Source organism: Lactuca saligna, chromosome 6 (genome assembly GCF_052625555.1).
Source record: "Lactuca saligna cultivar CGN05327 chromosome 6, ASM5262555v1, whole genome shotgun sequence".
In the NCBI taxonomy this organism is placed as follows: domain Eukaryota; kingdom Viridiplantae; phylum Streptophyta; class Magnoliopsida; order Asterales; family Asteraceae; genus Lactuca; species Lactuca saligna.
This window is the reverse complement of record NC_136422.1, coordinates 61307125-61379213: the sequence shown is the minus strand read 5'-3', so window position 1 is coordinate 61379213 and position 72089 is coordinate 61307125. Positions and strand designations below refer to the sequence as shown.

At 37.7% G+C, this 72089-nt stretch overlaps 3 protein-coding genes across 3 annotated transcripts; all 3 read left to right on the top strand.

Moving 5' to 3' along the window:
• Positions 1-43665: 43665 nt before the first annotated feature.
• On the top strand, positions 43666-45994 carry LOC145002636 (uncharacterized). Its single transcript, XM_078961866.1, has 4 exons — positions 43666-44039; positions 44093-44166; positions 44281-45357; positions 45624-45994. Exons 1-4 carry the CDS (start codon positions 43666-43668, stop codon positions 45992-45994), a joined length of 1896 nt encoding a protein of 631 aa, XP_078817992.1.
• A 174-nt stretch (positions 45995-46168) lies between these two features.
• LOC145002635 (uncharacterized) lies at positions 46169-47694 on the top strand. Its single transcript, XM_078961865.1, has 2 exons — positions 46169-47123; positions 47630-47694. The coding sequence occupies exons 1-2, from the start codon at positions 46169-46171 to the stop codon at positions 47692-47694; spliced, it is 1020 nt and encodes a 339-aa protein (XP_078817991.1).
• A 19985-nt stretch (positions 47695-67679) lies between these two features.
• LOC145000328 (putative serine/threonine-protein kinase PBL3) lies at positions 67680-70489 on the top strand. Its single transcript, XM_078959527.1, has 6 exons — positions 67680-67812; positions 67909-68216; positions 68323-68458; positions 68569-68705; positions 68802-68925; positions 69749-70489. Exons 1-6 carry the CDS (start codon positions 67752-67754, stop codon positions 70111-70113), a joined length of 1131 nt encoding a protein of 376 aa, XP_078815653.1. The 5' UTR covers positions 67680-67751; the 3' UTR covers positions 70114-70489.
• The last annotated feature ends 1600 nt before the right edge of the window (positions 70490-72089 follow it).

Sequence of the window (72089 nt, the reverse complement as noted above, 5' to 3'; positions counted from 1 at the left end):
ACTTTAGACCTGGAAAAACATCCAAAAGGATAGCCCAAATGTTCTTAAGCATGCCATGCACAAGAAATTCATTATTTTGGGACAAAAGCTCATAATATCAACATACAAGCTAGATCTATCAATTAAGCCATCAAGATGGGAACTTTTTACTCTCTGGAGATGGAGAATGATACAAGACTTCCAGATCCAAGCATGTTCTTCGCCTCCAAGCTTCACCACCACCTTCTTCTTCCTTTGGAACACACCAAAACAAACTCAAAAAGCAATAGATGGGGCTAGGGTTTTGCAAGGAACGTTCTAAGTAATGGAGGCTGGAAATGAGGTGAAGGGATGGGATGGGGCTTAAGGATGATTATATAGGGTCAAAACCCTAAAATTTAGGGTTTGGACATTCTGTGCGTACGGACTGCATACGAGATGTATGGCCAGCGTACTAGGGACCGCCCTTGTACACTCAACATACATTTCGTACCCCTAACATACAAGCCTCAAGTCCAATATTTACCACAATGCCACTAAGCGCCAAACTTGCAAAGTTTTCAAATTTAGAGGTATCAAATTCAATATTACTCAAACTTAGTATTAAAATTGAAATTACCTTGACATCAGGATGTTACAAGTCTCCCCCACTTGAGCTAGACTTCATCCTCGAAGTTGGTTGCGGCAAATAACTAAGGATAATGCTCTCGCATCTCAACCTCCGACTCCCTGGTCTACTCATATCCTTTCCGATGTTGCCACTAAACCTTTACCAAATGTATATCCTTGTTATGCAGAACCTTCATCTTTCTTTCCAAAATAGCCACTGATCTCTCAATATAATTCAGTCGTTCATCGACCTGAATATCGTTCAACATAACCACTACCTCGTCGTCTAACACACACTTCTACAACTGAGAGACATGGAAAGTGTTGTGGAAATGTATGAGCTCGCTCGGAAAATGTCACAACTAGAAATTTTGTGTCTTGTAATCACTACATTCAAGTAAAGGTTGAATCAAAAACTTAAAAGCATGTGTGATACCTATTATTATGACATCAAAAACTTCAATCAAATACATCATACAAGTACTACAAATGGTCATTAAGAAATTGGAAACCCTAGAAGTCCTCGTTTAAGTCCATTTTGGACTAGGACTTCCTTATTGGGCCCAAATGGACCAATCAACTTCCAATTTGACTATCATGGGCTTAGAACCCTTAAATGGGCTCTAATTGGACCCACATTTATTTATTTCAATATTTTGGGCTATGTTAGGCCTAGAATGAAATGAATTAAAAGTTATGAACCATAATTAACTTAAACTAGCCTAACAAAGTATAAAAATCACACTTATATCTTACAATCATCAAACCTAACTCTAATATTGGGCGTAGGGGCATTAAAGCCCAATACTCTCTTTTCTTTCCAAATTTCAGCCCAAGACATGCCCAAGAGGAAGAAGTTGACTTATGGATTGCCACCTCATTATTACCCCTTGGATCTCCATGCACTAACTCATGTCTCCATGCACGCATCACCTCACTCACTTCTCTTCTCCCTCCCTCTTTTTCCTTCGGCCGAAATCACCCACACACACACACACTTCCATCATTTTTGCTTATCAAACGCTCTCAAGAACACCCTCCACTCTCTTCACTAAATTTCGAAGATTCAAGAGCATTCCAAGGAGAATCCTTCACAAAAATCATCATCTAGGTAAGTTGAAACTTGGATCCATACTTTAGACTTCTTCTTACATCCAAAAATCTCTCCTTAACTCATATGAAAGCATAATCTTGTGTCTTAGAACCTCTCAAACTCGAGATCATCAAGAAAAGGTTGCTTAGGCCGAAAATCACCAAATTTTCTTCCATTTCTCCTCCAAAACCGAAACCAAACCCTAAGGTGAGCTTCATACCCCCTTATTTTCGGTTTTTATAAGTTTTTGTGGGGGAGAATACAAGCAAAGGTGTAGATCTAACATTATGTGTATGCCTTGTATGATTTCTATGCTTATATGTGTGTTTGGTATGATTATGATGTTGGATCTAGTCATAAATCACTAAAAACCGAGATATACTTTATGTTAAATGATACTAACATAAAACATACTACTACATACAAAGTATACCAAGAAAAATAGCTAAGTGGCTTAACAATACATACTTTGGGCTAAAAACTCATTTTTTTTTAGACATAAATGTTAAAAATACAAAGTTGAAGGGCCCAAAATGAAATATTTCGAAATCTGATGGGTGAGATGAGTCAAAACATTTTCCATAATGTATTTTCTGAAAATATACTCTTTTGGAGGATTAAAAACATAAATTTCAAGCTTAATGGGCTAAAAATGACAATTTCGGCCCAATAGAGCCCATTATGCGAAATTTTCTGTTTTGGAGGGCCAAAACTGTGTTTTTCTGTAAAACAGTGGACTACTAGTGTTACAAGTACTTTTCAAAGGTTTAAAATGCTTTTCAAATTTAAAAAGGACCAAAGTTGCAAAAAATTTCCAATTGGGGCCAAAATTGTAAAAACTGCGAAAAAGAAGGGTTATAACTGAGAAAACTGCAATTTCAGGGACTTAAACTGTTTTCAATGAAAAATATGCTGAAAAATATTAATTTCAAAAATTTTTGGTGTTAAAATGTCAAGAAAAATGATTTAAGGACCAAACCGGAAAGTTATTTAATTAGAGGGTGGAAAAAGTAAATTTTACAAACAATGAGGGGCTGAAAACAGAAAACGTTCAAGGCTAATACAATACACGCAACTTGATCAAATATTGGCACCGCGACTACCGACACAATACACAACAATACCAAAAATCGTTGTTAAACGAATTGATTTGGTCTCGAATCAATAATAATCCGAAACTACTAACACAACGGTAACTCGACTCATACACGAAAACATTTGGTAATTCAATACACACGTGAGAGTGCACAGACGTCTACGCACCATCTTTGGGCCCCAAAGTGTAAAATCTTGTTTGTTGGGCCTGGCTAGCCCAATGACCTGATCTTAAGGCCCGAAGACTTCTACCTTACGAGTTGTTGGGTCTTACGTGATCTAACACAGCGTAAAAGGACTTTCAATGGCATTTATACTATTGGTCCCCAAGGGTCCTATGGTATTGCTAGTAAAGTCGGTATTTTATGCGAGGCGGGTCAAGGGCCCCTCGTACCTTTTTTTTATCCCCAACCGGTTAATGGAGTCATCGGGGTCTTCGTGTCCTCTTTCTCTTCGGATGTGGGATTACTCGAAGTCAGGGCGTTCGGATAACGTGATTAGTACGGACGATGCCTACGGGATCGTTAGTATAGTTATAAACGGGTCGTTTGTGTAACGCGTGTTTATAGCAATTAATCATGCGCAAAAATAATCCGATGTCGCCTGGGATTAATGACTTCACGCGCTGCAACGGTTTTATCTTTAACTTCATGGAATTCAAAGAATTAGGAAAACATCGGGTTTTCCTAGGGTTTTTCAATACACACATTTTTCAAAATGCACACAATTTTGATGAACATTTTTCTTACAACTATAGAAACAAACAAGCATACCTATGGATCTTCACAAACGTTTTCAAAAGCTCTTTTCAGAAAATATCGGATTTTCTGGTGGTTTTCAAAATGATACAAAACATTGTTTTCAAATACCGCTTATGAACTCTCCAACATTTCACATGTTGACGTTTTTCAAAATACTTGTATTCTCAGGTAACCAGTGATTCAAAGGAAACATGTACCCAGTGATGGCTTGCAGTTTACTTATTAACGAGTCGAACAATTTGTTTTTGGGAATGTAATGTTTAAACAATGTACTTCATGTAAACTTTATCGGTTGTACTATATTAATGCATGGTGACGAATGTTGTTATGTTCCATATATATTCAATGTTATGGTATTCAATTAAGTCACGACAGCCCTCGGACGTTTCCGCCGTTTGGTTCGGGGGTGTGACAGGTTGGTATCAGAGCTTTGTTTATAGTGAACTAGCATGTCGAGCCACACATTGATATGCAACTATAAACCAAAAAGAGGGACTAACATAACTCTGAACAAAACAAGTAAATAAAACACCCTTGCTTGCATTAGGAATAGGAACATAACGCTGAACCAAACAAAAATAATACTAGTATCTCGGTTAAACTCAAGACTGTTCTTAGTGGTACTAAGGAGTGGATGTAGCCTTATCAACTACACTCTCTCCAAAGTATAACTAACACACGTCCTGATGAGATCGGGATAGTTAGGGAACCTAAAACTATACCCTTCTACCACTAAAAAGAGAACGCCTACTTGGTCTATGCGATAATTGTAGCATCCTAGGAATAACGTTAACATAATTACACACTCTCGCAGACCGCATGGCTGGTTTTCATCACCCCGGAGATCCTTACTTCCCTAACCAGAGGAACAACGGATGGCTAGAGGAGGAGCCCGAGGAAGAGCCTGAGGAAGACCCCGAAGAGGAATCTGACGGGGAACCGGAGGCCGAAGTTGAGGGCGAGCCTGCCGAATCAGAGGAAGATGAAGGAAGCCTCGAGGAGGATACTGATGCTAGTGAAGGGGGTGATTTGGATGCGGAGTCCGAAGTCATCAACCCCCCTTACCCGATCAGGGTGCCTGCCTATCGTGTAGGCCCCACTGGTCCTACACCTCCCTGGGGTATTGATCTTTGGAGATGGAGCAGACAGCTGGGACAGCGACCCCCGTACAGCATGTCATGCGAGTTCTTTGACCTGAGAGATAGAGGACCGGCTGATCGAGCCCTTCCAGTCATGGTGAAATGGTTACGGAATACGGGCGACCTTGCCCAGGACACTGCTGATCAGGTGCGCCAGTTGAGGACTAGGGTCGAGCGTGCGGAGCAGGAGACGCGTGACGTCCTTCGAGAGTTTCACATGAGGCAGGTTCGGTGGGAGTCTCGACTTCAGGACGCAGAACGCTTGGTGGCTTGTCTTCAGGGAGCATCCACATCCTCGGCACCACCTCCGGACGCAGCTCATCGCGGTTAGGGATAGACTTATCATAGTAGGTCATTAGGAACTATGCTATGTACTCCGACTCTATGTTTAAGTGACTACACTACTCATAGAGCCGTTATGCTGTCGAATTAGTGTCACTCATGTATGCTCTTACGAGCAAAATTTTCATGTATCAAATGCGGATAATATTAATAAAATTTTACGTGTTTTGTTACGATATTACAAATTGCTATGTGTTGAGAAATTATGATTGAATGGTCAATGGTAGTATCGTTTAAGTTCGTACCATGCACCTAGTCAGTAGGATCACGACCTCACAGAAACCACATACCCTCAACATCTTTCCGTTTTGTGACAGAAAGATGCCCCTCCGACCTACTCGCGGAAACCCAGGACCAACCCCACCTAAAGTTGACTCAGCCGCGTTCCAGGCAGCTGTATCTGCAGCAGTCACTGCAGCGATTGCGCAAATTCATCAAGGGAACAATGGAGGAGTCAATGGGCAAGGAGCCGGAAGTTCGAACAACGGAATGAATCAAGGATCCACCAAGACATGTACCTACAAGGACTTCACAAACGCTAAACCACGAACTTTCAACGGCACTGGAGGGGTGATCACTCTGAAGCGATGGATCGAGAAGGTGGAATCGGTATTCGAGATATGCAATTGCCCTGAGCAAATGAAAGTGAAGTTCGCGGCCTGCACTTTTGTGGATCAAGCGCTCACCTGGTGGAACGGACATGTGGAATCCATGACGCTCCCTGTAGCCAACTCTATGCCGTGGGCAGAGATGAAAGAAATGTTAATGGCTAAGTACTGCCCACGAGGCGAAATACAGAAGATGGAGCAAGAGCTATGGAACCTCACTGTGCAGAATGCGAATATCGATACCTACATATCGAGATTTAGTGAACTATCCCTGCTGTGCCCGGGTATGATCACCTCGGAAGGAAAAAAGATTGAGCGATTCATCTGGGGACTAACATCACCAATTCAAGGGAATGTGATAGCTGCAAACCCCGGAACATTTGACAGCGCGAAGAGATTGGCGAAGAGGCTGTATGATCATAACAACAAGAAGGGCGAGAAGCCAGTGGAGGCTGAGAGGAAAAAAGAGGGTGATGGCAAGAAAGGGAAGAACAACAAGAGGAAGGGACGTCAGGGCCCCGAGACCTCTAAAAAGCAGCAGACAGTGGCAGTTAACGCTGTCACCGCACCGGTTCCAGCCGCACCACATGCTCCAGCCTCAGCTGCTTCAAATGCTTCAAGACCCTATTCCGGTAATCTTCCCAAATGTAATAAGTGCGGTCTCCATCATCACGGTGAATGCAGGGAATTCCATTGCACCAGTTGCAACCGAAGGGGACACACTGCAAGATACTGCAGGACTTATCCTCCCCAGAATCAAAATTAGGGAAACAACCACAACAACAACAACAACCACCGCAATAACAACAACATCAATGCCGGCGGCAATAACGCAGGGCCTAGCCACACCTGCTTCGGGTGTGGGAGGACTGGACACATCCGCCGAGACTGCCCTAACAACAACAATTCAGGAAACAGAGGAGCAGGAAGGATGCTGACTATGGGTCAGGGCGAGGCAATTCAGGACCCCTCTGTTGTTACCGGTACGTTTCCCTTAAACTACGCTTATGCATGCATCTTATTTGACACCGGAGCGGAGCGAAGTTTCGTAAGCAATAAGTTTAAGCATTTATTAAAACAGTTGCCCCAAAAGCTAAATGAAACCTATACGGTGGAAATGGCCAATGGGAAAACCGAATCCACTGGGGAAATCTACATCGGATGTACCCTAACCCTTAACCAACACGTCTTTCGAATAGACCTAATGCCAGTGTCAATTAGGAGTTTCGATGTGATTATCGGCATGGATTGGTTAAGCCCCCACCATGCTGAGATTATGTGCCACGAGAAGGCCGTTCGCCTTCATCTCCCAAATCACGAAACCCTGGTAATTTATGGAGACAAACCCAGCATGAATCTTCGCCTCATCTCGTGCATAAAGGCACAAAAACATCTACGAAAGAACAACTTGGCGTTCTTGGCTCACATAGTGGATAAGACCAAGGAAGAGACTAACATCCAAGATATTCCGGTAGCGTGTAAATTTCCAGACGTATTTCCTGATGATCTTCCGGGAGTACCCCCAGAGAGACAGGTTGAGTTCAGAATCGACCTCGTTCCAGGAGCAACTCCTCTCGCTAAATCACCCTATCGGTTGGCTCCTGCTGAAATGCAGGAATTGTCCAGCCAACTCAGTGAGCTTCTGGACAAGGGATTTATCCGACCTAGCTACTCGCCATGGGGAGCTCCAGTGCTCTTTTTCAAAAAGAAGTACGGATCTTTTAGAATGTGCATCGATTACAGCGAGTTAAATAAACTCACTGTTAAAAACCGCTACCCACTTCCACGAATCGATGATCTATTCGACCAGCTCCAAGGAGCTAGTTATTTTTCTAAAATAGATCTACGGTCCGGATACCACCAACTTAAAGTCCGGGAAGAGGATATTCCTAAAACCGCTTTCCGAACCCACTAAGGACATTATGAATTGGTCGTAATGCCCTTCGGTCTAACAAATGCACCTGCCGCATTTATGGATCTAATGAATCGAATCTGCCGACCGTTCCTTGACAACTTCGTCATTGTGTTTATCGATGAAATCCTCGTCTATTCTCGAAGCAAAGAAGAGCATGGCCAACATCTCCGACAAGTCCTAGCAACTCTACGATCAGAAAAGCTTTACGCCAAACTCTCCAAGTGTGAGTTCTGGCTCCGGAGTGTGAACTTCCTAGGTCATGTAGTCAGCCAGGATGGAATCCATGTGGATCCCTCTAAAGTCAAGGCTGTTGAAGGATGGGCAATCCCGACAACACCTACGGAAATCCATCAGTTCTTGGGTCTAGCAGGCTACTATAGGAGATTCATTCAAAACTTTTCTAAGATCGCCAAGCCACTTACTTCCCTTACTCAAAAGGGCGTACCATTCAAATGGACAGATAAACAAGAGATTGCGTTTCGGTCATTAAAGCAAGCTCTCTGTAGCGCCCCTATACTATCTCTACCGGAAGGAACAGAAGATTTTGTAGTCTACTGCGATGCGTCAAATCGAGGCTTAGGTTGTGTACTCATGTAGCGTGGAAGGGTGATAGGTTACGCATCTCGCCAACTAAAGACACACGAAGTAAATTATACGACCCATGACCTGGAATTGGGAGCCGTGGTCTTCGCCTTGAAAATTTGGAGGCACTACCTGTACGGTACGAAGTGCACCATCTTCACGGACCACAAGAGTCTCCAGCACATCTTGAACCAGAAGGAGCTGAACATGAGACAACGAAGATGGGTTGAATTACTAAACGACTACGAATGTGAGATCAAGTACCACCCAGGCAAGGCCAACATGGTAGCTGATGCATTAAGTCGGAAGGAGTACTCTAATCGCCGTACGAAAACTCTCTCGATAACCATTCAATCTCATCTAGCCACTCAAATTGCATCAGTCCAGTCGGAGGCTATGAAAACGGAAAATAGAGCTAGCGAGGCATTGTGCGGGATGGAGAAGAACCTAGAAACAAGGGAGAATGGGGTATACTACTTCATGAACCGTATTTGGGTCCCAAAAATTGGAGGATTTAGGGAGGCCGTTATGAAGGAAGCCAACAAGACACGATACTCCATTCATCCCGGTTCAGACAAGATGTACTTGGATATCAAACAACACTATTGGTGGCCTAACATGAAGGCGAAAATTGTGACCTACGTTAGTAAGTGCCTTACGTGCGCCAAAGTAAAGGTGGAATACCAGAAACCCTCAGGATTGTTACAGCAACCGGCAATCCCTGAGTGGAAATGGGAGGGGATTTCTATGGATTTCGTGACTAAGCTACCCAAAACGTCGGATGGATTAGACACCATATGGGTAATAATCGACCGACTGACGAAATCTGCCCATTTCCTGCCAATTAAAGAATCTTATAAGATGGAGAGACTGACGCGTTTATACATTCGAGAAATCGTGAGACTCCACGGAGTGCCAGTATCTATCATCTCGGATAGGGACAGTAGGTTCACTTCACGATTTTGGCAATCACTCCATAAGGCACTGGGAACTCACCTCGATATGAGCACCGCTTATCATCCACAAACGGATGGTCAAAGCGAGCGAACCATCCAGACACTCGAATACATGCTCCGTGCATGCGTAATAGACTTTGGGAAGTCTTGGGATACCCACCTACCTTTAGTCGAGTTCTCATATAACAATAGTTATCATTCGAGCATCAAGGTGGCTCTTTTCGAAGCACTGTACGGGCGTAAGTGTAGATCACCGTTATGTTGGGCTGAGGTAGGTGACACCCAGCTAGCAAAAACACATATGTCGGACAAAGCACTAACGGGACCGGAGATCATTCGTGAAACCACGGAAAAGATCATTCAAATCAGAGCTCGATTGCAAGCATCGCGTGACCGACAAAAGAGCTACGCTGATAAACAGCGAAAGCCCTTAGAATTTCAGGTCGGTGATCGAGTACTGTTGAAAGTCTCACCCTGGAAAGGAGTTATCCATTTTGGAAGCGGGGAAAACTGAACCCACGATACATTGGACCTTCAAAAATCGTCGCCCGAATAGGTCCGGTAGCATACAGACTGCAACTACCCGCAGAGCTAAACGGTGTACACCCCGTGTTTCATGTCTCTAATCTGAAGAAGTGCCTATCAGATGAAACCCTTGTCATTCCTCTTGACGAAATCGAAATCAATGAGAATCTCCTGTTCGTTGAGGAACCAATCGAAATCATGGACAGGGAGGTGAAGCGTACTAAGCAAAGTCGCATCCCGATCGTGAAAGTACGGTGGAACGCAAAGCGTGGGCCAGAATTCACGTGGGAACGCGAAGACCAAATGAAGCCAAAGTACCCTCACCTATTCTAGCATTCTCAAATCTAGCTTTCAAACAGAATTTCGGGACGAAATTCCCTCTAACGGGGGGATGATGTCACAACTAGAAATTTTGTGTCTTGTAATCACTACATTCAAGTAAAGGTTGAATCAAAAACTTAAGAGCATGTGTGATACCTATTATTATGACATCAAAAACTTCAATCAAATACATCATACAAGTACTACAAATGGTCATCAAGAAATTGGAAACCCTAGAAGTCCTCGTTTAAGTCCATTTTGGACTAGGACTTCCTTATTGGGCCCAAATGGACCAATAAGCTTCCAATTTGACTATCATGGGCTTAGAACCCTTAAATGGGCTCTAATTGGATCCACATTTATTTATTTCAATATTTTGGGCTATGTTGGGCCTAGAATGAAATGAATTAAAAGTTATGAACCATAATTAACTTAAACTAGCCCAACAAAGTATAAAAATCACACTTATATCTTACAATCATCAAACCTAACTCTAATATTGGGCTTAGGGGCATTAAAGCCCAATACTCTCTTTTCTTTCCAAATTTCGGCCCAAGACAAGCCCAAGAGGAAGAAGTTGACTTATGGATTGCCACCTCATTATTACCCCTTGGATCTCCATGCACTAACTCATGTCTCCATGCACACATCACCTCACTCACTTCTCTTCTCCCTCCCTCTTTTTCCTTCGGCCGAAAGCACCCACACACACACACACTTCCATCATTTTTGCTTATCAAACACTCTCAAGAACACCCTCCACTCTCTTCACTAAATTTCGAAGATTCAAGAGCATTCCAAGGAGAATCCTTCACAAAAATATCATCTAGGTAAGTTGAAACTTGGATCCATACATTAGACTTCTTCTTACATCCAAAAATCTCTCCTTAACTCATATGAAAGCATAATCTTGTGTCTTAGAACCTCTCAAACTCGAGATCATCAAGAAAAGGTTGCTTAGGCCGAAAATCACCAAATTTTCTTCCATTTCTCCTCCAAAACCGAAACCAAACCCTAAGGTGAGCTTCATACCCCCTTATTTTCGGTTTTTATAAGTTTTTGTGGGGGAGAATACAAGCAAAGGTGTAGATCTAACATTATGTGTATGCCTTGTATGATTTCTATGCTTATATGTGTGTTTGGTATGATTATGATGTTGGATCTAGTCATAAATCACTAAAAACCGAGATATACTTTATGTTAAATGATACTAACATAAAACATACTACTACATACAAAGTATACCAAGAAAAATAGCTAAGTGGCTTAATAATACATACTTTGGGCTAAAAACTCATTTTTTTTAGACATAAATGTTAAAAATACAAAGTTGAAGGGCCCAAAATGAAATATTTCAAAATCTGATGGGTGAGATGAGTCAAGACAGTTTCCATAATGTATTTTCTGAAAATATACTCTTTTGGAGGATTAAAAACATAACTTTCAAGCTTAATGGGCTAAAAATGACAATTTCGGCCCAATAGGGCCCATTATGCGAAATTTTCTGTTTTGGAAGGCCAAAACTGTGTTTTTCTGTAAAATAGTGGACTACTAGTGTTACAAGTACTTTTCAAAGGTTTAAAATGCTTTTCAAATTTAAAAAGGACCAAAGTTGCAAAAAATTTCCAATTGGGGCCAAAATTGTAAAAACTGCGAAAAAGAAGGGTTATAACTGAGAAAACTGCAATTTCAGGGACTTAAACTGTTTTCAATGAAAAATATGCTGAAAAATATTAATTTCAAAAATTTTTGGTGTTAAAATGTCAAGAAAAATGATTTAAGGACCAAACCGGAAAGTTATTTAATTAGAGGGTGGAAAAAGTAAATTTTACAAACAATGAGGGGCTGAAAACAGAAAACGTTCAAGGCTAATACAATACACGCAACTTGATCAAATATTGGCACCGCGACTACCGACACAATACACAACAATACCAAAAATCGTTGTTAAACGAATTGATTCGGTCTCGGATCAATAATAATCCGAAACTACTAACACAACGGTAACTCGACTCATACACGAAAACATTTGGTAATTCAATACACACGTGAGAGTGCACAGACGTCTACGCACCATCTTTGGGCCCCAAAGTGTAAAATCTTGTTTGTTGGGCCTAGCTAGCCCAATGACCTGATCTTAAGGCCCGAAGACTTCTACCTTACGAGTTGTTGGGTCTTACATGATCTAACACAGCGTAAAAGGACTTTTAATGGCATTTATACTATTGGTCCCCAAGGGTCCTATGGTATTGCTAGTAAAGTCGGTATTTTATGCGAGGCGGGTCAAGGGCCCCTCGTACCTTTTTTTTTATCCCCAACCGGTTAATGGAGTCATCGGGGTCTTCGTGTCCTCTTTCTCTTCGGATGTGGGATTACTCGAAGTCAGGGCGGTCGGATAACGTGATTAGTACGGACGATGCCTACGGGATCGTTAGTATAGTTATAAACGGGTCGTTTGTGTAACGCGTGTTTATAGCAATTAATCATGCGCAAAAATAATCCGATGTCGCCTGGGATTAATGACTTCACGCGCTGCAACGGTTTTATCTTTAACTTCATGGAATTCAAAGAATTAGGAAAACATCGGGTTTTCCTAGGGTTTTTCAATACACACATTTTTCAAAATGCACACAATTTTGATGAACATTTTTCTTACAACTATAGAAACAAACAAGCATACCTATGGATCTTCACAAACGTTGGCAAAAGCTCTTTTCAGAAAATATCGGATTTTCTGGTGGTTTTCAAAATGATACAAAACATTGCTTTTCAAATACCGCTTATGAACTCACCAACATTTCACATGTTGACGTTTTTCAAAATACTTGTATTCTCAGGTAACCAGTGATTCAAAGGAAACATGTACCCAGTGATGGCTTGCAGTTTACTTATTAACGAGTCGAACAATTTGTTTTTGGGAATGTAATGTTTAAACAATGTACTTCATGTAAACTTTATCGGTTGTACTATATTAATGCATGGTGACGAATGTTGTTATGTTCCATATATATTCAATGTTATGGTATTCAATTAAGTCACGACAGCCCTCAGACGTTTCCGCCGTCTGGTTCGGGGGTGTGACAGAAAATCCAAACTGTAAGCCACCCTGCTAACCCTGGAAATTACCCGAAAAATGTCCAATAAATCGGGGACTCAATCTCCCGTCTTCCTAAAGCGTATCACTCCCTTCCTCGATGATACCTTTAGGAGCACCATATCACCGACCTGAAACTCCAACTTTGATCAGCGCCGGTCGACATAGCTCTTCTACCGACTCTGGGTGGTTTGCAGTCTCTATCTGATATACTGAATAAGCTCTGTGGTTTACAGGACTACTTCGATCCTTCCCATGACCCTAAGTCCAACCTCTCCCACAACAAACTGAGGTGCGACATCTTCGACCATACAAGAGCTCAAAAGGTGGAGCACCATTGTTGGAGTGATAACTATTTTTTTAGGAGAACTCTGCAAGAGGTAGTTAGGAATCACAAGTCCCACCAAAATCAATAACATAGGCCCACAATATATCCTCAAGGGTCTATATGGTCAGCTCACTTTGTCCGTCAGTCTGTGGATGGTATGTAGTGCTTAAATGTAACCTCGTGCCCAGTTTCTCGTGGAACTTCTGCCAGAAACAAGAAGTGAACCAAACATCCTGGTCGGAAACAATAGATACCGACACCCCGTGACGAACAACAATCTCCAGGACATACACATCGGCCAAATTTTTAGCCAAAGAACTCTCCCGGATGGCTAAAAAGTTGGCACTCTTGGTCAATCGGTCCACAATGACCCATATAACATCCAAACCCTTTTTCGTCTTTAGTGACTTGGTGATAAAATCCATGGTGATCTGCTCCCATTTCCAAATGGGAACCTCCAGAGGCTGCAACTTTCCATGCGGCCTTGTAAGGTTTGAAATTGATAGTAAGGTGTCGAAGTACTTTTAGGTTTGGTTAGTGTCGAAGTCGAAGTTGAGTACTTCGAATGTATGTATTATGTAAGGCATAGTTGAATTCGAAGCTTTAATGTCAATGTCCTTATGTATTTTTTTGACATCGTCTTTATCACCCTATAAATAGGATAAGTATAGGATTCGAGAGTAGCTTTTGGGCTATTGTGCTTTCTACTCTCTAATATTCTTTGTACTCTTTCATATGTAATCAAAGTGTCAAACATATTATATTTACATCTTTGATCATAATGCTTTCAGTTCTTGGTTTTGTTCTTAATACTCAATTCAAACACACTACATTTGGTATCAGAGCGGGTCTTCGAAGATCAAAGCAATTTTTTGTAGAAACGGTTCTCGGTTTGGCTACATTTAACATAATTGGAACGTTTATGGTGAGTCTCTCAATGATCTCTCAAAATCTCTTTGATCCGTGCTTAAGTTTTCGAATTTTTTTTATCATTTTGACTCATTGGATTATTTTTTTTTTTGAAAAACCTATTTGTTACAATCCAATAATTTTTTCATTGATCAAACCCGATCCAATCCTATTCTTTTGTTTAATTTGATTCCCAAATTGCTAATGTTCATTTGAATCAAGTTTTGGCCTAAAAACTATACATTATTGTTTATTGTTCATTAAATCAAATTTGTGAACAAAATATTTTGCATCTGATAATGTTCGAATTCATGTCTTGAGCCCAAAATCGAAACCACAATTGTTCATGACTTTTTGAGCCCAAAAGTTTTTTTAGTCTGATATCATTAATTTGTTTACTATTCATGTCCAATTTCGTGAGCCTATAAATTGATTAATACGATACTCTCATTGTTTGAGCCTATTGATTCAATAAATTCATTCGATACATATTAACAATCGTTCCTTTTCGCCATACGCATTCACTGGTTACATGTCACAAGGTTCTTGACTAGTGTTTTCTTCAATGTATTATTGCGTTTTCATCATCACCTTGTCATTCATAATATTCAATTGTTATTGTTTGATACTCTGGAGTTGTAAATCGATTTCATAAGTTTTATTCTATTTCAAGTCAATTTTGTTCAAATTGAAGTTGAGAAATTATCAATTGATGTTTTGATTTTGATGAACTTGACCAAGAACACTTGAATATGATAAAGAATAGTGTAACAATCATTTTTTGATCTAAAATTTGATGTTAGATTCATCAATTTCGTGTTTGTTGACTTTTGATTTTGAAAAGTCAAACTCAGAAGAAAAAAAAACTCAAACTCAAATTTCAAGTGTTGAATCAATGGGTTGGAGGTTCAAATTGGAATAGACAAGTTGTATTTGGGTTGTGGATGTCGAAATCAAGCTTGATTTGAGTTTTAATCTCAAATTTTGATCGGGTTTAAGTTCTTGTTGTCTAACACTATACCTTGGTTAGTGTTTGCATCTTGAATGTTGATTTGGAAATCGAAGCCGTTTTGTGGTCAATATTGATTTCGAAATAAGAAGAATTGTTGTTGAGAAGAGTTAGTTTTGGTATCGAAGGTCAATTTTTGTTTGGAATCGAATGATGTTCACTGACTTTGTCTTGAGAACAAAAGACTTTTTTCATGGTTAACTGAAGGTTTGGAGGATCAAAATCTAATTCAATTTAGTCGATTGGATTAATGTCGAATATGGATTCGCTATTTGGACAACTTGTGAATGAGTTAGATATGTGACATGGATTTTAATTGAGTTTGAATGTCGTTTGGTGCTTCGATTTGGGTTGATTGCTTTAATGTCGAACAAGGATTCATTTTGGTTTAAAGGTTAATACTGAGTTTTATGTGTAAGATCGATTGGGAATGTGATTTTGATTTGGATGTCGAATGGGAAAATAGACGAGTTCGACATCTATGGACCGAGATTTGGTATTCGTTATGGGTTTATAGTTTGCATTGAGAACGAAGATTATGGCTTGACAACAAAGGTTGGGTTGACGGTCAAACAATTCTCGCATATGGGTGAATTCAGTTAGACATGCGAAGTCTTTGATATTGTATCATTCGCATCAAACATACCTTTTGTTATGGGTCGAGTGTTAGTTGATAGCAAAGGTCATTGAAACATAATAGTGAAATGAAAGGGAGAAGAAACATAATGTGTCGCTTCGAATCCCTAAACTTTCAAAGAAGTGGCAATTTTCACCTGGTTTCGATATGGGAACAAAAATGGTGTTAAATGTTGAATTTTATTTTGAATCCCTATAGTTTATGCGAAATGGCAATATTTACCCAATTCGACATTGGGCTGAAAAGTTTGAAAAATGAAAATATTTTCAAAAAAGGTCCCTACAATTAATGCGAATTAACACTTTATGCCTAGTTTCACAATTGGGGTAAGGTTTTGCATTTGAGGCTGTTTTGGGCGCAAAAGGGTCATTGCAGAATTTCAAAATTGACAGTTTCTACTCAAAATTGTGAAAATTTGTCAAAGGCAGTCCGAGAATAAATCATATTCGGAAATTGAAATATTTTTGGATTTTCTGGATTTATGCAATATGTTTTTGCCATATATGTTAAGGGGGAGCATTGTATAGCAAATCCCGAATTGAGCACTTTCTCATTCATTTTTAGTTTTATAATTATTTTTCGATTATAAAAAGGGGGAGAGAATTAAATATGTGAATTCAAAAGTTGAATTTTTCATATTACGCGTAATTAAAGCCCGAAGTGACCTTGAGCAACGAAGTATATGAAGTGATTTGATTGGAGATTCGGAAGTGAAGTTTTCCCGGTTCATGATGGGTTTGGACTTATTGAAGATTTTTGGGGTGTGATTTTATGCTTAGATTTGGGTAATCTTTTGGAGGTTTGGATACTCCTAATTACCTTTTGATGCTCAGTTTGAATGGTATCACACTCTAGAACCCGGATAGGAAGGTCATTGAAGAACTGAAGATTTGAAGTTCATTTCTACATGTGTCATGATTAAGGCTTGGTTCGCGAAGTTGTTCGTTTTTGTAAGATTGAAGCGGGTCATCCATTCTTAACTTTGAGGGGGAGAATGTTGGGATGCAAAATTATTCATGAATAACTTTGTAATGGTTTGAATCTTGTAGACCCACTTGCATATTGTATTGTAGCCTTGTGACATGAGAGATTGAGATTGAGAGAGAGAGAAAGAGAGAGAGAGAGATAGAGATGTAATATCCTCTATATATAGTGGGTTTCATACAACTTATAAATGTGTGCTTGAGAGGTGTAGTTGATAGTGACTAGTGAGTGAGATATTTATGAAGTTCTAGTCTAGTTCCTTTTTGTACTCATTTACTATGATCGAATGCATCTTTTAGCACCCAAATCACCATATTCTTTGTGTTTATATAATTTTGCATGCCAAATCAACGCTCTTAATTCACATCAAGCCTTTGATGCTCGGCCTTGACTATTGTGCAGGTCAAGCACCCCTTGACATACCAGGTTATCTCCCTCTTCTTAAATGACCACCAGTAGCTCAATCTCAAATCCTGATACATCTTGGTGGCTCCCGAGTGTATAAATAAGTGAGACTTATGAGCGTCCTCTAACATTGTTTGTCTAATCCCGCCTGAAACTGGCACCCAAACCCGACCACGTCTGGGGGTTTTCGAGCTCCCTCTCTTGAGTCTCTCTGATCAATCCTAAAAGTAGAGAATCAACGAATATCCTCATAAACATCTCCCCAACCGAAGACCCATCCGACTTGTGGTTCAAAGCATCCGCTACCACATTCGCTTTACCCGGATGGTAAACGATCTCGCAGTCATAATCTTTCACCACCACCAGCCACCTGCGCTGCCTCATGTTCAGGTTCGGCTGATCCATAAGATATCTCAAACTCTTGTGATTCGTGTAGACAGTACAACAGCCCCCATAAAGATAATGTCTCCAAATCTTGAGGGCAAACACCACTGCCCCTAACTTGAGGTCATGTATGGGATATCGCATCTCATGAGGCTTCAGTTGCCACGAAGCATAAGCAATCACCCGTCCTCACTGCTTAAGGACTGCCCCAAACCGGTCATGGATGCATCACAAAATACCATAAAATCCTCAACTCCCTCCGGGAGGGTCAATAACGGGGCCTCACATAACCTCTGCCGAAGAGTCTCGAGCGCCGATTGCTGCTCAACGCCCCATCGAAAATCCACCCCTTCCTCGTTAGATGAGTGAGGGGTACCGTAATCTTGGAGAAGTCTTGAATAAATCTCTGATAGTACCCTGCCAAACCTAAGAAACTCCTTATCTCTAAGGGAGATTTTGGAACCTCTCACTACATCATTGCCTCGATCTTGGCCAGATCGACCACAATCCCATCCTAGTTAACGAGATTCCGCAAGAATTGGACCTCTCGTTACCAGAACTCACACTTCGAGAACTTGGCATAAAGTTGTTCCCACCTCAAAACCCCTAGAAGTTCTCGAAGGTGTGCCTCATTCTACTCTTTGGTCTTGGAATACACCAAGATATCATCAATAAACACAATGATAGATTAGTTGAGCATCAGCCTGCATACCTAATTCTTCAAATCCATAAATACAACATGCACATTGGTGAGTCCAAATGACATCACCATGAACTCGTAATGCCTATAACGAGTCTGGAACGCGGTCTTATCCACGTCCTCCTCTCTTAATTTCACCTGATGATACCCATAACTGAGATCTATTGTGGAAGGCAATAACGGTTCTTCACCGTTAACTTGTTCAACTCCCAGTAATCAATGCACATCCGGTGTGAACCATCCTTCTTCTCGATGGACAATATGGGCGCTCCGCACAAAGAATTGCTCGGTCAAATGAACTGCTTGCCTAGAACCTCTTGAAGCTGAGATGACAACTCCTGCGTCTCAGACGGTGCCAAGCGGTACGACGCCTTGGCAATCGGGGTCGCACCTGGCAAAAGATCAATCATGAATTCAAACTGCCTCCTAAGAGGCACACCGAGTAACTCCTCTAGGAAAACATCAACAAACTCCCTGGCAATTGGAACATTTGAAACTAAAGTCTGCTTCCTAACCCGGGTATTAACCACATAAGACAGATAACCTGCACACCCATGCTGAATATACCGTCGAGCCCTGGCTGCCGAACAAAATCTTGAACCAACCTTGGTACCGTCTCCATGAATAACCAATTCTCCCCCACTTGGGGCTCGAACTACCACTCGCCAACCCTCGTAGTCAATCATGGCACCAAACTATTGGGATTTAGTATACTACAACATCCTATGGTGCACACACAACCTTAATACTTTGGATCTATGTTTTCTCTAGCTATACATGCAATGAAATATCCAAAGCATAAGCCTACAACTAGCATATGATTTGATACTTAAATCATAAAATATAGTACGTATAATTACCTCTTTGTTGTAGCTTGATGTATTTGGCCTTTAAGAACTTAGCACCCCAGGTGTGATGCCTCAAACAACTCACAACACACCCTTGAACAAGTGGATGACTTTAGAGAGAGGTTTTATGCACTCAAAATCAGTTTTGGAACTCCAAGAACACTTGGGTAACCAATTTTAGCTATGGGGTGTTCTATATATAGTCTAAGAGTCATGGTTAAACCCTAATCCATAGTTGTCAAAACTAGACATCTACAGGGAGAAATTCAAGTTTAGTTGATTTAAGTCCTTAATATAACACCCAAAATGAAATATTAAGGCTAGGACCTAACACAATATTTTACAATTTGGATGAGGGATGTCGTAATCCAATTGCACAATATTTGAAGGTGGGTAAATGACGATTTACCAATTTCCACCATGAAAAACGAAAATGAACTTTAGGTTTTAAATGAATTGAAATCCCTAGATTCTTTGATATTCATTGAACTTTTCAATGACATGTTTAATCTCGTTTATGCCCTTCAAGATTGTGGCTGGGATGCCGATGATCACAAACAAGGTGTGAATAGCCATGCAAATTAGCTTGGTACTCTCGATGTCATTTATCACATAATCAATGTGCCGGTTAACCACACACGCTCCATTGATCTATGAAAAACATCAAGCTACCCTTTGCCACAAACAGTCAGTCCCAAATTAGTGTGTCGGTTAACCACATGCGCTCCACTAACGACTTAACAAGGTACAAAGTGCAATTTCATGGGTTAGCACCAAATTCACATTTTTCCTAAGTAACTAAGATTAAGAATTTATAAGTGTTTGGTTACTTGGTATTTTCATTATACTTTTAACGAAAATTAATGTCCTATCCTACCCGTTCGGTTAACGATCCTCCACCAGTCAAGGAAACGGTGGTGAGAGTGGACACCCATTAAACTGCCATTTTATAAGCAGTAACCTTATACCCCCCTTATAGATCGGTTTCTTAAATGAGGCCTACTAACAGTAAGACCGACTATTTACCTATACATATAATATATTAAACTTTTAAATTTATAATAGTATAAGGGTGTATTTTAAACTTTTAAAATACTAAGTGGTTTAATCTATTAATTAAACTATACTCTTATTTTAATAAAACTTAAACCATGTCATTATGGAATTATTAATTTTTTTTAATTAAACACTTTAATTAACTATTAATAAAGTACATAAAGATGCAATTTGAATTATTCAAAACATCAAGATGCTAAAACAAAATTAAAACTATTTAATTTATTATTAAGTTATGAACCTATGAGTTACTGAAAGAACCCCTTTCATACTTAACACATTGTTACTCCAAAACATGCTACTTGCATATTCATAAACATATTATATTTTACATCGTTTATCTTAATACAAAAGACCGGATACAAACCAACTAAGTTTAATATTTTACATAACTATCCAGGAATCTATTATTCATATACATACATGAACATTAAATACAAAGAAATAATATTAACTATTCTAAATCTTCCAAAGAGAATATAAGACTATAATGGATGATTATCACTTGCATTTGTTAAACATTGAGAGGGATAAGCGATAATGCTTAATGAATTCAACAAATAGATACAATATAATCTTATGCCATATATATACCAACATGAAAGAAGCAAAGAGGAACAAGAACAACAATAGCATATACGTATCATATGTCAGGCTTTCAATATCGACTCATGATTAAATTCAAAGATTTACCATCAATGAGACATAACGATTTTAATACTTGATATACATCAATAAAGCTTTGGCCCAAATGGCACAGAAGACATATGAATTTCCAATTATCATTTTGCAAGAATATACAGGCCTTTCAGCCCTACATACCCCTTTGTCACTATCAGAAGTAATACTTGTCATGCTCTACATGGCCAAAGGCACGAAGCCGATACCATAAATCTTAAAAGCCATGGAATTTAATATTAAGGTAGATTTCAAGCTATTAGCCCTGTCTAACCTTCGGCCAATGCCATAGAATAGAGTCGTTCATTTACAGGGGACATGCTCTACACGGCTAGAGGCTACATACAAATACCACTGTGAATCTGAGTTCTTTAACTGATCACATGGTCAGATGTATAGCTTTGCTATCAAAATAGCATAAATAATAACACGAGAAAATAACACGGGAAAGCAACTTTGGATAATAGCATACCAATACCACTGTGAATCTATGTCCTTTCACTGATCACATGGTCAGAGGTACAACTTTGCTATCAAAATAGCGAGAAATAACATGGGTAAGAATATAGCACATATAACACATAACATACAATTGTTTCTATATATTGAACTCACCGTGAATTAACCGAATAATGATATAACGATTCGGGCAACACTTCATTTCTATATATAACTTTCTTTGATGAAACCGATGCTTTTAGTTAAAATCTGGATATTACGCAAGCAGAGTTTTGACTAGAAAATATGATTTTCTCGGGAACTTCGAAGTGTCGGGACTTGCTTCGGGTGTCGGGGATGATACCGGGACTTCGGGGGGGGGGGGGGGGGGGTGTTAGAGGGGCTTGAGAGAGCCTAGAGAGTGAATGATCCTGGTCATCCCCTAGGATTGTCTTGTGTCTTCTAGGCTCGAAACGCGTCGTTTACTGTGTTCACATCGTGAATGCAGTCAAATTCTCGAAGTCTGTGCTCCGAACTTCAAAAATCCATATCTTTCGCATACGAGCTCCGTTTTTGACGTTCTTTATATCCACGCGTATGTGAGATTATGCTCTACAACTTTCATTTAGACCCCGTCGGATAATTTTGACTTTATTTTGTCTTTTTACCATTGTACTACTATTGACGTGACATTCGATTCTCATTTAGTTTGTGTCGGCTAAGTATCGCTCAATCTTTATTTTGAGTTTTTAGCTGTCTGTTGCTATACCGAATATTTAGAAAAATCATAACTTCCTCATAGGAAGTCAGACTTTGACGTTCTTTTTATGAAAGTTCTCGATTTAACAAATACTACGACTTTCATTTAGATTACTAAGGCTAAAAACTAGTTTATTGAAAACTCACTTTTTACGCTTTACGTCGTCGTGCCGGTTCTGTTGCGAAACTTTGATTTGTTATACGTTCTTCGTTATAACTCGGATTTCGATGAAGTTTTCGCCTAAATGTTTCTAACTATATTTTACAATTTTCAATAATAAAATTTTATTTATTTCAAATTTTATATTTTCATTAAATTTTAATATTTGCCTTTTGATTGGAATCTCATAAGGCTTCTAATACTTTCTAAGTGATTCTAAACATAGTTTTACTTCATTTCTTAGTAAATTTATCTGTTAGAACTCAACACTCAAATTCATATAATATTTCATAATATTATTTATTTAAACTAACAAAACACGATAACTGAACGTGTATGTTACAGTTACACTTTTGAAAAAAAATCAAATAACTTTAGTTTTAGAATTCAATGTCTCATAAAAAACTTTTCAAATTCCAAAACTTGAGGAAAACTTTTGTAACTCTTGAAAACGTTTAGAATTCTATAAAAAAGTCTTTCCAAGTTCCATAACTTGAGAGCAAGTTATGAAACTCTTCAAAGCCATTTATAAAAAATTTTGTAACCTTTGAAGACTCTTGGAATTCATAACTAAAAGAGTTAATGAATGAGATTTTTCACATCCATAACTTATGGAAGTTTTAAAACTCTTAAGATCATAACTTTTTAAAAAAACTTTTGAGTTCCAAAATTTTATGACAAAATTTGTAACTCCTTAAAAACATTTAGATCAAACTTTTAAAACAAATAAAATAATCATATCATTCTATCTTTTAATAAATTGACCTAATTCAACTCTTGTAGTAAAATGACTCGAATTTTACGAATAATTAGTTTTTCATAAAATCAAGTAATTATCTTAAAATTTGACAAACTTCATGTTTTTTTTAACTTTGAAAATCGAACATTTGCATCAAATATAATAGAAAACAACCCATGGCTCTGATACCACTATTGGGTTTTAGTATACTAAAACATCCTATGTTGCACATACAACCCTAATATTTTGGATATATGTTTTCTAGTTATACATGCAATGAAATATCCAAAGCATAAGCCCACAACTAGCATATGATTTGATGCTTGAATCATAAAATATAGTAGGAATAATTACCTCTTTGTTGTAGCTTGATGTATTTGGCCTTTAAGAACTTGGGACCCCAAGTGTTATGGGTATTACAAGTTCGTGGTGATGCCTTTCGGGCTCACCAATGCACCGACAACATTCATGGATCTCATGAACTGGGTGTGCAGGACGATGTTGGATCGGTCGGTGATCGTGTTTATCGATGATATTTTGGTATATTCAAGGTCTAGAGAGCAGCATGAGGAGCATATGAGAGAGATTCTCGGAGTATTGAGGTCGGAGAGTCTTTTTGCCAAATTCTCCAAGTGTGATTTCTGGTTACGAGAGGTCCAGTTCTTGGGACACCTCATTAACCAGAACGGGATATTGGTCGATCCGGCTAAGATTAAGGCGGTTATGAGATGGGAGGTGCTAAAATCCCCCACCGAGATCAGGAGTTTTCTGGGGTTGGCCGGCTAATATCAGATATTTATTAAGGATTTCTCCAAGATTGTCGTGCCACTCACCAGGTTGACCCAGAAGGGCGTGACTTTTAGTTGGGGTCTAGAGCAACAGGCCTCATTTGAGACGCTTCGTCAGAGATTATGCGAAACCCCAGTGTTAGCCTCCTGGAAGGGATGGAAGATTTTGTGGTATATTGTGATGCATCGATATTAGGGTTGGGTGTGGTGCTTATGAAAAGAGGGCACATGATAGCGTACACATCAAGACAGCTGAAGCCTCACGAGGTGAGGTATCCCACCCACGATTTGGAATTGGGGGCCGTGGTGTTCGCCCTCAAGATATGATGTTATTATTTTTATAGGGTTCGGTGTATCATATGTACGGACCAAAAGAGGTTGAAGTATTTGATGGATCAGCCCAACCTGAATATGCGCCAGAGGAGATGGTTGGATGTGGTAAATGATTATGATTGTGAGATCCTCTACCACCCAGGAAAGGCTAACATTGTAGCCGATGCCCTGAGCCGCAGGGTGGAGAGTGCCCCGATACGAGATATTTGTATGAGGATGACGATGATGACTTCAGTTTTGGACACTATTCGAGAGGCCCATGCAGAGGCTGTGAGACCGAAGAACCGCAAGAAGGAGTGGGTAATTGGGCAGGTATCTGAGTTTGTTACCGATAACCGAGGGCTTATGACCTTTCAGGGTCTGTATGAAGAGGGATGTGGCGTGGTTTGTTGAGAGTTGCTTGACCTGTCGCAGGGTTAGGGCCAAGCACCAGCGTCCGCATAGCAAGTTGCAGCCACTTGAGGTTCCCCAGTGGAAGTGGGAACAAATTTCTATAGATTTTATCACTAAATTGCCGAGGACTACAAGGGGTGTTGATACAATTTGGCTGATCGTTGATCGACTGATGAAGAGCTCTTCCGCGGAGAGGCTGGCAGAGATGTATGTGAGGGAGGTGGTATCGCGGCATGGTGTACCGATCTTGATTGTGTCAGATTGAGATGTATGTTTCACTTCCAGGTTCTGGAAGAAGTTCCATGAGGAGTTGGGTGCGAGATTGCATTTTAGTACCGCATACCACCCACAGACAGACGGGCAGATCGAGCGGACGATTCAGACGCTCGAGGATATGCTTCGAGCATGTGTGTTGGACTTTGGAGGAAGTTGGGACACGTACTTGCCATTGGCTAAGTTTTCCTATAACAACAACCACCATTCGAGTATTGGTATGCCTCCCTTCGAGTTGTTGTATGGGAGGAGATGTCGGACTCCCATTTGCTGGGGAGAGGTAGGGCAGCGCGTGATGGGCAACACTGAGGTAGTGATTCAGACAACGGAGCAGATACAACAAGTCAGACAGAGATTGTTGACAGCTCAGAGTCGCCGGAAGAGTTATGCGGATAGGCGACGATCCGAGCTTGAGTTTCAGGTGGGAGACTTTGTACTCCTGAAGGTGTTTCCTTGGAAAGGAGTGATCCGATTCAGGAAGAGGGGCAAGTTGGGGCCCTGGTACATTGGTCCTTTCAGGGTGACCGCGAGGGTGGGCAGGGTAGCGTATCGTTTAGAGCTACCTACGGAGTTGAACCAGATTCATGATACCTTCCACGTGTCTTAGTTGAGGAAGTGTATAGCTGACGAGTCGGCTGTGGTACCATTGGAGGATATTCAGGTGGATGCGAGCCTGAATTATGTTGAGAGGCCAACCACGGTGGTAGATCGGAAGATCACGGTTCTAAGGAACAAGGAAATGCCCCTGGTTCAGGTCCAATGGTAACATCGAAAAGGGTCCGAGTTGACTTGGGAGCCGGAGGCGGAGATGCGGAAGCAGCACCCAAAGTTGTTTGCAGAATGAGACTTCGAGGGTGAAATCTGATTTTAGTGGGGGAGAATTGTAACATCCGGAATTTCGGGTATGCTATATTGATTATTTAATCATTTAATTTTTGGAGTTATTAGAGGGACTTGACAAGTTGTTGCCTCAACTCGTCGAGTAGAGTCGTGACTTTTGACGCGTTTTAGCGACTGGACTCGCCGAGTCGGTGCTGATGAGGAAAACCCTAATTCCTCGGGTATGGGACCTATTTAAAGGTCCTTATAGCCTTCATTTACGGCCACTTACTCCCCTGAGAAACCCTAGAGAGAAAAGAGAGCTTAGAGAGCAAAGAAAAGGCTAATTCTTCATCCTTTTGTGTGATCTTGCAAGAAGGAGTGGGAAAGTCCAAGCTAGATCGATTGTGGAGCTTGGATCTGTGTTGTTCATACTAAGATTCATGTTTTGAGGTACAAATCCTTTCCCATTTCGTGTATTTGATAGATTTCTTAAATCTAGGGTTTCTTTGCATCATTTTGAGTTGGATCTTGAAGCATGTGATGTCCCAAGGTGGTGTAGATGTTAGATCTGGACCATGAGAGGTCCAAAAGGTCCCAACCTTCCAACTTTTTGCTGTTTTATGAGAGTTTTGAGAGTAGGTTGCCATTTTAAAGGTTATTTCTCCATTTATGGCCTTATATGCATTGCATGAACGTAAAGTTTGAACCTTTACGTGACTTTTGGGTGCTAGAAGGTTAGATATACTACTTAGAGAAGCAGATCTGACCTCAGAAGGTCGTTTGAGTGTTACCATGGAAGGAACTCGCCGAGTCGACTCGGGTTGCCTCGCGATTCGCATCCAGTGGTAACCTGTTGAGTGAAGGGTTAACTCAACGAGTCGGGTGAGGTTCATGAAGATGAAGAGGACACGCATGGACTCACTGAGTCACACGAGTGTACTCAACGAGTCTGATCAAAGTTTGACCGTTGACTTTCATTGAATTTTAGGGTTGGGTCAACACTTGGACTTTTGGACCATTAGAAGGGTAAAATGGTCTTTTAGCCTTTTAAAGAGAACATTGAAGAGACTAGTCTAGCCTGGAGAGCCGTTATTGATTTGAGATAATTGTTTATGTGTTTAGGCGGGGGCTAGATGAGTATATACGCGTGCGTGTTTATCCAAGATATCCGAGGTGAGTCTTCTCACTATACTTTACCTAGAGTGGTAACTATGTGTGACTGGAAGGTCTTATATGTTATGCAGAGTATGTGATATGTGTTGCTATGAGATATGTATGTGTTATGCTATGATATGAGTACCATGATATGGACCAGAAGGTCAAGAGTGTATGTATCGGAAGGTCAAGATGATGAGGACCGGAAGGTCATACGGGTAGGGCCGGAAGGTCTACCAGAGTTAGGACGGAAGTCGCCTGAGACACAGGGATCGAAAGATCGCATAGAGTTATGGCCTTGAGTGGCGTATGTGTTGTATGTGGTATTTTGGGGAACTCACTAAGAATTTATGCTTACAGTTGTTGTGTTATGTGTTTCAGCTTCTAGCGAGGATCGCGGGAAGGTGCCGACATGATCCATACACACTCATAGAGTTTATGTCTTGAGATGATGGGATATGTTTATGTTATGATAACATTGGATACATTATGTTTTGATATTATTTTATGAATAAATGTATGTTTTTTAAAATGAAAATTGTTTTGAAAATTCACGTTGTTACAATGTATCATAAGCCCAAACCATATATATAACTAATTTACACAATTAGTCCCCATTAATTTAATCAGTCTCTTTTGATCACTAAATTAATTCCAAATGAATTCTTGATCAATACTAATTAAATCATATGATTTCATATTAATATATTAGAATTTATAATATATTAATAAATCATAACTAACCTATTCTCAAAAGTCCATCCTATCTAATTGTCTTGGTGATATGCAACCCGAAATTGTAACACCGATTTTTTTTTTCAAAACTAAAATTTCCATTTAAAATCGCTTAATCTTAAAACACTTTTCGTAAAAATCCCATTTTGTTTAATTTACAAAACAAAACTCCATAATCAATTAAATAATAATCCAGGATCCTCAAAACATAATTCTTCCTCTGGTGTGTATAATCTAGCTGGTGCCGTCCCGTGATCCTGATAAAAACCTGAAACACATAACACGTAACACGTTAAGCACGAAGCTTAGTGAGTTCCCCAAAATACCACATATAACACATATTAGCCACTCGAGGCTATAACTCTGTGAGCCCTCTAGCCCTAACTCTATGGACCCTCTGGTCCTAACTCTGTGGACCTTCCGGTCCTAACTCTGTAAACTATAGAACACACACAACATAAATCACATAGAAATAATGCAGTGCAACACATCACATACATAGCATACAAGGTACTCTGTCACATAACTCTAATTAGCACTCAAGGTAAAGTATAGTGGGAAGACTCACCTGGCAAGCAGAAAGCAGTTGTCTTTACACTTGAATGTCGGACTCGCCTCCGCCTCTACAGTGAAGATACGAGCTCAGGAACTCTGAATCAACAACTCCCTTGACCTCCCTTTGCTGGAAATGACTTCTCCCTTGCAAAATCACACCAAGAATGCTCAAAAGGGCATTATCTCTCTCACTATTAGCTCAAGCTCTCTAGAGTATCTCTCTCTGGATTGGTAGCCGCACAAGAGGGCTATAAGGTCCTTTAAATAGGGCTCAAACCTAGACAATTAGGGTTTTCCTTAATAGCACTGACTCGGCTAGTCCAGATACCCGACTCGTCGAGTCCCTTCATTAAAAAGGTCACTAAATCGCGATCCTACACGATGAGTTGAGGCATCAACTTGTCGAGTCTCTTCATATCCCAAAATAAAATACTCAAATTTCCAAGCCTGGATATCCGGATGTTACAATTCTCCCCCACTTGAATTAGATTTCACCCTCGAAATCACTCCTTAACAACTTATAGATTGAAATTATCAACCTGAAAGGCACTACTGAAATGAGCTTTATACTACACCGATAACTTTCTCTATGGACACCCCAAACCACATAAAACTTCCAAAACCAAAATTTAAACCAACTCTTTCGTCGCTAAAATACTCCTTCCCAATACCCAAAAACTCTAGTGGCCTGACCCGCCGCCAAACCGCCTACTCTAGCGATCACCATGATATTCGCTCCTCGAAAATCAAACCTGTTTACTCACTGGCTCCCTGATTCTCATAAGACCACATCCAACAACCAGCTATCGCTCCTTGAAACCGATCCTGCTAAATCATACGAATCACACCCCACGACTAAAAGGGTTCACACTCCACCAGGACACATCTACTAAACTGCTATCAGAAACCATCCAAACAAAGAATCCCAACACTCTACCCTCAGACACAAAAGCATAATCATGTTCGCTCAGAAGTGTCCTCAAACATCACATTCGTAAGCCTCATCTTCAAATTCCATATCTCTTTTAACACCACACGAGGTCTGACCTTAACCCAATAGTTGAACTTCCATGGTTACCCATAACACGATCCAAAATGTCTCACTAAGTTCCTCCTCGCATCAACTATCTAGGCCTAGTGACACACAAGTCACAAAGTCCTCTTTACCCCAAACAAATACTTTACTCTCAATTGGAGTCGTCTCATGTACCCCATGGTACTTGCCGTGCCCTCGAATTGACCCTGCTCAGGTCTACGATATTGGTGACAACAATAACCCCCCTTAACACGAAATCCATCTATAAATCCGAAACTAAACCCGCCTACCTGACGCATCACTAGAGCCAAACTCAACTTGAGAGTTTGATCTGCCCCAAAGTTGGAACTACTCATCCCAACGAAACACTCACCTCATAACTCGTGACTCGCAACTTGCACGTAAACCACCACTCAATTCGGAATATAGTGATTTCCGACAAAGACGGAGATCCAAGTCTCGCCCCTGGTCCAACCACTAGGCTCCAAAAACTCAATAATAGGGCTACTCAAGCCTAAAACTCTTCTGCATCATACTCTGATTGGAGAACACTTCATCATCACACTCTCTTATCGTCTAATGAATACTATTGCTCCCTGCAACATCACGACCTCTCGATGACTAGTGAGTACTATGGCTCCTCGTAGTATCACAAGAGCCTCTGACTAGTGAGTACTACGGCTCCCCGTAGCATCACAACACCATCTGACTAGTGAATACTACGGCTCCACGTAGTATCACAACTCCCTCTCTCTGACTTGTGAGTACTACAGCTCCCCGTAGCATCACAACACCCTCTGACTAGTAAATACTACGACTCCCCATAGTATCACGACTCCCTCTCTCTGACTTCTGAGTACTACGACTCCCCGTAGCATCACAACACCCTCTCTCATCACCCCATAATCTCATTCTCACTACAACACCACACTACGTCCACTAATTCATGTTCCGCAGACTATCATAGATAGCTACACACACTTGACCCAAATATGTACCACAGACTCTGATGGCGACCACCATAACAAAATACCTTCCCTTGTTGAGATCCACATTCTTAAATAATCCCTCTTGATGACAATAATCAAAGGGCTCCCACTGGAACCGTGGATACTTGATACACCACTTGCCGTCTCAAACTTAATATTCTAAAATAAATCCGAAATCGAGACATGATACCCGGATTCCTCGGAGCACTAACACAGAACATTACAATGTCCCGACTCAACCACTGATCTCCTACTCCCAACATCTTACAGATACAACAATACATTCCCTCTGAACCCCATACTTAATTCTTCGTGTTACCCAATGCGCATCTTTAGTGTACCCAAATACTCAATTGGAACACAGAGAAAGCACTAACGCTTCAGAACACACTGATGATACTTCCGACATTCTTTCCTTTACTGCTCAAAACCCTTGCAATAATACACCTACCGGCCCGAGATTTGGCTGCTCGATCATCTTCTATCTACCCCAAGGAGCATATACAATCCATACTTTGACTCAGAAGTTCTCAACTGCCAATATCATCCTCACGAGCCTTCCACTTGGAATGACCCTAACCACTACCAGGTTCCTGACCATTGGCCACCTGCCGTGGAGACACTCATCCTTTCTCAGACACGTACCACATGCACCATCTTGCTCTGCACCTCTCCTCGATCACCAATAACTCTGGTCATGAATTCATACCGCCGGTCTCTAAATCCCACCTCTTAACCGCTCTTTGAACAAATCTCTTTTTTCTTCAATATGATACCCGATTCTCCCCCACTTAGGGTTCGAACCACCATCAATTGGCGCACAAACCATCCCACAGACTGTTTCCACTAGAAAAATCATACCTGCCTTTGTAAGGTGCTACGCAATACCCGATAATCTCCTTTAAAAAGATCAAGCAACCTTAAATACTCTGAATCTCAGATGAAATCCTCAGGAACTTCTCATCACGACTGTCTCGAGTCGTTCAAAGTCTCATACCATCCTAATACCAAACATCCCAACTGTCTAGTAATATCATTGACTCTTAGACTGAAATAATAAATCATCATACTCCTCAACCTCGACTTCTCAACCCACGTTCCAACACATGAATCATCACAAGAATAGGGACTCGACTCCTATACCCAATACCCATCATAGACAGAAGAGCCACCGCCTTGATATACTCGTTTGGATTACCTGCTGATATCGCTACCACACGCCCTACTATACTCAAATAGGGTGCAATGTGGTCCTTGACCATCTCAGTCCCAACCGACTACATGCTCATGATATCTCCTTACCTCGCGGCAGACATGCTGCCTGATACTCTGGTGGAAAATTTGACATAAATGTCAATCCATAGGGTTTTACTCCTAAACCCCAAAACCGAAATCTCACACCTCTTATGTTTCCTACAAGAAACGAAAATAGCACCACTCAGGTCATAGAAAGTGACATTTCTTCTATCAACTGGTTGCTCAACTCAGATCGCAACCCCCCATAAACGTCATCTCTACTTATCATAGAGTCTTGCGACTACATCTGACATCTTACCAAAAATACTTTGAAATGCTCTCGACCTCCCTCTTAAGGGATGCCTCTTAGGACTCAATCATGACCCTCAGGCCTCAAACCCCATCCCGTCTAATTTCCAACTAATCAATCATGACCGGATAACTGGAGAACCACAAGCGTCATTCGCTACGAACCATGGTACTCAGCCTATGACATCTCTTCTCAATCTGCTACGATGTATGGTACTCTAACCATAACATCACCCCTCAATCTTCTAAGATGCATGGTACCCGAACCATGACATCACTCCTCAATCCGCTATGAAGCATGGTACTCGAACCATAACATCACTCCTCAATCTGCTCCGATGTATGGTACTCGAACCATAACATCACTCCTCAATTTTCTCCGATGTATGGTACTCGAACCATAACATCACTCCTCAATCTGCTCCGATGTATGGTACTCGAACCATAACATCACTCCTCAATCTGCTCCGATGTATGGTAATCGAGCCATAACATCACTCCTCAATCTGCTACGATGTATGGTACTCAAACCATAACATCACTCCTCAATCTGCTCCGATGTATGATACTCGAACCATAACATCACTCCTCAATCTGCTCCAATGTATGGTACTCGAACCATAACATCACTCCTCAATCTGCTCCTTAGAACCTTCGGGATACTCCCTATATCGAGTATGGGTCCTCTTCTTTCGGTAGTACGGGCCCATACTACCTGCCACATCTACCCATACTTTCCACACGGACCATCCCAGAGATCCTAAGTAGCTACTCAACCTTCTCGTTCACTAACTCCGTCACGCGTGCTCTCTCCTCAGCAAAAGGCTCTACTATTCTAGCGTACTCATTTGATTAAGGTTACTCCACAGGCTCTTCTTAGGTTCTCACACTTCTCTGCTATCAGCTGCTGAAGAGCTCCTAATGATGCCAACCATCCACCTCCTGAATATCGTCATATTCACTTAGTAGCTGACTCCCATCATCGAGAGTTCCATAAGGCACGAAGCAAGCAACATTCGGGAATTGAAGCATCTCCTTCAACATGTAAAAAATCCTTAGGTTATTATCCACTCGCTTTCCTCATACTCGAAGGATATCACTGAACTCTAACAACTTCGCCCCACATGGCATCTGGCTACCCTCTCGGCATTCTCCTCCTATGCTCATATAGACACCTCTTCTAGATTACTCCTCTACTCGAATCCCCTAAAAGGATTCCTACTGGACACTCTTACTCAACACATACTCGAAAGCATGTCACATATAACAGCAACTCCTAGGCTAAGGCATCACAAATCAGGCCACTATAGTCCTAAAATATAAAATGCCTAGCCTGTCTCTAGCATGGATAATATCTCATAAAATGTCTCATAAATATCTCATAACACAAAAGTAAGGGTATTTTGGGAAATCACGATTTGGGCTCTGGCTGATTGTACACACTGCTCTTTCTTGTTTCTCTTTGAACTTTTATTCGCTTTGAACTTTTATTCGCTTTAGAAAAATCATTTCTTTGAAAACCTTTTCTCAATTCCTCAGTTTGAGTCCAGATTTACCCGAAGGTACATCTGAATCCCAGAAACCAAGGCTCTGATACCAACTTGTAACACCAATTTTTTTTTTCAAAACTAAAATTTCCATTTAAAATCGCTTAATCTTAAAATACTTTTCGTAAAAATCCCATGATCCTGAGAGAATCCTGAAACACATAACATGTAACACGGTAAGCATGAAGCTTAGCGAGTTCCCCAAAATACCACATATAACACATATTAGCCACTCGAGGCTATAACTCTGTGGGCCCTCTGGCCCTAACTCTGTGGACCCTCTGGTCCTAACTCTGTGGACCTTTCAGTCCTAACTCTATAAACTCTGGAATACACACAACATAAATCACATAGAAATAATGCAGTGGAACACATCACATACATAACATACAAGGTACTCTGTCACATAACTCTAATTACCACTACAGGTAAAGTATAGTGAGAAGAATCACCTGGCAAGCAGAAAGCAGTTATCTTTACACTTGAATCTCGGACTCGCCTCTGCCTCTACAGTGAATATACGAGCTCAGGAACTCTGAATCAACAACTCCCTTGACCTCCCTTTGCTGGAAATGACTTCTCCTTTGCAAAATCACACCAAGAATGCTCAAAAGGGCATTATCTCTCTCACTCTTCACTCAAGCTCTCTAGAGTATCTCTCTCTGGATTGGTAGCCACACAAGAGGGCTATAACGTCCTTTAAATAGGGCTCAAACCCGGACAATTAGGGTTTTCCTTAACAACGCTGACTCGACGAGTCCAGATACCCGACTCATCGAGTCCCTTCATTAAACAGGTCACCAAATCGCGATCCTACTCGATGAGTTAAGGCGTCAACTCGTCGAGTCTCTTCATATCCCAAAATAAAATACTCAAATTTCCAAGCCTGGATATCCGGATGTTACAGAAATTGACCATGCTACTCTCGGTTCAAGCACATACCAATTATAGTTATGTGCGTAGACACCTAATCCAACACAAACCTGCTCAACTAGTCCATACCCACTATCACACATACATCTCCCATAGGGATAGGGATCGGATTAATCAGATTTGGCACCCCAATGATCTCCAATACACAACCCTGATACATTGCGGATGCAGAAACCTCATGTTCGTTAGAGATAGAAACCCACAACAGACACTCTAACTCCGTAATAGGCATATCAAACTCCCTACTAAAAGATCGAGATACAAAGGACCAACTCGGGCCCGAGTCAAATAACACAAGAGTAAGCAAAGAGTTCACTAAGAGCGTACATATTATGAGCATAACAAAAAACATAATCAACAAAATAATAAATAGAAACATACTAGTCACGACGTCTGGTGCTGCCTTGGCCTCCTCTGCCGTGAGCTAGAAAGCGCGATCTCGAGCCCTTTTGGGATCTGCTCTTCCTTGACTCCCATCCATGATCCTCAGAATAGCCGACGTTGGAGCCTAAGCTTGCCTAGCAGCAAGCAAGGGGCATTAGGCCTTTAGTTGGCCCACCTAATCACAATGATAATAAATCTTAATATCGGATACTAGAGCTTGTTGTAGGCAGTCCCTCACAATGTGGCCCTACTTGCTACATTTGTGGCATCCCGAAGAAGATCGACAATCTCCATCATGAACCTTGTCGCACTTCCCACAAGTGTGACCCTTCTAACTCCCAGATCTAGTATCAACGGCCCTGAACCGCTTCCAGTCTCAAAAACCATTTCCTCTACTTCGTTTTGGGGTCCCGTGATAACTTTGAGGCAAAACTCGTAATGTAATCCTCATCTACATTAGGAATGTCTAACCACTTCCTAAAACATGAATTCCGGAACATATTTTCGCATGTCGATCTGTCTTTGAATGTCACAAGAATATCCGCACCGATTTTGGGTGTACAAGACAATGTAATTGATGCATCAAAAACTCTATCGAGCTACAAATAGAAAACGTTTTATACACCAAGTCCGGAAAGAACAATGACCACCATTCCAGTTCATGTTTATGAAATTTTGGACTCATTCTTTGAGTTTAGGACCAGTTTCTCACATTCTGGAGCATTATATAATGCAAGTTTTTGTTCAGGAAAACTAGTTTTCGATGTATAATAACATTCTATAAACAACTAAACTAGTTTTGTGTTGGTCTTAATGCACTGTCATCATCTAGTGGTACTTTGGAATGTGGTCAATTCATTCTGGAGGTGTTCTTCGGATTTCAATGCAATTTTTTGTTCCAGACAAATTCCTTGCATTCCGGAATGCATTTTTTTTGTCCATGAACAATAGTTTTCGATGTATAATAGCATTCTATAAACAACTAAACTAGTTTTGTGTTAGTCTTAAAACACTGTCATCATTTATTGTTACTCCGGAACGTGGTCAGTTCATTCCAGAGTTGTTCTTCAGATTCTTGAATACAATATTTTGTTCGACAACATTACTTTTCGATGAATAATTAAATTATATTGACAACTAAACTAGGTTTGGGTTGGTCCTAATAAACTAACATCTTCTATTGCAATTCTTGAAGGTGGTCAGTTCATTCTGGAGGAGATGAATATAGGCAAAAATTCTTAAAATTAAAATAATAACCGTATTAGAGTAAACGACTTACCCGTAAAACAACTGGGTTATTGTGATCATCTTCTATATCTTAAGTCGGAGTTTGAAATGTGTGTCGGAGATTGGAATCGGAAATGAGGAGTGTATCCGAATGCGTGAGAACAGAGTGTGTTGGAGATCGGAATTGGAAAGCCGGAGTGGCGTGCCCGAGATCGGAACCGGAAAGTCAGAGTGTATCGGAAAGTCGAGATTCGGAATGAAACCAAGATCCGAATTTTTTCGAAATATATTCCGGAAACTGAAATTCAAAAAGGAGGTCCAGAATACTTATAGATAGTCCATAATGATCATTCGAGAGGATACATAATGGGTCAGTCCACCCGAGAATAAGTCCAAATTTGTTTCTTGAATGGCTCATTTCGGAAAAAAATGGTTAGTTTGCTAAAACTAATTTAAATGAGTTATTATTATTATTTTTTAAAATACACCCAAAAAAAATAGTTAGGTTACTCAATTTCCTTTTTTTTTTTTTTTTTTTTTTTTTAATTTTTAATTTTAATCTGACTTTGGTTCAAGTGTATCGGAAAGTCGAGATTCGGAAAGTCAGAGTGTATCGGAAAGTCGAGATTCGGAATGAAACCAAGATCCGAATTTTTTCGAAATATATTCCGGAAAATGAAATTCAAATACTTATAGATAGTCCAAAATGATCATTCGAGAGGATACCTAATGGGTCAGTCCACCCGAAAATGAGTCCAAATTTGTTTCTTGAATGGGTCATTTCGGAAAAAATGGTTAGTTTGCTAAAACTAATTTAAATGAGTTATTATTATTATTTTTTAAAATACACCAAAAAAAAATAGTTAGGTTACTCAATTTCCTTTTTTTTAATTTTTTTTTTTTTTTTTAATCTGACTTTGATTCAAGTGTTTTAGTTCAAGTTTGTTAATCTTTGTTAAAAACATTATTTCGTCGTATTAAAATTATTGAAAGAGATTTGCTTTTGCACTAGTGAACCTGGTTTTATTGCTTCCTAAAAAAAGCTTGATACAAAATTTGGTCAAAGTAGAATATCATATTTGACACGTTTTAAATAATGGAGTGGATTTATTGCATAATTCTATTGAGGGCGGCTGCAATCTTGTCACAAACTCACATATGATATAAGTTTGGAGTAACTGTAAATTGTCCCTACAATATTTATTATGCATACTGAGCCTTAAAGTTTTAAGAGGAAAACGACAAAACTAAGTGCTTATCATTTTTCCAAAAAACAGATACGATGTAAGAAGAAATATTCAACTTTAACCAACAATTTAAATGGGACCTACAAAATAGTGAAAATACTAAAAAACAGGTCAAAACGAAATATCGGTTTTAGCAAATTTACAATAAGATCGGTCTACTTGACTACTTATCGTTTTAGAGCATATTCTAGGGTAGGGTTTACCCATTTTTAGGTGGCCATGCGAAATGATCATCTATGCGAATACTATGAAATAGAATGGGCCTTGCGAAATAATTCTATTAACATTTTTTTTATAGTAAAATATACAAAAATAGTTATAAACTCTTCCAAATAATTCTGTTTTTTTCATAAATTTCCAAAAAAATATCATTATAAAAGAACCCAATATCTGTTTTATTTTTAATTATAAAATCCAATAATATTCATAAAAGTTCTCTAATATAACTCCATTTTTTTTAACTTGCATTTCATGCTAGGGCAAACGAGATGATCAACGTTGTCCATATAGGAGAAGATGGGTGTGTTATCTCAAATCTTTTCTATGTTGATGACATTGTCTTTGTTGGATATTGGTAGGTCCTTAGAGTATTTCACTTAGTGTCCGAGTTAAAGATCAACATTGCTAAAAGCAAAAATTTTGGTGTTGGTGTTAGCTCGTACAAAGTTGAGATGGTGAATCATATTGACTGTAAAGTGGTTGGGTTCTGAGATTTATTTTTGAGAGTCCCTATTGGAGTTAATATGAAGAAGGCAATCTCCTGGAAACCATATTTGAAACGTTCACAAAGACACTCTCATCATCGAAGGTAAAGGCCTTATCATGCGATGGAAGATCAACTCTTATAAAATATGTTCTATGGAGTGTGAGAACTTACTAGTTTTTTATGTTTAAAATGCCAAGTGGAGTCCTAATAATTGAAAGTGGGTATAGACACTTTAGGGAGGTTGAATCCTAATTCTAATAAATAAGTACAACTCTGTCACGTGTCACTCTCTAAGGACCCTCAAAATCGAGTTTTCCCACTAATTTATTCATCTATATTTACGTAAATGTCATTCAATCCAAATTAAATCAAAGTTCAAACTGATGCAAAAAATCCGGAAATTTGAACAGTCAACTGCATTCAAAATATTCAACCATTAATTTTAAATGAATAAAAATTATGGAAATAATTTGAAAAAAATATGTTAATCAAAAATCAGATTCAAAATTCACGATTAAATTTGAAAGTTTGTTTATTTTGATTGCAAATTAAATATATTGCAATCATTAAATCCCTAAAAATCTACAGTATTATCCTCAGCAAACCTAAATACCATTTATACGGTTATTTTGTTTTTATCATTCTGCTCCATAACAATTCTGCTTCATAGAAACCACAGCAAACGTATTCTTCTTCATTCTTCTTGATTCTGCAACGCTTCAATAATTAAATCAGGTTAGTGTATTCAAATATCAGAATTACAAATATTTCTATTCCCTTCATGGTCTTATTTATTGGTATCTATCACGTTCTGATTGTATGATTGCTATTCTTCTTCTTAATCGTCTACTTCTTTTACCTTTTCAGTTTAAAAGACGAAAAACTAATAAACATGACAAGTTCATTTTCTTTAAAAAAATAAAAAATAGTCTTTTTCAGATCTGAAACTTTACTATTACATTTTTTTTTGTTTTAGTGTTACATTTACTTTGATTTGCTGTTACATTAAATCTAATTTATGATGTCAATTATTTTTACTTTGTCTATTTACGTATTAATGTAGATGTATACGAAAAAACTAATGAACATGAGAACTATTTTTTCTTTAACATGATTGTTGTGATCCAACTTCAAGTTCATTACTACAAATTAGTGAATTAACCCGTAATTCTGACATGATATGCCAAACCATTGGAGTTGACCTACAAAGTTAAAAAAATTCCAAATGATCACTCTTGCACAGTAACTTTTGTTTTGATGGTATGAAATTTTAAAATTTGTTTGTATTTATCTAAATACAATCTCAATAAAATGATTAATAATAGCATACAAATTACCCTACGTATAAACCAGGGTCTGTAAGAAATCTACTTATTTGGTTTACACATTAAAAAATATATATTACTTACTTTAAGAAAAAATTATTAGGTGTTGATTTATATTTTTTCTGTTTTAATTGTTATTTAGGATGTTCTTTACGTTAGTATCTTTTTTTAGTTTTGCTGTTACATTTACCTTAATTTGCAGTTACTGTAATCCTAATTGATAAGCCAAGTTGATTCATTGTTATGTTATCTATTAGTGTTGACAAAATCTATTTTAAGAAAAACATGATTTGCCGGTGTCTTAGTCAATATATAATTAAGATTGATAAGGGCACATTGTTTGATTATGATTTTTAGGTTTTCTGGTTGTATTAGGTTAGGATTATACATGATTGAGTAATATTTTCAAACAAAAATAACAAAAAAAAATAAATAAACAACCTAGATCAGCTTTATTTATTTATTTTAATCCGATTCAAATAATCAGTTTTTTAAACTAGATAAGTTTTATGAAATGAGGTAAACCGATTCGAATCAATAAAAAAATTCCATATTTTTTGTTTTTAATAAACAATTTTCCGAAAATACCCGTAAGATCTTTTGTTATATTAAAGGTTGCAAATGCTCTGAATCTAATTGCAATTCATTTGATAAGCACATAGGCATTCAAACTTTTTTTGCTATCACATAAAAAAAACACATTGTTGTGATAATCCAGAAAAAATACAGGTAAAAAGAATGCAATCAAAAACTTGAACATAATAATTTACTTGAGTAAATTTCTTTTTACATATGAATTAAAAATTGAATAAAAGGATCATGTGTAGTCTTAGCAAAGACACCCTTTCCACCAGCACACTCCATCTCGATATTGAATATGCAAAATGGACCCATTTTTTAAAATTATCCTTCAAGAGCATGGCAAATGAGTTATGAATAACTATTACTTTTGTCACGATAATTATGTTATTTTTATTAAATAATCAATAACCAATTCTAAACAAAATTTACATCTTTAATTTTCTTCAATTAATTCATACATTTTTGTAATCGTGTCAGCATATTTACTGATCTTCTATAAATTTCGTATATTGAAGATTCTATTTCCTAATATTCTATACTCCTTTTTTAGATGAATATCTTATATTAAACTAAATTTCAGTTGTAATCTTATAAATCCCAAAAAATCAGGAACAAAATTTTATCCAATAAAGATGCAACAACAATAAAATCATAAAATCAAAACCTTTTTCCAATATATATATAACTTTACCTCAGAACGTGAAACCGAAAATTTTGAAACTCCTCATTCGTCTTCTTTATGTTTCAATTGCTTCTGCGATTCTTTTTTCATCAAACTTACATCAGGGTGCTTCATTCATGTTCTAATCCTCATTCCAGTTCACAAATCAACTGCTTTTCATTTTAAAGTCGTCTTACTTCCTGCAAGATTTCCATATCCATATCTCAGGTTAGTATTATGAGTTTACATTACATTGGTTTCTCTATGAATTTATGGTTGAAATTTACAACAAACTGTTTCATACAAGTTCAAACAAACTTATGTGTTCTTGGTTTTTGAAGATCTTCATTTGTTATAATATATACAAATAATAAAGCAAAATCTTTTATCTCTTGTGAAACAGTTGCAATTAACCGATGTTTAATCGAGATAAGGAAATACTAGAATGAAAAGTGTTACCGAAATCTAAATAAACTTTCATTTTACTAACTGTAAAAAAATATGTTGGAATAGATGTTTATGATCAATAATCAATTTTTAATCATCACGCTTTTCGTCTATCACATGATTTTACCTTCATTGTTTCATTGGAGATCTAGGGTTTTAACCCCTGAAATCATCCGAACCCACGATTGGTTGAAATTTGGGAAAGAGCAGATGTAAATCGAGTAAACCCTAGGTTGGAAACGAGGATGATGAGTCATGATGGTCATCATGGAAATAATTGATTGTGGCACTGGAAGAAGGAGAATTTACCTTCAGATCGTATTTTTCAAACCTGACTACGACCAAATCGGACGACGAGACGGCATCGTAGATGAAATATTCTAGGTTCCCTTTCATTCGTTGTTGATTGCGATCGATTATGGGGGAATCGATGAGATTCATTGACGGCTAATCTTCGACGACCATCTATGGAAGATTGGAGTCGTTGTAAACAAACATCCAAATTTCAGATTTTCTGTGAAACGAATTGGTTTTTTACCTTCCTGATACGAAAACACAAACACAGAGAGAGAAACATAGACAGAGTGATTGATGAATAAGACTTTTGTAGAGAGATAGTTGTTGGTAGATTAGTGAAACTTCTTGTGCTGGATTAATTTGTTTAAAAAATATACGTGGCCCTACAGGAAACCACAAGTGATGGAACAATCAAATACACAATCGTAACACATATATTTTTCAAGATTATTGAAGAGTTACACAATATAAACAAATATAAAATTTCTATTTTATATTATTTAATATTCTAAATATTTCAATTGGCTATTTTGTTTAAAAAATATTATAAATGAATAAATTAATATTTGCAAATTTTGTTACACATTTTAATAAACAAATTAATAAAGGTAACTTTTTAAATACATTTACTTTATTATTATTATTTATTTAATTTTAACTAACTTTAATTGTATTATATAAACATATTATTTACCTAATTTCACATTTCATATCATATCCTATGTCTTCTTATGCAGAAAACAACAGTCACATGTACCACATGCAGGCCAGAGAGAAAAGAAGACAAAGAAAAATATATTTGGAAAATAAAAGATCGAAGAAAATAAAAACAACCTCGAACGTTCCAAGTACATCATTACAGCATTTCTTCAAAAATACTGTTATATAGTTGTATAGATATATTTACAAGTTTTATAATTTATTTCTATTTGCAGATCAATCAATCAACATTGTTCGTCAAACTCAAAATGTCAATACATTTACAACACCTGCAAAGCATAACACAACCATACAATACTGTCCTTCCTTTACAGATGTTAGAACTCCATTTTCTAACATTATAAATGTTATAAATCCGTTATCTAACATTAGAAATGGTAATTATTTATGGTTTTTAAAATATACTATTATCAATTATGTATATAATCGGGATATATATATATATATATATATATATAATTATTTATTTATTTAATATATATATATATATATATATATATATATATATATATATATATATATATATATATATATATATATATATATATATATATATATATATTGGTCAGATAACATCAGTTTCGATAAATATACCACTTCCAAGTTAGCAAACAAAAGACAGTACCATGTACTTTCAAATGAAATGACATCAAAAAATGCATCTACAGTAACAACTTCTTCGTCATCAATCAAGTTAAATCTAGGATGTCATAAATTAAAAACGAAGACAAGACATTTATCCCCTATCCCATTGATTAATCTGACAGAAGATGTAGAAAATATACATCAAGTGAACAATGAAAATCTTATAGTTGGTATCTCAAATGGTAATAAAAAAATAATATCCATTTTACATTTCAAATACTATGTTGTATATAATTATAAAATTCATTGATATTTTATTCGACGCTTTTATTTTACAGAATATTTGTATCATGGTGATCAAGTTGTTGTATGTCAAACATGTCGTGCAAAGTTATGGAGAAATGAATCCATTAGAGGTAAAGAAAAGGGGACACATATTATTCATTATGTTGTGGTTACGGTAAAGTTCAACTTCCAGATTTAAAGAATGCACCCCTGACTTATGAAAGAATGTTCTGAAATATGGACTCAAAAAGAAAACACTTCATGAAAAACATTCGACGTTACAATTCAATGTTTTCTTTCACATCGATGGGTGGTAAAATTGATTCTTCAATCAATAGAGGAAACGCTCCATACATTTTCAGATTGGGTGGTCAAAATTATCATAGTATTGGAAGTCTTTTGCCAGCAAAAGGATCAGAACCAAAATTCTCTCAGTTATACATTTATGACACTGACAACGAAATTACAAATAGACAAAGATGTTTTCGGTATTTTCTCAAACTTCTTATTCATAATTTAGTATTAATATATATATATATATATATATATATATATATATATATATATATATATATATATATATTACTAAAATTAAGTATAAATATATTTTTTTAGTGGTGAAAAGGATCAATCAACATCAACTGATAGTGATATTATTGAAGATATTAAGGTGATGTTGGATTCAAATAATGTCTTGGTTAGATCTTATAGGATGGTAAGAGATACTTTTCAGAAAAATCCAGAAGCTGATATGAAATTACGACTTATCGGGAGAAGGGAGCAAGATGGAAGAACATATAACCTACCAACTGCTTTTGAGGTTGATGCTTTAATAGTTGGTGACATTTCGGATTCAATCGAAAAGAGGGATATCGTCGTTCAAACAAAAAATGGTTGTCTATAACGTATCAGTGAATTGCATCCTTCATATCTTCCTCTCCAATATCCATTGCTATTTCCATATGGGGATGATGGTTATAGTGTTGACATTCTTCATAGAGGTGTGTCATTTACGAACAACAGCAAGCATGCGAAATGTACAATGAGAGAATATTTCGCTTATAGGATTCAAGACAGAGATCATTCGTTCTCTCTCATACTTAATTCAAGAAGGTTGTTTCAACAATTTCTGGTAGATGCCTACACTATGATGGAAACGGAGAGAATGTACTACATACGTAGGCAACAACATGTTCTTAGATGTGATTCTTATGAAAATTTACGTAACCAAAAAGCTCAAGGAACGACTGATATCTCAAATGTCGGCCAACGTGTCATATTACCTTCATCCTTTACCGGAGGTGCACGATATATGCTGCAAAACTATTTGGATGCCATGTCACTATGTAAATGGTTTGGATATCCTGATTTCTTCATAACCTTTACGTGTAATTCCAAATGGCTTGAGATTAAAAGGTTTCTTAAGGATACTTCACTTTAACCAGAAGACAACCTGATATACTATGTAGGTTGTTCAAGATCAAGCTTAATGCATTCATTAAAGACTTAAGGGAGAATCAAATTTTCGGCAAAGTTCAAGCATGTAATTAAAAGTATATTTTTAATTTTTTTTATAAAACATTGATCTTATTATTATATTTTAAATATGTTTTAATATCTAATCACATTATATTTTTTTTGGCAAATTCTTTTACAGATGTTTATACCATAGAATTCCAAAAAAGAGGTTTGCCGCATAGTCGTATATGTCTATTCATGCATTCTGACAACAAGCTACCAACTATTGAACTTATCGATCCGATAATTTCAGCAGAGATACCAGACAGAATTGAAGATCCTGAATTGTATTCACTTGTAAATGAGTTTATGGTTCATGGTCCATGTGGAGCTGAAAATATGAATTGTCCATGCATGGTGGATAAAAAGTGCTCTAAAAACTTTCCAAAACAATTTAGTAATCATTCGTCTGTTGATCAGAATGGTTTTCCATTATATAGGCGAAGAAACGATGGTCATTTTGTAGAAAAATCAGGTGTAAGGTTGGATAATAGAAATGTTGTTCCATACAACAAATATCTATTGAAAAGATATCAGGCACATATTAATATTGAATGGTGCAATCAGGGATCTTCTATAAAGTATTTGTTTAAATACATAAATAAGGGTGCTGATAGAGCTATAGTTGCTGTTGTACCAACCAACAATGAATGTGAAAATAATGATGCGGTCGATGAAATAGCTGAATATTATGATTGTAGATATTTATCAGCATGTGAAGCATCATGGCGAATTTTTAAATATGATGTTCATTGCAAATATCCTTCTGTCAGACTACCTTTTCATCTTCTTAATCAACATCAGATTGTATATGGCGAAGACAATGATATTGATGATGTTCTTGACAAACCTTCTGTTGCGGCTTCAAAGTTCACAGCTTGGATGGAGTGTAATGCAATCGACAGTGAAGCACGAAAACTCACATATGTTGAATTCCCTACAAAGTTTGTTTGGATATTAAATGGTCGGTTTTGGAAGCGAAGGAAAGTAGCAAAAGTCATCGGTAGAATTCATTTTGTTTCACCTAAACTAGGTGAAGCATATTTCTTAAGGATTCTTTTAAATAAAGTAAAAGGACCAACATCATTTGATGATATCCGCACGGTAAATGGTCAAACACATTCTTATTTTAGAGATGCTTGTTATGCACTCGGGCTATTAGATGATGTCAAGGAATACATTGATGCAATTAAAGAAGCAAGTCATTTTGGATCTGGTTTTTATCTACGCTTTTTATTTGCTACATTGTTGATGTGTAATAGTATGTCAAAACCAGAGGTCGTTTGGGAAAATACATGGGAATATTTGGCAGATGGAATTCTATATAGACAATGACAAAGATTTAAGTCTGCAGGTATAACATATTTTCTTATTTTTTTTAAATTAATTTATTTTTATTATTCAACAACCATTAAATAATTATTAATAAAATTATTAAATATCGACAACATATTTTATTAATTATTTAATATTTTCGTGCAGAATTGTCACTCGGAGTAGATGAACTTAAGAACTTAACTTTGTTCGAAATACAACAAATTTTACTTCAAAACAACTCTACTCTCAAAAACTTCAAAAACATGTCATACCCAGATTTTGAATCCGTTTCTTCTTCAAACAATCGGCTTATCACCGAGGAGCTAGATTACGACGTTCCCGTGATAAAGAATGACTATGATCGTATGTTTCTTGCATTAACAAATGAGCAACGTAATATTTTCCTAAACATCATGAGTGCTATTCAAGAAAATAAAGGAGGTGTCTTCTTTGTTTACGGTTATGGTGGAACGGGTAAAACTTTTTTATGGAAAACAATATCTGCAACAATTAGATCTGAAGGAAATATTGTATAAAATGTTGCTTCAAGCAGTATTGCTTCCTTATTATTGCCCGGTGGTAGAACAACACACTCTCGATTTATAATTCCATTTGAGCTTACAGAAGATTCTTTTTGTAACATAAATCCAGACGGTGAGTTGGCAAGCTTAATAAGAAAAACCTCTTTAATAATTTGGGATGAAGCACCTATGGTCCATAAGCATGCATTTGAAGCTTTAGATCGAACTTTGAAGGATTTATTAAGGTGCGTAAATTCAACAATCTCAAATATTCCATTTGGAGGGAAAGTTATTGTCTTTGGAGGAGATTTTAGACAGATTCTACCTGTTGTTCCGGGTGGCAGTAGACAGAACATTGTAAATGCTTCTTTGAGTTCTTCATATTTATGGGAACATTGCAAAGTCCATAGATTAACAAAAAACATGAGGCTAACTGTTGGAAGGGATCAATCAGATATAGGAACAATAAGAGATTTTGCAAATTGGTTGTTGGATATAGGAGAAGGAAAACTTGGTGGTCCGAACGACGGTGAAACTATTATCGATATTCCGGATGATATTCTCATTAATGATTCACATGATCCTATAGGTTCCTTAATTGAGTTTGTATATCCTTCAATTTTAGAGAACTATAGCGATATAAATTATTTCCAAGAAAGAGCGATACTTGCTCCGAAAAATGAAGTTGTCCAGGAAATAAACGACCGTTTGCATAAGAAGTTTCTAGGAGATGAAGTTGAATATTTAAGTTCAGACAACATATGTGAATCCGAATTTCTCCATGATCAATTTGATGCAAATCTATACTCTCCTGATGTATTAAATGGTCTCAAAGTATCCGGTTTACAAAATCATAAGTTAGTTTTAAAAATTGGTGTTCCAGTAATGTTACTGAGAAATATTGATCAGAAAAACGGCTTATGTAATGGCACAAGACTACAGGTGTTAACATCGGGCAAACGTGTTATTGAGGCACGTATAATAACTGGAACTAATATTGGAAATCGGACTTTTATTTCAAGAATGTCTTTAACTCCATCAGAAAAAAAGATTCCCTTCAAATTCACAAGAAGACAGTTTCCTTTGGCCGTATGTTTTGCAATGACTATTAATAAAAGTCAAGGACAATCGTTATCAAAGATTGGTTTGTTTGTAAAAGATCAAGTTTTTTCACATGGACAATTGTATGTTGCCTTATCTAGAGTTCAGAGCAGAGAGGGATTAAAATTATTAATTTTAGATAAAGATGGCAAACTCACAAATAAAACTTCCAATGTTGTTTATAAGGAAGTTTTTCGAAATTTGTAGCCAACTTTTTTGTAACGTCGCTTTATTCAATTTTAGCAAATCACACTTAATCCATCATATTACTGTATTTTGTTATAATTACGTATTGTTGTATTTTATGTTAATTTCATTACACACATTGGTAATGCATCATCTGCATATCTCCAACAAGAATCATGCATCAAAAAAAAGAGTTTTCAAAAATCTTCATTCCTAATTAAATACTTTCCATTTACTTTGTAATTAAATACTTACAAATAAAAAAATTTATTGAAATATTCAATATTATAATTTATAAGTTATCAGAATTATTGAAATATTATTTTATTAAATAATTAATTTTTAAATTCAATTCAAAAACAGCACCCGTGGGTTCCACGAGTTTTAACCTAGTTGACAAATCAAAACAACTTGAACCAGTGTTATAAAACTCGGTCTACTTTGCCGAGTACTCGAAATTGGGTAGATGCCGAGGTGGTTTTCTTAGAATCGGACAAAAAACTCAAAATCACTCAAACTTGGGTCCAACTCAGAATCTCGGATAAAATTGAAAAACTCGGAAAAATTCGATTAAATCAGTCAAACTCGAGAATTTTAATATTTTGTTTTAATAAAAAACTATAATTGTTATTGATATTCAATTATTTTTGTTACAAATTTTAATAAACTTATTGTATTTGTTATGTATATAATTTTCCCAAAATGTATTTCTTTATAATTTACTCAATTCAAGTACTCCCCTCCTTACTCAATCTAGGTACTCCCCTCCTAGACCGAGTACTTGTTATTCGCTACTTGGCTGACCTGGGAATGTCTAGCGACTTCTGCAACATTGACTTGAATTAGATTGGGACAAAATCATGGCGTAAAAAGGGCTTGAGAGATGGGAATTTATTTACTTTCAATTGACCTAATGTTAATAAAACGATTTGGAGGTTCGGATCCGAGAAAAAGTCATTGTGGTTAAACTTGACTAAAGGGATTCATGACATATAACCAAAGTTCGATGGATGATGTTTCCAAATCCCATCCATGCTCTTGGAAATATATATATTTCTCGTTGCGTTCTAAGTTGAAAGGATAAGCAATTTAGATCTAATCCCATTTATAATTTATTTCCTTTGTTATTCGTTCTTGAAGTTCAAAAGAACTATTAGTATATGGATTATACAGCTTGAAGAATCCTTTACCCATTGAAAAGAAGGATAAGGGATGGATCGGAAATACATGAGCTAAAAAACTTGCATGACAAACCTCATGATCTAATCCTTTACCCATTGAAAAGATACATTTAAAGATGCGGGCCTAAAGATAATGGGTATTTTTCTATTGCCTCCCTTAAACATGTCATTGAGGATAAAATTATATATGGATTATACAGCTTGAAGAATATGAGAGTTCCAAGTAAGAGTAATATCCTCAGATGGAAGAATAGCATTGATAAAATCCTACTACGGACATTAAGTTCAAAAAACGGTTACAATCTATTATCACTAAGGATCATAATCCATGTCAAAAGAGTAAAGTATGCATTTCACTTATAACTTCTATTAGTCTTTTATTTCCCAAAAATTCATGCAAGTGAAACTGAGATAGTATATCTTGTCTTTGGTACCTCAGTACATGTCATTTAAAAGGAAAGGGAATACATAAGATAAAAATGAGAGGTGAGATACGGTTTTGATACAATACCCCTTGTAATTGTACATATTTCCTTTCCAAAATCATCTTATAATTTAAAACATTGACTTTTTCCCATCATTTGTATATATATACTTTTCTTTCCAAAATTATATGTTTATATACATTTCATTCTAGAACATAAGTACATAAAATTTTCTTTCCAAACCATAGGCTTATACACCTTTCTTTTCAAAACACAAATTAATATATTTCTCTTTATTTTCCAAAATAAAGGCCCATATACATTTCTTTTCAGAAAAAAAGTACAAATACTTGGGTAGCCTGAGCTCATAGATCTGGGATAACATCATCATTTGGGACTCTTTGGAGGTATAAAGTTCATAACTTTCCTCAAGTATACTTAGATCTAGTGTAGTGTGGTTTTGAAGTCTTTTTGGTCCCAAGTATAGAACTTTATGGTTCAAATCCGATTTCTTGACTTGGAGTTGCCACTCTCAGTTCTAAATGAGTCCCTAAGGCAAAAAGTTGCCATTTTGAATGTCTTAGTGGGATCATGCATGAGTTAAGATCATATTTATTGGAATGGAATGCTATTTTGGAGTTTAGGCTCATAAGGGCCATTAAAAGTCACTAAGTCAGTGACTTTATGAATTAAGACATTGAAAAGGACTTGGATCTGTGATTGTAGTTTCTGGATTGGAGTATTAAACACTTAATGGGAAAGTGACTTAATAGGGGAGTACACTGAGCGTACATGCTGGTACGCCCAGCGTACGCACCATTTAGCTTGTACGCTTAACGTACATAGGAGTACGCCCATCGTACTCATCAGATATGGGATTAGTGTGTTTTAGGCCTCAAGTTGGGCCAAGTAGTGGACTTTGGGTCTTTGGGCCTTAGTGGGCCATCAGTAGTCAGATAATTCGGACCAAGAATATGTTTGGGCTTAGGGTAAGGCCCATTAGAGAGATTGGGCCATTAGTGGGCTTGGGAAGCCTACCTGGTGTTGGGCTATTTTAGAGCATGCTTTGGGCCTCAGATATGGACCATGTTGGACTAGGGGGTAATATGTTCATTTTACCCTAAGAAGGATTATTATTTCGGACTAAGTGATATTTTGGTATTGGTAACTTGGGGAGCCGAAGGATCAGCAGTTCGGGGAATTGCCAGACAGCAGCCAGAGGGGTATCGACAAGACTTCAACAATGCAAGGTGAGTATCCTCACTGTGTGCATGGGTTTAAGGCCACAATGTCATCCCATTATGTTTGTGTATAGTAGGAAGACCCGGGGGTTAGCCCTAGGCACTGTATGTTTTATGTCCTGGATCACGATCTGATGTCGAGCGAGGAACGAGGAATGTTAGTATGCTAGAGGTCTTTGTGATTCTTGCATGTGTTGGTACAGTAGGTTCCGAACCAAGGTTCGACACCGGGGCAAGCCCGAGGAAGATTTATATGTGCATGTTAGATTATACTTGTTGTCTTTGTGATGCTTGCATGTGCCTGGTAGGGAGGTGAGTGTGGGTGGGGGCCCGTATCTCACTAACAACAAGAGTATGGACGGGGTTACATAACTCATCAGTAGCAAACCAGGGGTGGGGCCCAAGATAGGCGAGGCCTTAATACAAGAGTACAATAGAGTATGTTTCTTTACGTGCTAGTATGTTATATGATTGTATGTGTATAGCGGGCGAGGCCCATAGATAGGCGAAGCCTAAGAGAGACAAATCTATATTCCGATCGGGGCTTAGTGCCAGGCGGGGCCTGATGTCTGGCGAGGCGCGATGCCAGAGCGATTCCGATGCCGAGCAAGTCCCAATGCAGCGGGCAGGGGCCCAGTTTGTGGTTACATGGATGGTATGAGGTAGTATGGGGAACTTACTAAGCTTCATGCTTACAGTTTTCATTTTTGGTTTCAGGTACTTTCGGTAGCGGAGGAAAGAGCTTGAGATGACTGCATGATACAAACCAAGAATTTTAGCCTGAGATGTTCATTATGATAAAATAAGCATGTTCTGAATTAATACTCTATTTTGATAAAGTAACTTATGTTTATGAAAAAAATGATTTGACAATTATGGTTTGTTTGATGATTTGAAAATGAAAATTTTGGACTGTATTTTTTGGGATGCTTCAGTATTTTGAAGTTATAATTTTTTGAAGTTTCGATGCGTCACAATATATCATTGTGCGACACAAAAAGCAAAGTTTAGATTGCTTTATTGTTATCCATAACAATGTAAACGAGAGTTGAAGATCTCGTAAGTATGAATTCGTCGATATAGAGACAGTCAAGAACAAAGTTCGAATGAAAGAGTTATGATTTTTGCTCGGACTTTAACATTGTAAGCTTTATAAAATATGAATTTAAAATAGAGTGAGAATTAGTTGATGATGTCTAAGGGAAAGTTGTAGTACTCAGACTTACTTACGCGTGTATATAAAGAACGTCGAAAACGAAGCTTTTATGCGAAAGTTATGGGTTTTAGAAAATTTCAAAAAATACATGTAAGACGATGATGTGGCAGCACCAGAGTGCACCAATTGGGAGCCCCATAGGCCACATCTCAAAGAGTATGTGATCCATGAATTTAAAACACATGGGACCATAAGACGTGGACACATGACACCAAAAATCCAAGACACATGACACCCCTAAACCTAAGCGCTTTTCGATGATATGGCTCCACACAACAAATTTCAGCAAGGTCATGATCCACCTATGTATTAACTTGGCGTGCCTCCCTGTATCCTTATATATCGATTCAAAATTCTTCATTTTTACTCACTCTTCCAACCAAATTTCTCTCAAGGTTTTCCTTGCTTTTTGGTCCGACTTTTTCCTTGTTTTTGGAGTGTCTTAGCTTAGCTCTTGAGTATTAGAAAGCGAAACGAATATAAGCTTTCGGGTTGAGATTCTTCCCAGGACTTTCCGGCTTTTCACTATAAATTTATGTATGTTAAGCCGCACTTACAATGCTTTAAGTGTAACTTATATTTATATTCATAGTTGTTATTATAAATCTATAAATAAGATTAATCGATGATTCCAATCATAATACCGATTGATCTACTTATGGGAATGATGTCTAAGCTAGATTTAGTGAGGTATAAATATTGTACTCTTTATACCAAACAGACCCTACCTCATATATGATCTTACCTGGTTGTTTCTTATTTGATATATCTCGGTATATTCATTGGGATTGAAGTATGACACCAAGAAATATAATGTAACGTCCCAAATCTTGCAGGTATATCTTGAAGCCCTTCTTCCTTTTATTAGTTATCATTGTTGGTCCCTGGAGTTGGTTGTGATGGGTCACGAGAAGTATAAGGACTAAAGTTGCTTCTTTGGGACTGGAAGTAGTACGCTGAGCGTACATAAGGGTACGCTAAGCGTACTAGACGCGCCCTAGTACGCTGGGCATACACTCATGTACGCTGGCATACTTATGTCCGATGAAAACCCTAATATTTGGGGTTGAGGACTATATAATCACCCTTATGGCTCATTCCTGTTCTCATCCTCAACCTCCATACCTTAGAAAACGTCCCAAACCCTAGAGTGTGAAGAAGTGTGAGCTAGTGTGCATTTTGGACATTGGAAGTGAAGACATTACTTCAAGGAGCTAGAATAGGAGAGCAAGGCTGTAGATATGAAGTTGTGTTGTGCCATTAAAGCTCAAGAAGGTAAAAAGATTGAAACTTTGTGCTTGCTTGTTTATAGATGTAGACATTTAACCTTATGGGGGTCTTATGGTCCCAATAATCCCAAGAAGATGCATGTGATGTTTAGGCAAAATAAGTTGTCCTTTCAGACTTAGGAGAGGTCCTAAGTGATAAAAATCAGTTCCCAAAGGCTAGATTTGTCCCATGCATGAAGTAAGAAGGTCTTAATGGGTTAAGACCATGAGTTAAGGAATTTATGGACGTCCAAAGTGATAAAGTCCTGAACTTTATGGCCCCAAGGCGTATTTGGTAGATGGATTTGGGATATGGGCTTAAGTGCTTAAGCCGTTAAGCACTTATTAAAATTTTCGTAAAATCTCGCGTACACCCGGTGTAAGTTCTGTACGCCCAGCGTACAGGGTCAGCTATCCCGATGGCAGTCAGCGTAGAACGGCATTATGCCCAGTGTAACCAGGGAGGTACGCCCCGCGTATGCTCTTTGATTGGGCTCTTGTCATTTGGGCTTAGTGTTTGTGGGCTAAATAGACTTGGGCCTTTTTGGACTCTACAAAAAGCATATTTTGGGCCAGGTTATGTTAGTGGATCATGGAGATAGGCCCAATAAGGAGGTTGGGCCCAATTTGGTAAATTAGGCTAATAAAGGACTTTAGTGTATGGACCATCAAGATAAGGACTTGGTGTTGGGCCGTGGCCCTACAAAAAGTAATGGAATTTATGAATAATATGGACACTAAGTCAAGGGAGTAATGTCGGGTAATAACCCAGTATTTATTATGGTGTGTCAGCTCGGGATTTCTCGTGAGGGAGCGGTTACAAGTTAAACATTTCGGCACTACTAGTCAGGTGAGTTTTACCTCACTATACTCAAGGGTCTAAGGCACCAAGGCCGGCCCTTTGAATTGTTATTGGTTATGTTATGCTAGTATGATCCGTTAGATCGGTATCCAAGAGGGAATGATGATACTATGTGATATGTGGTATGACCTGTTAGGTAGATATCCTAGAGAGTAGGATAATATTATATCTTTAGACTTCTGGGAAATTTTGATAAAGACTATTTTGAAAACAAAATTGTAATAACTCTCGGATTCAAATGTTTTGAAAAGTTTAAAATTTGGTTTAAATTTGATGGGTGTTACAAGTTGGTATCAGAGCCTTGATTTGAGTGAATTGGAGGAACATTTGTGTGAATCCAATCACAAATCAATGAAAGGTTTTCAAAATAATTTCTAAAATGGTTTTCACAATAAGTAAAGGAGGATGCAGGGTGTACGATTAGCCGGAGCCAGTAAGTGACCCCAAAATACCATACAGTTACTTGATTATGTGATATGTTAGAACATTATGCTAGTGCTAGGCTAGGGTTCTTCAGGAATTGCATGATAAAATTGCTTAATTATATGATGCCTGCTAGCCTAGGGTTCCTCTATATGAAGTTGACATCATTACTGAAGTTGCTTAGTGTGTGCATCACGACTGTACATAATTGAAATCTTATAGCTTAAGAATGTTTGGTTTGGCCTTATTTCGTGCTCTTATTTGATGAAGGTCTTAGGGTAGGATCAGGTATTCGAAAGTCTATAGGGTCCAGCATTATGTATGGCTAGCATACACTAGTGCTGCCGGGTTGGTGGAAGTTTCATGGATGAGTAGGTTGTGTGAGACCGGTAGGTCAGTTGTGAGGCAGTTAGCCTTCCTCTAGGAGTGAGGTTGAGCGACCACTATGTGTATGTATAGTGTTAGGGCGTTGTGATGATACTTGAGGCAAATATGGGTAGGTGTGGAAGGTAGTATTGGGCACGTACTATTGAAATAAGAGGACCCATACGCGCAACAAGGAAGTCGCAACCCCTAGGGCTTTATAGGGAGTTGGTTCCCAGGTATTTATGCGGATTGTTTGATATCTATCTGTTTATATTTCAGTGTGGTGGTTACGAGGTATTTCGTGACTGGATCCGGATCAGGATCAGGATAGGGTGACCAGGAGACCCCATCGGCACCTAAGATTACCGGCCAGGAGGAGCCAGTGATGACGGATAATCGGATTAGGGAGATCATCCGTGAGGAGATGGTCGAGATTGTTCGGGGTCAGATTCCAGAGTTGTTTGGGACTATTAAGTCCGCTATGAGGGATTACTTTGATGACATATATGTTGCCCATGCTGAGACGGCTACCGTTGCATCTACCACGGCTATAACAGCGGCAGGAGGGGGAGGAGCCACTTGGGGCTTCTAGTACCGGGACTTCGATAACACGATGCCCCCGACCTTTGATGGTGTTAAGGATCCTATCATAGCTATGAGGTGGTTGTCTGATGTGGAGGGATGTTTCTTCACATGCTCGTGTCCTACTGACCAGAAGGCCAGGTGTGCCCTGAACCTGTTGCGGGCCGGGGCAAAGGATTGGTGGAGGTTGGTGACTGGGTCATACACAAATGATCAGATAGTTGCGGTTACTTGGGAGCAGTTTCAGGATATGTTCCTTGCTCGCTACATTCCTCGGGTTGAGTGCGACCGGTTGTCACTGGAGTTCTTAGATCTGAAGCAGGGTACTGAGTCGGTGGTGGAGATCACTCGCATGTTTACGGAGAGGGTGATGTTTTTCCCGGAGTTTGCCTCGGAGCAGGCTCAGATGACGTGTTATCTGGGCATGCTTAAGACTGACATCCGTCAGTTTGTCGCTACTCAGAGATGTGACACACTTATGGACCTACAGGAGGCTGCTAGGCCATGTGAGTTGGAGATTGAGTCGCAGTTGAGGGAGAAACAGCGGGCCTTGGTACAGGCGCAAACGGTGCTGAAGCGGCCGAAGACCGTTGATGCCAGGATTGGGGGACAGCCAGGCCGCACTTGTGGAAAGTGTGGGAAGGCTCATTCAGGGACATGTCAAGCAGGGAATAGGTGCCATCATTGTGGCAAGTAGGGCATCTAGCTAGGGATTGCAGGCAACAAACTCTGACTTCTGGGGTCAGATTTTGTTATCATTATGAGCAGGTGGGCCAAATTAGGGCCCAATGTCCTTTGTTAGTTGCCAAGCCAGCGTAGGCTCCAACACCGGCTACCTTGAGGATCACGGATGGGAGGCCAGTTAGGGCAGAGCCTCCAAAGGCTTAGGGGCGTGCTTTCCAGCTTACGACCGAGGAGGCCAAGGCAACACCGGATGTGGTTGCTGGTATGTTTCTATCCTTTATCTCATTTATTATATTTGTCTTTTGCTTATTTGTAGTACCTATGAATAGGTACGTTCTTGGTAAAATCCTTGCCTACGTTAGTTTTATTCGACTCAGGTGCGAGTCGGTAGGCGAGTTAGAGTGTTCGTTGCGAGTCTCTATCGCTAACGAACACGAGATTTTTGATGCTACAATTTACCGAGGGTGTGAGATGGAGATCTTTGGGATATCCTTCCTAATAGACTTGATTCCGATTCCCATGAGGGATGTATGCGTGATTTTGGGGATGGACTAGCTCAGTCGGTTCAGTGTCATGATTGATTGCGAGGGCCAGCGGGTAGTGGTTCAAACCCCAAGTGGGTAAGAACTGGTTAATTATGGCGAGGGCACCAGAGTAGGATTAGGATTTTGTTCAGCCGCCAGGGCTCGGCAGTACATTCAGCACGGGTGTGCGGGTTATCTAGCATACGTGATGGATATGCGGGTTAAGAATCAGAATTCAATATCAGAGGTTCTAATGGTTCGAGAGTTTGCTGATGTGTTTCTGGAGGAGTTGCTACCGGTACCTCCGGAGCGGCAGGTCGAGTTCCGGATCGACCTGGTGCCAGGTGCGACTCCTATTGCCAAGGCGCCATACCGTTTGGAGCAGCCTGAGATGCGAGATCTGTCATCTCAGTTGCAGGAACTGATAGGCAAGCAGTTCATTTGTATGAGCAGTTCTCCATTAGGAGCAACGATCCTCTACGTCAGGAAGAAGGATGGTACGCACCAGATGTGCATCAATTATAGGGAGTTGAACAAGTTAACGATGAAGAACCGTTATCCACTCTCGAGGATAGACGATCTCTTTGATCAGTTGCAGGGAGCATCTTGGTTTTCCAAGATTGATTTGAGATCAGGGTATCATCAGGTCCGGGTCAGAGAGGAAGACATGCCGAAGACCACGTTCCGGACTCGTTATGGTCATTATGAGTTCGTGGTGATTCTGTTTGGGCTTACCAATGCGCCAACAATATTTATGGATCTGATGAATCAGTTCTGTAGATCGATGCTGGATCGCTCGGTTATCATGTTTATAGATGATATCTTGGTGTATTCCAAGACTCGAGAGCAACACGAGGAGCATCTACAGGAGTTGTTGGGAGTTCTGAGAAGAGAATGGCTATATGTCAAGTTCTCAAAATGCGATTTTTGGTTACGGGAGGTCTAGTTCCTCTGGCACCTTGTTAACCAGGATGGAATTTTGGTTGACCCGGCCAAAATCGAGGCATTCATGCAGTGGGAGGTTCCAAAATCTCCGTCAGATATCAGGAGTTTTCTGGGATTGGCAGGATAATACCGGAGGTTCATATGGGATTTCTCCAATATTGTAGTACCCCTCACTCGTCTGACGAGGAAGGGGTGAATTTCTGGTGGGGTGAAATAGACTTGGGCCTTGTTGGACTCTAAAAAAAGCATATTTTGGGCCAGGTTATGTTAGTGGATCATGGAGATAGGCCCAATAAGGAGGTTGGGCCCAATTTGGTAAATTGGGCCAATAAAGGACTTTAGTGTATGGACCATCAAGATAAGGACTTTGTGTTGGGACTTGGCTTAACAAAAAGGAATGGACTTTATGAATAATATAGACACTTAGTCAAGGGAGTAATGTTGCGTAATAACCTAGTATTTATTATGGGGTGTTAGCTCGAGATTTCCTATGAGGCAGCGGTTAGAAGTTCAGCATTTTGGCACGACTAGTTAGGTGAGTTTTACCTCACTATACTCAAGGGTGTAAGGCACCAAGGCCGACCCTTTGAATTGTTATTGGTTATGTTATGCTAGTATGATCTGTTAGATCAGTATCCTAGAGGGTAGGATGATAGTATGTGATATGTGGTATGACCTGTTAGTTAGATATCCTAGAGAGTAGGATAATATTATATGTTATGTGGTATATTAGTTTGTTGTCTATAGACTGGTATGTGATTATCTGTTACATGTGCACATGTTTGTTTATTGGTTGAGATTTCTGGGAAACTCTGATAAAGACTATTTTGAAAACAAAATTGTAATAACTCTCGGATTCAAATGTTTTGAAAAGTTTAAAATTTGGTTTAAATTTGATGGGTGTTACAAGTTGGTATCAGAGCCTTGATTTGAGCGAATTGGAGGAACATTCGTGTGAATCCAATCTCAAATCAAGGAAAGGTTTTCAAAATAATTTCTAAAAAGGTTTTCACAATAAGTAAAGGAGGATGCAGGGTGTACGATTAGCCGGAGCCAATATGTGACCCCAAAATACCATACAGTTACTTGATTATGTGATATGTTAGAACATTATGCTAGTGCTAGGCTAGGGTTCTTCAGGAATTGCATGATAGAATTGCTTAATTATATGATGCCTGCTAGCCTAGGGTTCCTCTATATGAAGTTGACATCATTACTGAAGTTGCTTAGTGTGTGCATCACGACTGTACATAATTGAGATCTTATAGCCTAAGAATATGTGGTTTGGCCTTATTTCATGTTCTTGTTTGATGAAGGTCTTAGGGTAGGATCAGGTATTTGAAAGTCTATAGGGTCCAGTGTTATGTATGGCTAGCATATACTAGTGCAGCAGGGTTGGTGGAAGTTTCATGGATGAGTAGGTTGTGTGAGACCGGTAGGTCAGTTGTGAGGCAGTTAGCCTTCCTCTAGGTGTGAGGTTGAGCCAACACCATGTGTGTATGGTGTTAGGGCGTTGTGATGATATTTGAGGAAAATATAGGTAGGTGTGGAAGGTAGTATTGGGCCCGTACTACTGAAAATAGAGGACCCATACATGCAACAAGGAAGTCGCAACCCCTAGGGCTTTATATGGAGTTGTTCCCAGGTATTTATGTGGATTGTTTGATATCTCCCTTTTTATATTTTAGTATGGTGGTTACGAGGCATTTCTTGACTAGATTCGGATCAGGATCAGGATAGGGTGACCAGGAGGCCCCAGCAGCACATGAGATTATCGGCTAGGAGGAGACAGTGATGACGGAGGATCGGATTAAGGTGATCATCCGTGAGGAGGTGGTGGAGATTGTTCGGGGTTATATTCTAGAGTTGTTTGGGACTATTAAGTCCGCTATGAGGGAGTACTCTGATGACATATATGTAGCCCTTGTTGAGATGGCTGCCGCTGCAGCTACCACAGATGTAACAGCGGTAGGAGGGGGAGGAGCCACTCGGGGCTTCGAATACCAAGACTTAGATAACACGAAGCCCCCGAAATTTGATGGTGTTCATGATCCTATCATAGCTATGAGGTGGCTGTTTGATGTGGAGGGATGTTTCTTCACATGCTCATGTCCTACTGACCAGAAGGTCAGGTGTTCCCTGAACCTGTTGTGACCTTTGATCGGGCGGTATATGTTGCAAGGTTAGAGCCTGTCATCTTGAGATTCCATAGTTCTTGCTCCAGCTTTTTCACTTCGCCTCTTGGGCAATACTCTTTCAACATCATTGCCTTCAATTCATCCCAGCTTATCGAGTTAGCCAATGTAAGCGTCAGTGACTTAACGTAGCTGTTCCACCAAGTAAGGGCCCGGCCGGAGAAAGTGTAGGCTGCAAATTTGACCTTGCTTGCTTCGGGTCATGCACAAAATTTGAAGACCGATTCGATCTTTTCGAACCATTGCATCAATGTGATGACTCCCCTACTTCCATTGAAAGAATCGGGTTTGCAACTAGTAAAATCCTTGTAGGAACATTCCTTCGTACGCCTTGTACTGTTTCCATGGTTGGAGTTTGTGGCACTAGATCCAGCACCACCGACACCATTTGTACCAATTTGTGACATTGCGGCAGCTGCGGCTACGGTTATGGTAGCTTGGAACATCGCGGGAGCAAACTGCAGGGGTGGTGGCGGAGGTGGTGGTGGTGTTGCGCTGCTGGAAGGTCTGGACTTTTTCTTTGGCGGCATAATTCTGTCATAAGTTTGTAGAGAGAAACATACAGTAAGTCTACAATAACAGTGACAAGTCGGATGTTTTTGAACAAGATTTTTCTGTATTATGTCCCAACTTAAATGTATTTTGTAAGTAATTCATAATGACAGTCCATATAGATAAATTTATGAATTTAGTAGTAGTGACTTGAATGTAATCTTGTGATTTGTTCCATGCCTGATCCACTCCTAATATCACCTGATGTATATAAGTTGTGTGTAATTATGGTTTAATACGCCATTGAACTTAATGAGTCTGCCCTAGGCCCACAACCAAACAAGGAACAGGACCCAAGGGGGACTCACCATTTGTAAGTCGATCGTCTCTTAATTACACCTAACCTTGAGGTATACATTAAGGATTCTTGGAGTTACCATAAGCAAATCGTTTGTAATACCAAGTTATGAAATATTTGTTAAATTCCCAATGAAATAAAATGCATGCCAATTTCTTTGACATAATCTAGTACATAGAGTTTGGGAAAAATTTGACATGATAATAGGTCCAAATTTCGTTAATTTAAGGAAATTTTTTGGAAGTGGCACGACCCCTTTGAATAGTGTAATCCCTAAATTTTACGGGTCAAATTTATGTATATGTCGGGGTAGTGTTCAAGCGCACACCAATAGTTTTGAGCCTGTATCGATATGTCAGTATTGTACACACTACTCGCGACAGGTGATGTTTCGTGGGCCATATAATGAAGGCATGAAAGTCTGCATTGACCTAACCTCTGCCCTGGCTTCTGTCATTCGATGTTCTGCGTTTACCAAACGTTTTCACCAACGCTGTTTGACGTTCCCCATACCCACTAATCTCGGCTTGAGTTACGGTGACTTTCCTATGAAAGTTTTGATGTGGTTTATGATCTTGTTCATGGCCTCTATCTAGATGACGAATGCGAATTGCGGTGATCTTGGTGGTAGCACCGACCTCCATTATTCAGCTTACTGATGCTCGTGTTGGAACTCCCTTGTGAGTGATGCGGCGTGCTATGATAAGGAGAGCCCTGTCTGCTAATCCTCCCTTGCCGAGGTTGTAAAATCCTCATCCATGCCATAGGGAGGGTGTTGACCATGTTCCTAACTTCGTATCTGTAAATCTACGGCTGATTAAGGTGTTGGACCATGGAAGTCTCGTCGGGGTCTTCCTCTATTATTTCTTCAGGATCATCTTCGAAGTTCTCTCTGATTCCAACCCCCATTTTCCTGGTTAGGAAGAATAGGGTCTCCTGGTAGTTGAGCTCCCGCCATGTTGTTCGTGCGAGAAAAGGGGTAGAAGAAATGATTAATAGACGTCTAATCCTACGATTACTTATAGGGGTGATCTTCATTAGTCACCTCTATAACTATATAGTGCATACAAGCTATACATAATATGAGATAAAATAGACCTTCGAATAAATGACTCTATTCTAAATCCACAACCAAACAAGGAACATGAAGTAGAGCAACAGTCATAGATTATGAGTCTATAATATCTTAGTGTATGCACTCAATCATTATAGACCTACTTAACAGGGATCTTTAGTTTTCACATAAGTTGGTTATAGTATCACAAAATACTCGTATAGTATTTTAATGTTTGTCTTATATTCTCAATGTTTCTTTGTAGATAGAGTTGGTAAGTTTTTAGACTTGTTGCAACACCACAACCATTCCCGAGCATATGCTAATCACTTCTGGGATAGACATAGTTGATCAGACTATCTCATTCCCAGACATGACCATACATCCCCAAGACTACTTGTGCCATTCAACAATCACCACTTTTGTTCTGTTCTAGTATGATACTGACCTTAGTATGCATGCATGTACACTTTTAGTAAAATACTTGATATATTTCAAAAATTATAACTCTTGGTTAGAGTATTTTGTCCCATGGTATTTATAGTTGTATATCTTATGTGGTTTGATATACTTAGTTCACTATAAATAATGCACTGATACCAATCTATCTCACCCCCAAACCAAGGATGGCGGAAACATCCGGGGGTGGAGGACTTCATGTATAATATCACAACGAGTATAATAGTGCTCAAAGTAAAAACAACCAATATAAATATAAGAGTAAATTACACAAATGGTCCCTATGGTTTGGGGTAATTTGCGTGTTTGGTCCTTAACTTATTTTTTTTAACTTGGAAGATCCCTATTGTTTGTTTTTGTCATGTGCTTGGTCCCTACTATTTGTTTTTGTTACGCGTTTGTTCCATGCCTTACCTAAAAAGACTATTATTTAAATAGAGAAAAATGATGAGGTATGTAAGGTAAGGTGAGAGGGATGAGGTTGATGGTGTGTTTAATTAAATAAATTAAAAAAATCAATGATAAAATAGTCTTTTTAGGTAAGACAGGGACCAAACATGTAACAAAAACAAACCAGGTGGGACCTTCCGAGTTAAAAAAATAAGTTAGGGACCAAATGCATAATTTACCTTAAACCATAGGGACCATTCGTGTAATTTACTCTAAATATAATTGAAAAAGTTACACCATAGTATGAGTTTACATATTTCTAAATCAATTACATTATGTTGACAAAAATGAAATGTTTGATGCCTTAGCGCCCCATCCAAAAGCCACTGATTTCCTGTGTTACTGATTTCCTGAGAATACAAGTAATATTGAAAGAGTGTCAAAAATTAAGTTGGTGAGTTCATAAGAGTTTTATGTGATAAAGATCTCATTTTCCTTGTAAAAGAGAATGAATATGATTCCAGAAAACCAATTATTTTCTTTACAAAATGGATAATAAAAGCTCCTATGTTATGCAATAATGTACCCTAGAAAGACCCACAGATTCCCTCTATAATCACCCAGTGTATATAAGTTATACAAAATTTTAGTTAAATAAACCGTCGAATATAATGGGTCTGCCCTAAATCCACAACCAAACAAGGAACATAAAGTAAGGCGGGCCCACCAATTTTAAGTCGATCACAACTAAATTCTTATATAATTCTAACATATACACTTAGTAATTATATCCGGAAACTAACAAATTCTAGATGAATTGTAGTTTTAATATCATAAAACCATTTCGTGTAAACCCGATACTTTGTATTTGTACCCCGTTAATGAAAATCCCGGTACTTTGTAATGTACCCCTTTTGTATAAACCTGGTACTTTGTATTTGTACCCCGTTAATGAAAATCCCGGTACTTTGTAATGTACCCCTTTTTGTATAAACCCGGTACTTTGCATTTGTACCCCGTTAATGAAAATCCCGGTACTTTGTAATGTACTCCTTTTTGTATAAACCTGGTACTTTGTATTTGTACCCCGTTAATGAAAATCCCGATACTTTGTAATGTACCCCTTTTTATATAAACCTGGTACTTTGTATTTGTACCACCCCGTTAATGAAAATCTTTTGTAATGAGTTCGAAATGTAAATGAAACATAAACTATACCTATTATAGTTTATCAAAGTGTTTGTATTGTATATGCAACGTAACTATACCTATTATAATTTAGCTTCATTCTTTGTGATGTATAATAGACTTAACCATACTTATTATAATTTATTATAAATATTTGTAGTGGTACTTCTTTATATATGCTTCATACCTTTAAACTAGGTAAATAATAAGTACAGTCAGCAACATGTATTCAAATAAAACTACACACATTGCTCAGCAAGTTACAAGGTGTAAATGTGATTGTTAACTATTTTATAGTTTTTAACTTTTCTGTTCCTGCTATTGGAAAATTTATAGAAAATCACTCGAGGTCTAAATTTAAATCCGTAAACTTTGAGGGCTTAGAAAACGTGTCTATTTTATTCATAATTTTTATCATGATTTTTAGTGACCTTTAACTTGTGTAAAAATGTCCAACTTCACAGACTGGTCTGAAGTGGTTTCTGAAATGACAGACTGTTTTGTAAAAATCACCATAAATTGTAGAAAAAATCATGTGAATATGTGCAAGTAGTCATTTTAAAGGCATAAACCTGAACTATTTGCATCTAATACAGTTTTGAAAACTAAAAAGTTTAAGATGTTCAAAACAGTCCGTGAATGAACATTAACTTTTCTGTTGAAAGCTGATGTTTGAGTTTAGCTAAGTTGTTGGTGTTTTAACTTGTATTCTCCCCCTAAAACTTGAAGAAAACATGAAAATGTGGGGGTATGAACTCACCTTGAGTGATTTTAGAGTATGGATGATGAAGAAAAGGAGTTTCCAAGTCAAGAACGCTTGGGAGGTGCTTGAAGATTCAAAGATCCTATGAACAAATATGACGATATTTATGTAAGGAATCTTTAATTCGAGTGTAAGGATGTAAGATAATCAAGTTTATGATGAAGTTACTTACCAAAATTAGAAGAGATTGATCAAGAACAGCCTTCAAATTCGAGTTTAGAGAGAGAAAGTGAGAGAGAGAAATGGGTTTGATTCTTGGCGATAGTGTGAAGAAATGTGGGAGGAGAAGTAAAGATTTCCAGCCTTGATCACCCTCATATGTTGGAGAAAGAGGGTGAAAGGATAAATAATTGACTAAGTATGGAGGAATAGTGACGGAGTATGGCCCTGGGGTAGGTGTACAGGGTTGCTTGTGTCATGACTCAAAGGTAAAGTCAACACTCCACCTTTAAGCCATACCCACTAGATTTTATTCCTAAATAAAGATTTCCCTAGTAATGTGTTTAAATTATGAATATATAGGGTCTTGTATGTTAAAATATAAGTTTGGGTGAAAATCCAACGTCAAAATAATGAAAAACGGGCTTAAAACGGAGTCGTGATCGAAAATCGGGTGAAATGGCCTTCCTTCGAAGTTGCTTGGATAGGACCGAGGTTCTATTACAAACCCTAATATACTAGGGTTAGTTGAGTTGACTGGTTTGACTTACAGACTTTATTTGACTTTGACAAGCCTGAAAATTGACAGTTGTCACAATGAGAAGCGCACGGCTCGACTATACATACGTGCATTGGGATCATGTTTTCCACATAATGTAATTATACTTTGATTTAAATGAAATAAGAATGAAATTTTTTTATGTTAATAATCGGAACGTTACACTTGTATAGTTCGTATCGTACTCAATGATGGTCTTTATAGCTACACAACTACGAATAATGTTGGACCATGTCAAAGCATAATATTTCCCTATACTTAACTCTTTATTATATATCTTAGGTTGAAGCACATAAAGATATTTACCTTTATCTAGCATCACTCATGACTACAATTCATAAAGTGATTTTGATGCAGGTCATATCCAATACTTATTCTCTAATCAAGTACTTATGAATTTGGTCGTAGTCCTTTGCTATTTTCATTTCTATAATAATCAACCAATCCATTCATATTTGTTTTATTTTATAGATGCTCCCACAAACTATGAATGAATGTGGACATTTAGAATAACCATGTTATTTAAGGATTAAACATGCTAATATAGAACACAATGAATATTTAATGAAAAGACTATATCCAATATATCAAGTCATTACAATATATGTTGCTTATACTGTTCCAATATCCAAAGACTAAATTTCAATAAAATATATTCACTTTAGAACATTAACGTCATATAGCTCCAGTATGATATTCATGCTTTAGCTAATGAAGGAACTTTGTTAAATAAATTCGACATACTTGATTTGTATCAACTTTGTGAATACTAGTATTTTTGGTTTTATTTATATCCCATATATAGATAAAACTCCGAGAATGTTTTAGATACTTAAATATGAATTAGATAAAAGTACTCACCTAGCGGGATTAGTCACAGTCATAAATGAACTAATCATTTTATGCATCTCCATATGTGGTTTCCTGAACAACAACTTATTATGAATCTGTAGCGTAATAGCAATTAAAAACTATATGGAATTCCTATCAACGTAACTTTTTCTTCATTCATAATGAGCACACACCCAATTGTGATTAATGATCATCTCAATCTATTTGGAAGTTTAGCTTATATATCACAGTTTACATATAACTTTCTTTCAAATACTACGCAAATTAGGAATATTTCTATAGTTCTTTATAAGTAATTTAGAATGTTCCTATCAGGAATTCATTACTTATTCTCATATTATACTAGTATTTATTCGTCATGCTGCAAGCATACGACATATCTAGCCTTTAAGCATAACATTACATATATTATTAATCCAGTTGAAGCAACATATAGAATATAATTATAATATCTAGTTCAACCATTGTACTATGATTCTGAGGCATGCTCATAATCATGTCATGTGGTATCAACAAGATAAAATCTCTTAGACTCATATTTTTTTTAACTCTTTAAGATCCTTGACAATTAATGCAATTCTACTTAATCTTTTAAGTTGCCATGATCTATCTTAGTAGATCTTTATTCCAAGAATTAGTATGTCGATTACACATAAAACTAGTAATGTTACTTTTCTCCTACTAGCTTTCTAGAAAACACAAGAATCATCTCGATTTATAAAGAAATCACACTATGTAATTTTTTTTATAAGCGAGAGGATTCTTACTTTGAGATATTGGCTTTAAATTTGAAAAGATTTTCATTCATGTATGTTTTGACCTTTGAAAACTCACGTACTCTTTATAGTCATATTATACCAAGGTGTACTAATCATGCCCATACTTGATTATCATACATGAGTGAATCTGTATGTGTTCTATTAGTTTCTAATCAACTATTTGAATAGGTTCAACGGTTGTTGAAAACTTGTTGGTTTTAAACTATGACAAATTTAGTTTATGGTTCTTTAGCCTTTAAAGTTCCATAATGCTCCCACTTAGAAAAAGAACATTCTCAGTATATGTCTTCTGGAATGACAATTAGTGGGATCGTAGAAACTTCATCATAAACAATCATTTATGATATATATATATATATATATATATATATATATATATATATATATATATATATATATATATATATATATATATATATATATATATATATTGCTAGTAGATGTTAGGTTGAGTTAAGTTTCTTGTCTCATATAAGCTCCATAACTCTATACCTTTCAAATAAGGATAAAATATTTCATCCCGAGTCTTATGAAGTTATTTAATCTACTTATTTGGTTGGAAATATATTCAACATATATTTGTTGTAGTGATCATAAATCCAAAAACTATAAAGGAAAGAGTTCTTTAAAATATCATGTAGCTGACAACAATGTCTGTTTATCCTCTTCAAAAAAAACTTGTAGTACCGATATACAAAAGTGGTCTGGTGATGCTGTCCCACTAGAGAATACGAATGCTACCTCGAACATCATAAAAAAAACCCATGTGGTTAAGTGACACATGACCCACAAGAAGCGTACAAATGATGAGTGAGTGTTTTTAACAGAATAATTTGTGAACCGATTGCACAACTTTTAGGATGTTCCAAGAAGAAACATTAGGGATCTTCTGAGTTAAAAAAAATAAGTTAGAGACCAAGCATGCAAATTACCCCAAACCATAGGGTTCATTCGTATAATTTACTCAAATACTTTTCTTAGCTAAAACTCGGAAACTATGAGCCTATTCGGCAAAAATAGTTGGTAGTGGATAGCTTGTAGCGTATAACGTTTTGTTAAATGCTATGTAAAGTAGCATTTGTATTTGGAGCGTTTTATTTAAATTAAACGCTAGAAGCTTGTAGTGTCAAACGAGACTTTCTATTCAAAACATACCGTTTTGTCAAACTTAAGAAGATAGAAGCTCTCAAACGCTTCCAAACTCTCCGGACTAAACACGTCCTTTATCACCTAATAAGAATCTCAATCTATTTAATTAAACGAAACTCTATATACCTTGATACACAAATATAGTTTTCTACCAAATAAAAAATATTGTAATAAATTATACAGTGAAAAAAAACAAAACCCAAAAGTAGATTTAGTCTGGAACGATAATGACATAATAAACAAATATGGTAGAAAATTCTTAGTCAGCACATCACAGCACAATATTCAAACATGTACTCCTTCTGTAGCAACCAAAACCGCCATTATAACCCAATTGCCTTTATTCTTCTTCATGATCCAAAAAGTTTCGAATGGGCATTTGTGTGGGAAAGCCTGCAAATGTTGCTCATGTTTCTTCTTCACAGTTCATGAGTATGCTTTCTTTTTTAATAGATAGTCAAAATTTCTACTCTTTCTAGTGGTTATGAATCTGGTTTCTGATCTTCATAAAATTTTTGGTTGTTGTAGATTATGCAAAGGCTCAAAATGAAAGAAAGCATCGATCAAGAACTATAATCTTCAAGAAAGTTTCAAGGGCATCTGGAGATGAGAATTGTCCAGTACCCATTAACCTCAAGGCCTTCACTTTCAACGATCTTAAGACCGCCACCAAGAATTTCCGGCCGGATAGTATGGTAGGGGAAGGTGGTTTTGGTCGTGTTTTCAAAGGTTGGATTGATGAAACCACCTTAGCTCCGGCGAAACCTGGCTGTGGTCAAGTTATCGCAGTCAAAGTACTCAAGTCAGAAAGCCATCAAGGTCACAGAGAGTGGCTTGTAAGTAATCTTTTCTCTTTTCCTTTTTGGTTTTCATCACTATCAGTATCATCAAATAAGAATAGAACGGACGACATAGTTATGATTATATTCTTGTAACTTGCAGACGGAGGTCGATTACTTGGGCAAGCTTCGTCATAAAAATCTTGTTAAACTCATTGGATACTGCGAGGAATGTGAAAATAGACTTTTGGTTTACGAGTTCATGCCAAAAGGATGTTTGGAAAACCACTTGTTTAGAAGTGAGCTTTTTGTCGATGCTTCCATGGCATGCAATTGCTTGCAACCATGCATGATGCACCTCGTTTAATTCTTGGTTTTCACTGAACACGATCATCTTTTTTTCTTGCAGAAGGTGTTGAACCGATCTCCTGGTCCATCAGGATGCGTATAGCCATGGATGTAGCTCAAGGGTTAGCGTTCTTGCATAGTAAAGAACCCAATATCATCTACCGTGATTTGAAGGCTGCTAACATCTTGCTGGATTCGGTATGTTAAGATTATTCAAAGAATCTTATGATCATGATCATGGATTTAAGAAGTATATATAAAGATTGATGATCATGTTATTACTGAAATTTGTAGGAATTTACAGCGAGGCTATCGGATTTTGGGTTGGCGAGGAATGGCCCGGTAGGAGACAACACGCATGTTTCAACCAGGGTTGTGGGAACCAGTGGTTATGCTGCTCCAGAATACGTAGCGACAGGTAGATAAATATGGTTTGACTTTTCTGGTCAAATATTCCGCTTTTGAACTTTCAAACATGAAATGGATTTGGCTACGTATTCAACAATTATAAATGTTTCGTCAGTCGTCACACATTTTGCTTTTTAATTCCAATTGTTAACAATATTATTTTTATAAGTTAACGATACGTATTGAACTAAGAGGTGAAAAGTTGTGAATTTGAACTAAAAAAAAGTCAAAATTTTAAATTTTCCACGCCATGCTTAGAAACATTAAGAAGTTCAAGATGTGTTTGGTTCGTGGATTGGCGAACTTGGTTATCAAATGACGGAATTATTTTTTATAGTTCATGTTTGACGGATTTCACGTTCTTACATGGGATAAAAAGAATACCATGGTACTTTTTTTATTCAAAACACTAAAATGTTGTGTTTAATTTTTTAATTTTTTTTTGAATTGGTTAGTGGTTAGAAATTACTATAAGTCATAGAAATCGTCAACGCTTGAATTAGAACCCCGATACATTCAATATAAGAAACAAAGACTCCTCCAAATAGGCCAGTCCCAAATAAACAAAATTTTACAAATTATTAGATTTCATTTCATTTTCTACAAATTATTAGATTTATTTCATTTTCTACCTTTCAAAAACATGAGAGGTTACAATTTACAAACTTAAAATTCTCTCATTTCCTAGGTCCTACATATTCAACTTTATTTTTCAGATTTCATTTCTTCCAAAAAAAAAAAAAACATTTTCCATATCAAACTCCAATATTTTTAATGGTTTGCTCCATGCTAATATAAATATTTTTGACACATTAATTGTTTCATTTGTAAAGGGCACCTGACTCAAAAGAACGATATCTACAGCTTCGGAGTAGTTCTATTGGAATTGCTCTCCGGAAGACGAGCAATTGCTGATGAGAGAGCAGGAGGAGTCGAAGAGACATTGGTTGAATGGGTGAAACCGTTTTTACTTGACAATAGAGGAGTTTTTAGAATTATGGACACACGATTAGGAGGAAGGTATCCAAAGAAGGGTGCACAAGCTGTGGCTGCACTCGCATTAAAGTGTCTTCGTAATGATCCTAAGAATAGGCCAACGATGGATGAGGTTGTTGCCTCTTTAGAAGAAATTATGAATATGTCCAAAAATATTGCAGAAACTTCACCACCTGTAATAAGCCCGAAAAAATTGTACTAGGAGGAAGCTTAAAAATACAAGCTTGGTACAAAGACATGTGTTAGCAGATGTACAGATCCTTCGCTTTGATAACTAAGATGAATATATGGTCATAAAATGGTTATTAGATTGATTTTTCATCTAGAATATACACTCTTCGTTATGGCAAAATTTTGAGTATAAATATTTATGATGTTGATCATGTAATAATGTATAATTCATTATTGTGTGAGTGTATGCAATTTACAATTTTTGTTCTCTACATAAGCTTGTATTGTTTGATTAATTGTATCTCATATGTAGGGTGTGTTTGGTAAAACGAACAGTAGTGGGTAGCTGGTTGCTGATGGTGTTTTATTAAACGCGCTTAGTGAGACGACCTTTTAGATTTTGAGTATTTTGTTTAAAGTAAATGTTAAAAGCTTGTAGTATCAAATGCTAGAAGCTCCCAAATACTCCGTGCAAAACACGTCTGTAATATATTATGTTTTTATAAACACAAATAAGTACTTTCATAATCATTACGTTAATTCATAAGGTGAATCTATTAGGAGGGGATCCGGAAAATTTTGTAACATGGAGAGGCAAACTCAAATAACAAAACATATCTACTTTTTTTAATACTTTTGTTGGTAATTGTTTGTTTCAAAATCACAGCTAACAACCAAGATATTGTATTTTTATGAAAATAATAAAAAAACTCTCAAACTTAACTTATCCTAAAACCTGTAAAAAAATGTAAATAAATAAACATTTACTTATGATAAATTGATTAAAGATATATTCAGTATAAATCAATTAACAAACATAAATATATAGTGCGTGCATAATATGCAGATTAAGTTAAATAAAATATACTTTTATATAATAAAAAAATCTATTATAGTACATTAACTATTGTATAAATAATTAAAATCTTAATTTTATCCTAGACAAAGAGAGTCAACCACTTAACAAAGAGAGTCAACCACTTAACTTATCTTTCCCCACTTTACATTCTAAAAGAAAGTAACATTGGATTTTTTTTTTTTTTTTATTTATTATTTTTTTTTTTTAACAATCTAAGAACATGACAATAAAATGGAGATTGAGACTCACGAGAGTAAGATATAGTATCATTAAGTTGGAGAGATCAAGGATGCAACGATGAAAGGAGGAGGCTATGTTTCTCTTAAGACGTGTTCGACAAAACTAACTGGTAGCGGATAATTTGTAGCGAGTAGCTTGTAGCTTGTAGCATTTTGTTATACGCTACATGAAGTAGCAATTGGATTACATGAAGTAGCAATTGGATTTGAAGCGTTTTTTTTTTAAACTAAACGCTAGAAGCTTGTAGTGCGAACAAGACTTTATATTCAAAACGGAGCGTTTTTTCAAACGCTAGAAGCTAGAAGCTCTCAAACACTCCGTGCCGAACACGCCTCTAATTTCGTCAATCCATTATTTTGTTGGGATTTATTAAAAAATCATTTTCTATGAACGCTAAAAACGGAAACGAAAGCATTAAAAACTTGAATAAACGTAAAACCAATTTAACTCACCAATGATCATTTTGAAAACATAGAAAGATTAATACAACAAAGAATGAAAAAGATTACAACATTTGTAGACTTTGATTCATCAAGGGGAGGCTTTTAAGTTGATGAAGATGGCAAGAGAGATCCAAAGAGGAAATCTTCTATATGTATCCACCCCAAGCAAATATGAAGCACCAAAGATGCTAGTCTTCTCTTGTTTAATTAATTTTGTGTCTTTGAAATTTAAACAACATTTAGCCTTAAAAGAGAAGAACTTAAGGACTTAAACTCTACACTACACTTTGCAAGAGAGAAGAAGATAGAGAGCAAGCATGCTCTTGGCTTTCAAGGGAGAAAGAGGAAGAATCCATCAACCAAGAAATCTAGCCATGCACTCCTTTATATATTGACGCTTGGTGAAACATCCCAAAAATACAGTCCAAAAATTTCGTTTTTAAATCATTAATAAAACCATAAATA

Coding starts and splice junctions, on each gene's coding strand:
- LOC145000328 (XM_078959527.1), top strand. CDS start 67,752: ATGGGCATTTGTGTGGGAAAGCCTGCAAATGTTGCTCATGTTTCTTCT. Junction 67,813..67,908: donor TTCTTCTTCACAGTTCATGA/GTATGCTTTCTT, acceptor TGGTTGTTGTAG/ATTATGCAAAGGCTCAAAAT. Junction 68,926..69,748: donor TCCAGAATACGTAGCGACAG/GTAGATAAATAT, acceptor TCATTTGTAAAG/GGCACCTGACTCAAAAGAAC.
- LOC145002636 (XM_078961866.1), top strand. CDS start 43,666: ATGAGAGAATATTTCGCTTATAGGATTCAAGACAGAGATCATTCGTTC. Junction 44,167..44,280: donor TTTCGGCAAAGTTCAAGCAT/GTAATTAAAAGT, acceptor ATTCTTTTACAG/ATGTTTATACCATAGAATTC. Junction 45,358..45,623: donor AGCAAGTCATTTTGGATCTG/GTTTTTATCTAC, acceptor ATTTTCGTGCAG/AATTGTCACTCGGAGTAGAT.
- LOC145002635 (XM_078961865.1), top strand. CDS start 46,169: ATGGTCCATAAGCATGCATTTGAAGCTTTAGATCGAACTTTGAAGGAT. Junction 47,124..47,629: donor ACAATCGTTATCAAAGATTG/GTTTGTTTGTAA, acceptor ATTCAAAAACAG/CACCCGTGGGTTCCACGAGT.